We start from the raw sequence: 72089 nt of genomic DNA, 5'->3' as shown, positions 1-72089 counted from the left end.
AACGAACCATAACCACCATCTCTTTGGTATCTATACGTAACAGAGCAATATTTGCATTGTGCACGCGTTTCTCCGGAGGAAGCGTAACCTTATGGAAATGCTTAGTGAAAATTGGTGATTTAAGTGGAGGAATATATCTAAACTTTGGTGTTTGCACACTCCATTGGGTATCAAATATAGCAAATGGATCCTTGTTAGTAAACTCGATATCGTTGATATTGATATCAAGATTTGTCACCTTATTCTTACCATTCCCTTTGCGTGATGATGCATTTGAACCTTCTATTAAATATTTTGTAAATAAAAAGAATTCTAATAGTAAACAGAAAAATTATGAATATATGATTTTTTGAAGATTAAAACATAAATTGAATGTAATTAAATAAAATGATACTTAGAAATTTAAATAGAGATATAAAGTTGTATATTTGGAGAATGGATATTAGAGAAGTATTTGATGAAAAATGAATTAAGTTTATATATATTTATAGATGTGAAAAATACTGATAATATAATTTAAACATTCAAATTTGAATTTGAATTGCATGTAATAATTTAACTTTTCAGAGGAGTGTGTGTGCGTATACCGGTTGGAATATGGACGTCTGCAGCTTCCATCCCATTACAGAATTCTGAAATTGCCAATCCAATTGATGCATTCTGAAATTGTTAAAACTGATTGATTTTAACAAATAAAAGATTTGTTTTTATTTGAAAACATATCAATATATAATATATAGTGTAGTGGTTAAGAACTTAATCAGGCGTGTTAATTACTATAGGTTCGAATTCCATTTCTAGCCATTTATATTTTAGCTCGTGAACCGGTGGTATATCGTGCGGTTCACGGTTTTCTCTGTCAAGAAACCTAACCGGCCAGCATATACACGGGCCGGTTCCAGTTCAAGCACGTCGAATTGGGTCAACGGTTAACTGACCTGTAGACCCGTTTATGATTCGGCGCAGGGTCACGGTTAATTGTAACCCGAGGACATGTTGCTTTTTTTTTAAAAAATAAAAAATAAAACAACAGAGTTCTGTAGAATCAAAATTAAGTTTATTTCGTAAATATTTTTTTACGCATTTTAAAATCTCATAAAAATTCTCATATTTTACACCCTGCCTGTCCTTATGCCATGAATTTTTTACAAGCTAATAAAATTCATAGAAAAAGAAAATATTTTAATAATTAAATATGTTATACAAATAACACGTGTTTCTCACACTAGTGGCTATATTTTTTCATTTTTTTAAAGAAAATTACACACATTCTTTCTTAACTCTCAATTCTATTTTAAAGAAGAAAATATTAGTTTTTTATTTTCCAAAAATTACTTAAAATAATCCATTATTTTGTAAAATTTTGTATAGTTTTCTTCTAATATATATGTTTTTAACTAAAAAAAATTATTTTAGTCTAACTAGTAAAATATTAAAATATATAACCATCACATATGAATTGATTATATGATTATCTACTATTTTGCAAAGACAACTTGAAATGGTATTTAATAATTTAATCATTTTAATGGTATATATGACCTTTTTATAAAATAATATGATATAAATAGTTAGAACATAGTAGAATTGTAAATTGTTTGGAGACTGACAAAAAAAAATTATTATATTGGGACTTTAAACAATTGGGGAAAAAAATTCTTTTAGTATTGCATCCAAATATCACCCCACCTTTCAAACAAACAGTTTTCTAAAATCTTGATTGAGTTTCGTTTAATCTCACTTAAGCTTGAAATTTTCCGCTCCGCTTGAGCCAAAATGGTCAAACATAGGTAAACCATATTAATCACCATTAAATAAGTTTAACTGCGATTTTTAAAAAAATGAAATTGATTAATATTAAGAAGAAGAGAAGACACAAGTTAGCGATTGTATTAGTAAGTGGTACTAATAATGTACAATCGTGTTTAACAACGATGAAGTGATTTTTTAAACAAGATTGATGAACAAAAAAAAGATACACATTTGCAAATTTTACCAGCAAGTAATTGATATGAATCCACGTACGTAAAAATAGCAAACACGATTAATTTTAGAATCGCGCCCTCAAATTCAATAACAAACAAGGATTGTTATGTGTCCCGATCTTTTGATTCAAGTATGACGTGATTTTCATCCCTAAACTACGTGGTTTAGTAACAAAATATCACAATGAAACAATTGAAAAATCAAACGAACCTTCGAAGAACCAGTCCTTGACAATCCGTATGAGATCAACCGACAAACGTCACAAAGTAAAACTTATCATTGATAAGTTTTATTTTGATCTACAAAGCAAAGCCTTGGAAAAGTTTGAGAGAAAAACTCAAAAGTTTGTATAAACTCAATAATAATGTTTGAAAAGTGTGTAAAATTCCGTTCATATCTCTTTACATATAAAAAAGGTGTCAATATCTAGTTGTCAAAATAATAAACCCTAAACTAGGAAAGTTCTGCGCCGCGCGCATATGCGAGCCCTGAGCTCGCACATATGCTCGAACGTTTCTGTCTTCGCACTTGCACCGCGCGAATATGCGCGCCTATACCCGCGCATATGCGCCGAATTCTCTGCCCATGTGTTTGCGTTGCGTGCATATACGCGCCCAATACCCGCGCATATGCGTGGAAGTTTCTGCCAATTTGTTTTCTGAAAATTGCTCGCTCGCGCATATGCGCGTCTCTTCTGGAGCATATGTGCGACACCTTCTGTTTTGGTGTCTTGGATGGCCACATCTCCGTCTCGCCCCGGCAACTCCAATGGATCCCCTGCTTCCCTCGGAGCTTGGTCGACCATGATCGCATCATCCTCCCCTTCTTGAAAAGGATTTGTCCTCAAATCTTTGCTACCTACACAAAAAAGTGGCACGTTAATTATAACAAGGATTATATGTCCAACATACTTACCTTTGAACTCAAGTTTGTAGGTGCTATCGCCCACGTGATCCATCAATGCTTTGAGTCCTAACTCCGTGGTTGCCTTCACTATCAATGTATAAACCTCAGCATACACCAAATAACAAATGACACCAAATGATAAAATATCATTACTATCACAAATATAAGATTCCTCCCCTTCTTAGACCTAGTTAACACAAATATGAAATTCATACACGTGTACGATCATAGTTCACTAGGACTAAGCGTTATCTCATGCAATGAATATAGAATAAAAAATTTATTCTATATAAACATATATTCATCATGAATGAAGTAATTATCATATTCTATCATGCACCTCTCAAAACCAACACCAACCAAATATAACTCATGCAAATAGGACACACTACACGTACTATCCATTCAATCATTTAACTCATCACTATAATTTAAGTCTAATGCATGTGAACTCTTGTAGCAAACAAACCCCACTGACTTAGTAACTCGTGGGAAATCAAAGTTCATAATAGGCACATGCATTTCATCATTAGTCGCAAATCCATAACAATCAAGGAATAAAGACAAACCGACACCCGGTCCCTTAACCACCAAACTTGCAACCCGTTCTACAAATTCTTGAAAACAAAACAACACAACTTTAAGGTAAGGAAGAAAGTCATACCTCATAGTTGTAGTGTTTGCAACTAACCTTACCTCATCGCGATTGCACGTGTATTCTCGAGGCTCCAACCTTTGGGTTCTCCCTTCCACAAGAATCACTTGTCTCTTTGTCATGACAACTCCAAAATCTGGCAAATAAGAAATAGCAATGATCGGGATTGAACCGGCTATATCACCACAATATGGATAAACCAATTTGTACAAAGGTACATGAAATGGTTTATGCAAGAATAAACAAATCTTTACCTCAATCTTTTGGGCCATCAAATTCTTTTTCTTTTTGTTTTCTTTGGCCTCTTTTTCTTTTATCTCATTCTTTTCTTCTCTTTTTATTTCTATGGTCATCTCACTCTTTTGTTCACTCTTTCTTTCGACCTCATCTCTTTTTCTTTTCTTAAATTGATCCTCAAATATTTGTTTTGGGGACAAGGGAAGCAATAAAATCGGCTTTGTGTTTAGAACAAATGAGTACCTATTCTTGAAACCATCATGTGTCACCTTCCTATCGTATTGCCAAGGCCTACCCAACAAGATATGATAAGCATGCATCGGCACCACATCACACAATACCTCATCAACATACTCACCAATCGAAAAGGACACCAAAACTTGCTTGTTCACTTTCACTTCTGCACAATCATTCAACCATTGTAACCTATATTATGGTTGAGGATGTTTTAAAGTAGGTAAACTCAACTTCTCCACCATCTCACAACTAGCTACATTGGTACAACTCCCTCCATCTATAATAACATCGTAAACCTTTTCGTTTACAAAGCACATAGTATGGAACAAGTTCCCCCTTTGATTGGTCTCCTCCTCCTTGACTTGGGCACTCATGATACGCCTAGTCACCAACGCTTCACCTACCACTGCTGTATAACCCTCAACTGGATCCTCCAACTCAGGCATATTATCATCATCACCATCACTTTGAGATTCATAATCTCCATAAGTATTCATTATCATTACCCTCTTGTTAGGACATTGGCTAGCGATATGGCCAAATCCTTGACACCCAAAACACTTGATATCTCTAGAACGATTAATAGGAGTTTCAGATTTACCTTGCACTCCTTGTTTAGGTGTCTCTTGCCTAACTTCCTATTTTTTCTTGACCACCACCGTGCCGCCTTCACGTGTAATGTTGGATTGCCAAGACGTTGATGCACTCCCCAATTGGGTTGCGCGGCCAACTCCTCTCCTCTTTATTTTTTGCTCCACCTTTATGGCCATTTGCACCATCTCGTCTAGATCCAAGTAGTGCCTAAGCTCCACTTGATCTTGAATTTCCCTGTTCAAGCCACAAAGAAAGCATGTCATCGTTGCTTCAATATCCTCCTCTATATTGGTCTTGATCATGACTACTTCTAACTCCTTATAGTAGTCCTCAACACTCTTTACCCCTTAGCTCAAAGTTTGTAGCCTCTTAAACATCTCCCTATAATAGTGATTGGGCACCAACCTCTTCCTCGTGACCCTCTTCATCTCATCCCAAGTTTCAATGTGTCTCTCATTATATCTCCTCCTGGTTGTCACTAGTTGATCCCACAATATTAGAGCATAGTCTAGAAATTCAACCACCGCCAACCTAACCTTTTTTTGTTCGGAGTAGTGGTGACATTCAAACACAAACTCTACCATCTTTTCCCACTCTAAATATGCCTCTGGGTCAGAATTCCCATTGAACGATGGAATTTTCATTTTGATACTACACATATTTACCATCCTCCCTATTCTCATCATTGTACCTACACCGTTCGACTTCTCTTTTTCCTCTCCCAAATCCTCTACCTCTTCCATTCCTACCCCAATTCTCATTTTGGCTCTCCTCGTCTCCTCCCAAATCATACTCCTCATCTTCTCCTCCTCTACCCACATCTTTAGGCTTATACTTACTCCCACTAGAACTAACTTCAAGCTTATCCAACCTATCATGTAAGGGCTCCAACTCGGTCCTCATCATCCTACTAAAATGCCCAAATAATGCCTTCATTTGAGCCTTAGATAACCCTTGGTTTGAACTATCTCCTACCTCCCTCTCCATTTTACTTTTCAAACTTGTACCTGCAAGAAAATGTTAGTAGAAATAAAAGATATTCCTCACTCAAATGCTCACGGTCACCCAAAAGAAAGTCGCTCGTCTCTCCTCTCTTTTTTTTTTTTGCTCACAACAAATAATCATCAGTCACTCCAAATAAATAACGCTGCACTCAAGTATTTTCACTCGAATTTGATAGTTCTCTCAAAAGTGTGCTCAAGCTTTGTACTGTGAGAGACAATGGAATTTGATAGTTCTCTCGAAAGTGTGCTCAAACAATCAAGCGATCGACTCATTTAGACTGCGTAGACAAGCAATTTGAAAATAAATTTTTTTTTTTTACTGTGAGAGACAATGGAATATGACTCTCCAAAAAAAATAGAAAAAAATACCAAAACAAAATAATGGTGAATTTTCGGAATTTTTATATTTTTTTGCAAGGCTGAGTACTACTCGAAAATACCAACAAAAAAAAAACACCAAAATTTCAGAAACTGACGAATAATGATATACCAAAAGATAGATCTGAAAAAGGAACGAAAGGATAACAGATATGATAATAGAACGAAAAATAAACCTACTTGAATTCAATGAGCCAAAGCTCTGATACCAAATAATATGAATCCACGTACGTAAGAATAGCAAACACGATTAATTTTAGAATTGCGCCCTCAAATTCAATAACGAACAAGGATTGTTATGTGTCCCGATCTTTTGATTCAACTATGTTGTGATTTTCACCCCTAAACTACGTGGTTTAGTAACAAAGAATCACAATGAAACAATTGAAAAATCAAACGAACCTTCAAAGAACCAGTCCTTGGCAATCCGTATGAGATCAACCGACAAACTCCACAAAGTAAAACTTTGATAAGTTTGATTTTGATTTACAAAGCAAAGCCTTGGAAAAGTTTGAGAGAAAAACTCAAAAGTTTTTATAAACTCAATAATAATGTCTGAAAAAGTGTGGGGACCCGTACACTAACTCATCTTCTTAATTCATCCTTGGGATTAAATGGATCAATTAAATGTATTGTGTCAATTTTTTTTTTTTAAATGCACAAGTGTACCAATTGTGACAACATGTGATAATCAATCTTATTTCATTTACAAATCCAGAATACAAACTTGTTCAAAATAAAATCATACATACTAAGGTTAAACCACTACATATCAAGTGATAAAAATACACTCTACTTCTGGGCCCGGATCTCCACTCTAATCTCGATCTCTCATCCTTTTCTCGACCCTGCTCTTGTCCCACATGTTGTCATGCACACATACAGACACAACAACAACCGGATAACTCCGGTGAGAATATAATTCCCAGTATAAATAATGTATACAGGCATTTCACATAAGCATATAACAGTTATCCATAGCATGTATCATAATCTGAAAAAATGAATCGATATAAAACTGTAAATCAAACTCTTTGACTCTTAATATTTGACTCGACTCTTATCTAGAGATCCCGGTTTGAATAAGAACGTACAAATCTCCCACCTACTCTTCCCAGCTAGATGGTGGCACGTTCTTATTCCTAGACTTTGGCCATCTATATCGAATCTCTACTCTAGGAGTCGATCTACTCCTAAGCACATCGATATAAACCAAACGTCCAGTGACTTGGCACCTCTGCCAAAGACTTGGCACCTCTGCCAAAGACTCTTTATCGATATCTATCTTCTATTCTCTGCTTTTCTATAAATCAACAAAATAAGTACACACATTCAAAGAATACAACGGTATTAAAACAATGACAAGTAAGTATGTGGTTTTGGGAACTCAATTCGAATCTAACTCGAGTTATTTGTCCCGGTTTAACATTGATTTATGTCTTTCTTTTCTCGAGGTTTGGCTTTGTTCGGTCTTCGAAGCCTTCAACACTGAATCTGGAAGAACATATTCGAGAAGTACTATATCAATATACAACTCAACACAAGACTTGATTGATCAATCTCAATCTAGTTCTGTTTCGACGGCATAACATCGTAGCCTCGATATATATATCCAGAAACTCAATATCAACAGATATCAATCACAACTCATAATCAATTAACAAACACAATTCCAATACCAAATTTGTATAATCTCATTCGAATCAAATATGAAAAATGATAAAAATTTCATATAGTATCCGTTCTTCAATCCAATTTCGGTTATACGAGTACCACAATCTCAGGACACATAATATAAATCAAATCAAGATTCCCCCAACAATATATTTTCGAACCATGCTGAAAAGAAATCAAACTTACATCCTTTTGAAGCCTTTAACGAGAGGAGCACGGTACTATTCTCGGATTGAAATTCTGACGGCCGGATTTTTCACAATCAAGTTCCTATAAGATGAAGAACCTTGAAGTTGGCACGCGAGACCTACTGTCTCTCCGCTTGGAATTTCTACATGCTCGCGCATATGCGCGAGACCTTCTGTCCTTGCACAAATCATATGCTTCCCTCTTGTCTTTCCCGGTATGTTCCTTTCCATAATCATTTCAATGCATAAATTAATAATCTCGAATTAACAGGATATAAATCTCGGGCATTACAATTCCCCCCCTCTAAGATCTGATTTTGTCCCCGATATCGCAAGTAATCAAATCATACAAAACAAACAGATATAACAGAGGCTTAACAGGAAAACTTATATCAATGAAACAACTCCGGAAATATCCGTCTCATGTCTGATTCAGTCTCCCAAGTAGCTTTTTCAATGCCATGACGACTCCACTGAAATTTCACAAGCGGAATAATCTTCGTTCTGAGCTGTTTTATTTACGATCGAGAATATGAATTGGTTTTTCAAAATAACTCAGAGTTATGAGAAGCATCAGGAAGATATTTCCGCAATAAAGATACATGAAAGACATCATGTATTCCAGATAAAGATGGAGGTAAATCAAGTCGATAGGCACAATTACCTATCTTCTACATAATCTCATACGGCCCAATATAACGTGGAGACAACTTCCCTTTCTTGCCAAATCTGACAATGCCTCTGAAAGGAGAAATCTTCATAAATACTCTGTCTCCTGCCTCAAATACCAACGGTCGTCGTCGAATATTTGCATATTTGGCCTGTCTGTCCAGAGCTGCTTTCATTCTCTGCAGAATTAGTTTCACTTTGTCGGTCATATCTCGGATCATATCTGTAAGGTCCAAAATTAAGGCGAGGTCTTGGCTGGGGCCAGGGCTTGGCCAAGGGCTGTCATGGTCAGTGCTAGAGTCCTAGCCAAGCTAGGGCTCGAGTTAGGGGCTGGGGAAGAGTCCTAGCCATGCTAGGACTCCACCCGAGAACCCTGCACAGATTGGTGCAGGGATTGCGCTGCTTCCAGGCGTTGGGGGCTCGGTCTGGGGTTCAAGGGCTGGGTCGAGGCGATGCACTAGAGTCCTAGTAGGGTGCACGAGGGGTGATACAAGGGCGGGGCTCGTTGGTTCAAGGGATAGGGAGCAAAACATGGAGTCCTACACCACTAGGAGTCTCGGCCAGAATAAGTGGGTCTTGGGGTGGCTCGTTTTTGTGGTTTGGGCTAGGTTCTTGGTGGTCAAAGGGTCCAGCATGTTAATTTAGGGTGTTGGCCAGGTTTTGGACCAACATGGTTTGGGGGTAACTCGTGAAAATCGGAAGTTGGCTCGGGGTCGAAGTTTAGGTATCAAATAGGGTTTTTAAATAAAGAAAGATTGGAAAACGGATCACGGGGGTCGAGTCATTGTCCATAAGGACTAAAATAATATAAAAATACTATATTTAGAATTTAGGAATTTTATATTAAAGTTCTTGATTTTTCGGGATTAAAATACCGTTAAAACAATTAATTAAAGATAAATGGAAAAGTCTAATATTTAAGCTAAATAAAATTATGGAAAAATTCATGTAAGCTTAAATAATTATTTGAGACATGTTAGAGTCATGAAATCAAGAAAAAAGTCGAAAACGTAAAATGTCGAGTCCAGGGGTAAAACGGTCTTTTTACACCGAAAATTTAGTAAACGTCATGGCAGTGTTCTAAATACTGTTTTTATGAAAATATGATTATTTTTAAATGTTTACGAAATGTTCATGATTAAATTGCTATTTTTAAATGTCTAAGGAATTTTTATGATTTAATGAAGACATTTTAAAGACATGTTGCATGCTTGGTTTCAAAAACAAAAATGTTATGATTATGCATAATTTTTCTAAAGTGATGTGAATGTAAAATGTTGAAGGACGTGAAGTGATTGTGACTAATTCGTTAATCATGATGATGTCGTGAGTGTGATGGTCCCAGTGGGAGCCCGACGATCGTGTTTCCATTATTACGAATATGAGGTTATGAGGATATGAGGTTTGAGGTAAGAATGAGAATATAGTGAGGGGAAAAGGCCCCAGAGGGAGCCCATTTATGGGAGAAGGCCCCAAAGGGAGCCCCGACGAACGTTTTTCTATTCGAAAGAGGATAAGCCAGGGCCCAGTTGACCGGTGAAAGTGTTGCTGGTGTCCCCCACCGCCCAGTACTATGGTTACATGTAGATGAATCCATCGAATTTTTGAGGTTTGAGGAAAATCACAATTAACGATCTGAATTCAACTAAGGAAAATGTTTATGATCATGTTAAAATGATTTGTGTCATGTTGAGGAAAAAGGAAAAGGTTAAGGTTTATGCGATGCATGTCATGAAAATGTTTATGCTTAAAGTTGATGCATCATTACGAAAATGTTTCTATTTAAAGTTCATGCATCATGATAAGGTTTATGAAATATTCATGTTTGAAGTTTATGCATCTTCATGAAAACGATATTTTAAGTACAAGTATTTTTCACCGTTATATGTTGACTGTATTACGTATTATTTGTTATAAAGATTATGGTTTGTTGTGTCTTTAGACTCACTAGGTGTGATGGATGCAGGTGAGGGTGAAGGAGGTCTTGACGGATGATTTGACTGGGTTGAAGGCGCACACAACCCGAGGAACAGCGCTACTATTTTTCCGCATTACGTTTATGATTACTGATTTAAGTTAAAGATTTTTAAGACTATTTATTTATGCTTTTGAGAGATTTTTGAGAGGTTTAGTATGGACTATTCTTTTCAAGTTATTGCTTTTTAGGTTTGGTAAAAAGTGGACAATTCCATTTTTTGACTATTTCATTTGATCTTTAAAATGCTAGTTGGTTGATGTTTTATTTTAAAAGGGCAAAATATTTTATAAAAATATTTTTGTAAAGGCCGAAAATTATAGAGTAAAAAAAAAAGAGGCAGACTTTTCAGTTGGTATCAGAGCCAGATTCCTGTAAAGGGTGGTGCCACAACCAGCGCCGGGAAGATCACTCGTCAAGCCTCAAAGTTGTAAGTTTTACATGCTTATTGTGATTCAATATGATGTTACCTACATGACGTTATGAATATTATGTTTATGCTACATGTTTATTAGCTTTTTGAGTATTTTTGCTTTGCATGCTTAAATTGCTAATTAAGTTAGGATATGTCACATGATTGGAGAACTTAGATTTAAATGCATGTTGGTTACGTTAGAATTTGTAAAACGTTCAGATTTAATGCCTCCTAGACGTGCACCCGTTATTGAGAATCAGGAAGAGAACAGTGTTAATCGCCAAGGGAATACCCAAGGGAATGGACCTCCACCACCATCACCACCACCACCAGATGCTGCTACTCGTGCACTAGAGGGTATGGCTCGTCTCTTCGAGCAACAATTACAGGAGCAGCAGTTACAACAGAAGCAGTTAGAGCAGATGCAGCAGCAGCAGCTACAGCTACAGCAGCCGCCTAGGCCACAGCAGGATATTTATGAGCAGTTCCGGAGGCTAGGGCCGAAGGAATTTTCTGGCACCACCGATCCATTTGCTGCTGAGAGTTGGATCCGTTCACTCGAGGTACATTTTCGCTATCTTGACATGGGAGACGCCGACCGTGAGAGATGTACTACTTATCTGCTTAGGGACGACACTTCTTTATGGTGGGAAGGAGCCGAGCATGGTGTTGACCTTGCTACACTCACTTGGGCACAGTTCCAGACAAAATTCTATGAGAAATACTTTACTGCTGATGTCAGAAGCCGGATAAAGAGGAAATTTATGACTCTCCGTCAGGGAGATGCATCTGTTGCTGATTTTGTGAAGAAGTTTGATAGGGGTTGCCACTTTGTACCCCTTATTGCTGGGGATGCGAAAGAAAAGCTTAGACACTTTATGGATGGCCTGCGACCTACCATTCAGGATAAGGTCATGATGATCTGTCCTGGGGATTATGCTACGGCAGTTACCTTTGCATATCAGGCTGAGCAATCCTTGAAGGACATTGACTTTGAGTTACGGCGTAAGAGGCAACAATATCAGAATAATAATCAACCCTACAAGAATCCAAATACAGGTCCTCCTAGACCTCAAGGGCCTCAAAAGCCCCAAGGTCAAGTCAAGAAGCCAACGCCACCAAAACCACAAAATCCTGGAGCACCAAAGCCTGCTGAGAGGCAACTATGCAAAAAGTGCAACCGCCCACATCTTGGCAAATGTGAGTGGGGATCATTTAAATGTTTCTTCTGCAAGGAGGATGGACACAAAGCCAATGACTGCCCAAAAAGGAAAGCAGCTACTACGGCCCGAGCTTATGTTATGAATGCCGAGGAAGCTGAGGAAGAGGCAGATACTACACTCATCACGGGTAACGTAGTCATTTAACATTTTTATATTGCTTATTATTGCATGAAATGTTAAATTGGTTATTAGAATTGATTAGAGAACAAGAATTAACCTACTGAAAATTAGGTTGCATGTTCTACTTAGTTGGACTTAAGTTATGATTTTAGAAACCATAGAAAATGATTTGAATTTTGTGCCTCATTTTATGTGAAGGATGGAATGATTCCAAATAAAAGTTTTAGGGCCAAAATTAAAGAAAAATCATAATTAAGGGGTTTAGGGAGGATATCGAATTTTTTGGAGGGGTTATCACGCAATTTCGAAAATTAAAGGGACCAAATTCCAATATTTCGAAATATAAAGGACCTAAGTGCAATTTCTGAATTCTTAAGGATAAAAAATGCAATTATCGAAACTTAAAGGGCTGAACCAGAATTTCGAAATACTATAAGGATGTAATTGCAATAATTCAGAAATTTGGGGTCAATAATGTAAATTTCAAAAATTGAGGGACTAAGGTGAAATTTTTTTAAGAAATGTTTAAGTTCAACACGAAATCTTCATATAACTTTGGGAATTAATGATGGTAATTCCTTAAGATATAACAGACATCTTCACCGCAGGGAGGAGCATCATTCTAGGTGTAGCAACCTATGCATTACTAGATTCAGAGGCTACACATTTTTTAATATCAGAAACCTTCATAAAAAGATTGAAAATTACTCCTCAAGATATGGGTTTGGGTTTCAAAGTTACTATCCCTTCCGATGATCAAATGCTCATGACTAAGATTGTCAAGAATCTGGAGCTTCATTTATTCAGGGATGTACTTCGGGCAGATCTTATTGTGCTTCCTATGCCCGAATTTGATATTATACTCAGCATGGACTGGTTATCAGCAAATGGAGCTTCGATTGATTTTCGTCAGCGATCAGTATCTATTAGACCACATAGTGGTAAATCTTTTGTCTTTGAGGCGGCGAGAAACAAGCAAATGCTGCACATTATCTCTTGCCTATGTGCGAGGAAGCTTATTAAGCGTGGATGCCAAGCTTATCTAGCATGTGTCACTACTACACATGCATCTACCAGTCAGAAGTTAGAAGATGTTGATGTTGTGAAAGATTTTCCTAGCGTCTTTCCCGAGGACGTTTCTGTCATTCCGCCCGATCGTGAAGTGGAATTTTCTATTGATCTTATACCGGGCACTGTTCCTATATCTAAAGCACCTTATCGTCTAGCACCCGCTGAAATGAAAGAGCTAAAAGATCAAATTCAAGAATTGCTAGACAAGGGTTTCATTCGCCCTAGTTACTCTTCATGGGGCGCTCCGGTATTATCTGTGAAAAAGAAAGATGGTAGCATGTGTCTTTGTATCGATTATCGTGAGCTTAATTGGGTTACCATAAAAAATAAGTATCCACTGCCTAGAATCGAAGATTTATTCGATCAGTTGCAATGAGCATCGATATTTTCTAAGATTGATCTGCGATCTGGATACCATCAATTGAAAGTCAAAGAGTCTGATGTTCACAAGACAGCGTTTCGCACGAGATATGGGCACTATGAGTTTATGGTCATGCCATTTGGGTTGACCAATGCGCCAGCGATCTTCATGGATCTCATGAATCACCTATTTCAGCCGTATCTGGATCAGTTTATTATTATCTTCATTGATGACATTTTGATCTATTCCAAGAGCAGAGAGGAGCATAGCCGTCATTTGAGGACCGCACTGCAAGTACTGCAAGACAGAAAACTTTACGAAAAATTCAGTAAGTGCGAGTTTTGGCTTGATAGAGTGGCATTCTTAGGCCACATCATTTCCAATAGTGGAGTGGAAGTTGATCCAAGCAAAGTGGAAGCAGTGAAAGATTGGCCAGTACCGAAAAGTGTCTCCGAGATTTGCAGTTTCTTGGGACTAGCTGGCTATTATCGCAAGTTTATTCAGGGGTTCTCATCTATAGCAGTACCTATGACCGCCTTGACAAAGAAAAATGCAAAATTTGTTTGGGGACCCGAGTGTCAAGACAGTTTCTACAAGTTAAAGAAAGCCTTGATATCAGCACCAGTATTATCTATGCCATCAGGGCAAGGGGAGTATGTTCTTTATACCGACACTTCTAAACTTGGTTTGGGCGCAGTTCTGATGCAAAACGACCGAGTTATCGCCTATGCATCAAGACAGTTGAAAATTCATGAAAAAAACTACCCTACTTGTTACGCCTTAAACGCATACAAATCTCGAAGATGAGATTAATGTTTTTAATGCTGTAACATATCCCAAAGTTTTTGTTTTGATGATACCAAAACTTGGATTAAAAATGTACTAATGTTTTATATTGAGGCATGCAGGAAATTAAGAACAAGGTTACGTTCGGAAGATCCGAAATTTGGTTCGGACGTTCCGAAATTGTGCCAATCAGAAGCAAAATAGAAGCTGTTCGGAAGCTGCGAGGAGCAAGTTCGGACGTTCCGAAGACTGGATCGGACGTTCCGAACACAAGCAATCAAATCACTTCAATCCGGAGACAAATTGATCTGACTGTTGATTGAGTAGATTTCGGACGCTACGATGGACATGATCGGAAGCTACGAAGTGTTGAAGATTTCAAATCTCCGGAAACGCGGGAATGTTCGGACGGTACGAACTGGAGTTCGGACCTTCCGAAGTTGTTCATACACTGTCTAAAAGAACTGTTCAGAAGAAACGAAGTTTGATCGGTCCCTCCGAAGCATATGTTCGGACCCTACGAAGTCAAGAACGGAAGATCCGAAGTCATTCCAGAATTACGCAAATTGATTTCAATCACATCGGACGTTCCGAAGTATAAACAGAAGATCCGAACCTTGGCGTCCAAGACTAGTATAAATAGGCCTTTGAGGATGCATTCTCAATCATCCCACTCCATTCTCTCTTGTCTCTTACAAAGCTTTCTACTATCTCTTGTGTGTGTTGATTAAAAGAGTTGTAATATCAAAAGAGTTGTAGAAAAAGAGTGAAAGTAATACTCTCGAGTGGGTTGTAAAGTTCGTGGCTATCCTTGGAGCCCTCAAGGCCAAGTAGACGCATCGAGGCGTGGTTGTAAAAGCTAGCTTGGAGCTCCTGAAGCCAAGTCGTCATAGTGATACCTCGATCCTCATCGAGAAGGGGAGACGTAGACGATTCTTCGTCGAACTTCCATAAACATCTCTATCCCTCTTTACTTTACGCATTTACTTTACTACGCATTTATTTTACGCACTTACTTTACGCATTCATTTTTATTTGTGATTGTCCCTCAAGTCTTCCGCTTGCAATTTTTGCAAACTCGTTTTATAAACGCTATAGGGCCTTAAAGAACCTATTCACCCCCCCCCCCCTTTAGGTTCTTCAAGTGGTATCAGAGCCTAGTTTTTCAAAATCTTTTAAAATGGCCAATCTAGCAAGCGAGTATGCCCAAGGACAATCCACAAATCGTCCCCCTCTTTTCAATGGTACCAATTACGGATATTGGAAGAATAGAATATCTCTATACATCCAATCCGTCGATTACGACCTTTGGAAAATAACGGTGAAAGGTCCCTATATCCCCATGAAAACGGTGGATGATAAGGAAATTCCTAAGGGAATGGATGACCTCACCAAGGACGATATGAAACTTATCTCTCAAAATGCTAAAGCTATGAATATTCTTCATTGTTCCCTAGATATGAATGAATACAACCGAATCTCGGCTTGCACCTCCGCCAAAGAGATTTGGGACAAATTGGAGATTTGCCACGAGGGAACCAATCAAGTCAAAGAAACGAAGATAGATCTTCTCCAACTCAAGTACGAGACCTTTGAGATGGAACCCAAGGAGGATATCGACACCATGTTCCGGCGGCTCACCCAAATCATCAATGAGCTTGCCCAACTTGGTGAGAACTACCCAACTAAACAAGTGTGGAGGAGAGCCCTTCGAGCACTACCGGCGGAATGGGATGCAAAGCGCACGGCTATCATTGAATCCAACAAGGGAGATGCGGCATCCTACGACCTTGATCAACTTCATGGGACCCTAAAGACCCATGAACTTGAAGTATCTACCCGGAAGGAGACAAAGAAAGATGACGACAAAGTAAAGGCGAAAGGGATCGCCTTGACCAGTCAACTTGAAGATAGCGACGATGAAGAAATGGCACTCCTCACTAGAAAGTTCAAAAGATTCATGCGGAGTTCCAACTTCAACAAGAAGGACAAAAAGATTGAGAAGGAAGTGACCTGCTACAACTGTCAACAAAAGGGTCACTATGCAAACGAGTGTCCCTCCAAGAAGAAGGCCGGCAAAGACAAGAAGAAGGCCCTTCTAGCCACGTGGAGCGACAGCGACAACGAAGAGGAGTCTACCCTATGCTTCATGGCAAAGGAAGATCATCTGACCGACTCGGATGACGAAGAGGTACCCTCTTACGATGAATTACTCTCCGCTTACACTAGTATGTACAATAAGGCTAAGTCACTTAGAAATGAGAATAAGCAACTTAAAACTGAACTAGAAGCTAGGATGCATGACAACACTAAGCTCAAGACAAACCTAAGAGACTTAGAGAAAGCCTTCAACAAGTTCAATGTGAGTAGCTGTAAACTAGAAAACCTCTTGAGCATGCAAAGGTGTAACTTCGACAAAGGAGGTCTAGGATATGAAAAGAAATCAGTCAACTTCGCTAGTCTTATCGCAAAGGCAAAACTAAGAACACCACCAACATGCGCTTACTGTTGTAAGATAGGCCACATAAGACCTAAATGCAAGAAACTTAGACACCAACACAATAAGAATAGTTATTGGAAATGGATCCCCAAATCCCCAACTACTACTAACCTCAAAGGACCCAAAGAAACGGGTACCAACTATCAAATTGTATCTCAATCTTATAGGGACAAAGGGGAGACAAGTTATCGAGCACTTGGTATCTTGACAGTGGATGATCTCGACACATGACGGGAGAAAAGAAGCTGCTACAATCCATTCGACCAAAAGAAAAGGGATCGGTGACCTTTGGAGACAACAGCAAAAGGATCATAGAAGGCATCGGCTCAATAGGTATATCTAACTCTACTATTATTGATGATGTACTTCTTGTGAAAGGACTTAAACATAACCTCCTAAGCATTAGTCAATTGTGCGATAGGGGTTATGAAGTCAAATTCACACCACACGATTGCACTGTATCACTCACAACTGACAAATCCATTAGTTTCAAAGGTTATAGAAGTGAAAATGTTTACAAGGTCGATTTAAAGATTTCATCTTTTTCAAAAATAAAAAGCCTTGTAACATTAAATGTTGATGACAACATTCTTTGGCATAGACGACTTGGTCATGTTGGGATGAGCACCATAGAAAAACTTTTAAAACTTGACCTAGTTTCCGGAATGCCAACGCTGAATTTAAAATTAGATTCTTTTTGTGATGCTTGTCAACTTGGTAAACACACAAAGGAATCTTTCAAAAATAAAAATTTTGTATCCACTTCTATGCCCCTTGAATTACTTCACCTAGATTTATGTGGTCCCTCGAGGACAACTAGTCTAGGAGGTAAATCCTATGCTTTTGTCATTGTGGATGATTTTTCACGTTTTACTTGGACATTGTTTTTAGCCCACAAAAGTGATGCCTTTGATCATTTCAAAATTTTTGTCAAAAAGGTTGAAAATGAGAAAAATCTTTTGATCAAACAAATCCGTAGTGACCACGGAACGGAATTTCAAAATGAAAATTTTTCAATTTTTTGTCAAAGCAAAGGCATTGGTCACAACTTTTCTTGTCCTAGAACTCCTCAACAAAACGGTGTCGTTGAGAGGAAGAATAGGACCCTAGTAGAGATTGCAAGGACCATGCTATGTGAGCATTCTCTACCAAAATATTTTTGGGCTGAAGCGATGAGTTCTGCTTGTTACATCATCAATCGCGTATCAATAAGGCCAATTCTCAAGAAAACTCCATACGAACTATGGAGAGGGAGAAAGCCTAACATTTCTTACTTCCGCGCTTTTGGATCAAAATGCTTCATCCACAACAATGGTAAGGACAACCTGGGTAAGTTCGATGCTAAATCGGACAAAGGTATCTTTCTTGGTTACTCTACTTCTAGCAAAGCATATAGAGTCTTTAATAAACGCACTTTACTAGTTAAAGAATCTATTCATGTCATATTTGATGAAACTAACCCTTGCTTGCCTAGACCTGTTGTTTCTGATGATGATGATATAGATATCCTTGGCGAAGAGTTTGAGTCCACAAGCCTAGATGATGTTCCTAAAGATCAAGAGGACGCACCTCTTCCGAAGGAGTGGACTACGCACAAGGATCATCCCATGGACCTCATCATTGGTAGCCCATCGAAGGGAGTATCTACTCGCTCCTCTAATATGTGCAATTATCTTGCTTTTCTTTCTCACATAGAGCCTAAGAACATAGAAGAAGCTTTACTTGATGATTCTTGGATTATTGCTATGCAAGATGAACTAAATGAATTTAGAAGGAATAAAGTTTGGAATCTTGTACCTAGACCCACTGATAGACCTGTCATAGGAACTAAATGGGTATTTAGGAACAAGTTAGATGAGCATGGTACAATCACTAGAAATAAAGCTAGGCTAGTAGCTAAAGGATATAGTCAAGAAGAGGGAATTGATTATGATGAGACTTATGCCCCTGTTGCTAGACTAGAATCCATTCGCATGCTACTTGCTTTTGCTTGCTCTAGAGACTTTAAATTGTTTCAAATGGATGTTAAAAGTGCTTTTCTTAATGGTGATTTGAAAGAAGAAGTGTATGTTGAGCAACCTGTTGGTTTTGAAGATGTGCACTTATCTGATTATGTGTATAAACTTGATAAGGCTTTGTATGGTTTGAAACAAGCTCCTAGAGCTTGGTATGAGAAATTGTCTACTTTCTTGCTGTCTAATGGTTTTTGTAGGGGTAAAGTTGATATTACCTTGTTTACCTTGACTAAAGATAATGATTTGCTGATAGTACAAATATATGTAGATGATATTATTTTTGGTGCTACTAATGAACACTTGTGTAGAGATTTTTCTAAGCTTATGCAGGATCACTTTGAGATGAGCATGATGGGCGAGCTCAACTACTTCCTTGGTCTCCAAATCAAACAATGCAAGGATGGTTTCTTTGTCAACCAAGGGAAGTACATCAAGGAGATGCTCAAAAAGTTTGGGATGGAGTCTTCCAAAGCCTCATCCACACCTATGAGCACGACAGTCAGACTCGACAAAGATGAGGGAGGTAAACCTGTTGACCAAAAGTTATTTCGTAGCATGATTGGCTCCCTACTCTATGCGACTGCTAGTAGACCTGACATTATGTTTAGTGTTTGCTTGTGTGCACGATTTCAATCATGTCCAAAGGAATCACACTTATTCGCCTTAAAACGCATTTTCAAATATCTTTCAAATACTCCAAATCTCGGATTATGGTATTCTAAGAACTCATTTTTCGATTTAAAAGCTTACTGTGATGCCGACTTTGGAGGATATAAGGTGGATAGAAAGAGCACTAGTGGTACTTGTTTCTTTTTGGGAAATTGCTTGGTGTCATGGTTTTCTAAAAAGCAAAACTGTGTTGCACTTTCAACGACCGAAGCCGAGTATATGGCTGCCGGTAGTTGTTGTGCACAAATTCTTTGGATGAAGTATCAATTACTCGACTATGGTGTTACTTTTTCAAAAATTCCAATCTTTTGTGATAATACAAGCACCATATGTCTAACAAAGAATCCAGTTCAACATTCTCGTACAAAACATATTGACATTCGACATCATTTTATTCGTGATCACATTGAGCAAAATGATGTTGAACTTCACTATGTTGACACCAAGAATCAAATTGCTGATATTTTTACAAAACCACTAGATGAATCTACTTTTACTCGTTTGCGTGGTGAACTTGGCATGATTGAGTTGTAAACATTAGTCAAATACTCTCGTACATATTTGTTAAATTGAGGGGGATTATTATTAATGTGAGCATTATAATGTCGGATAATACAAATTAATTGTATTTATCCATAATTATGGCTCAACATTCTTTTATGTGCTAAATATTTTAAATTTTAGGTGTTCCTCATCTTGGCTACTTCGGAATCACCGTTCCTTATTCGGATGCTTCGTTTCACTTCGGATCCACCGAACGTGTTCGGATCGTCCGAACCTGACCATAGGTTCCAGAACCTCCGATTCACTCTTCGGACCATCCGAACACACATCGGATCGTCCGAACCTCCTTCCGATGTCATTTAATGTTCGCGCCTTCCCAATGCCTGACTGTCGAACTTCGGACCCTCCGTTTACTCCTCGTAGCCTCCGTTCTAGGATCGGAATGTCCGACTGTTAATCGGATCATCCGAACGTCTTGTCAGATAACCGATCTGTTCGCATTCCGGACCTTCCGAACTCATGTTCGGACCGTCCGAACATGGCCTATAAATAGGCGTTCGGATCCTCTGATTCATTTGCTAATTCACATCCTTCTTTCTTTCCCCACAAAACACCCGCTACTCACTATGCCTCCGCGCCGTAACACAGCTGGCCGAAATGTTCGCCCTCGTCACGGTGCCTTTCACCATGATCTTACCCAACCACCCAACCCTCGTCCTATCCCACCTGAATTCGAAACCCGTAACATTCTGCCTGGTCGTACCCTTCACACCGAATACCTCCGTGCGAATTCCTTTACGTTGATTACTTTTATTGAGTCTCAACGTTGGGAGAATTTTTTCCTACCTTCCGTACCCGATGTCATCTACCCCTCTCTCATGCATCAGTTCTATGCGAACTTTTCCTTAGTTCTTGGTGGTGATGACACTCGTGTTGTTACCATTGTTCAGGGTCGGTTCATTTCTTTTTCTACCGCCGACCTCTCTACTTGGTTCGATCTTCCTCGAGACGGACCGAGTGAGTTCTTTTCTCAGTCTTGGACTGAGAATGACCCCACTTTTGATCGAGTCACTGCCTTGACCACCATCTTCGGTCGTCCGCCTACTCCTGCCGATGACCGTCCTCATGCGAAGGACCTTCCTCCTCAGCTTCAGCTTGTTCTAAAGCTTATCACTTCTTCCATTGTTCCTCGCAGTGGAGACCTCTCCACTTGCAAGTATCTCGATCTGTACATTCTCTATTACTTAGTCTCCCAGCGCTCTTTTAACCTTCCCCGTTTTCTTATGTACGCCATGCAGTACGCGGCTACTTCTACTCGCGTCTCTTTTCCGTTTGGCCGGTTCATTAACCGGATTCTATCCCATTTGGACATTGATTTTGCAGATGAAGAATCCGTGTCTATTTCTCCCTGCGAGACTATCGACCATGATACCGTTGTTAAGATGGGACTCTCTTGGAATCCCGTCTTATCCTCTTGGGTCGTCGACAAGGATCGCATCTTTGCGTCCTATCGTCCGACCGAACACTTTCATGTTCCCTTCGGTCTTCTTCCTCCTCACGTTCAGACGAGAGGATTTCCCGCTGGTCCTCCTACTACGGGTACCACTCCTACCCCTTCGTCTGATATTCCCTCTACATCCCAGCAGCGTGGTCCCGACCCTATTAGCACTCCTTTGATGACCATGGATGACCTTCCTCATGGCTTCACTCCGCCTGCTCCCTCTGGACCCTACGATCGGATTTTCGAGTATCTCGAGCGATTGGAGACTCGTTTCGACACTCGTTTCTCTCTTTTGGAGTCTACCTTAGAGCGCCATCATACTGAGACTTCCTCGCGTCTTGATTCCATCGAGGCTGAGATGAGGAGCCATAGAGAGTCGCGGGATGCGGATTCTTAACTTATGTTTTTGTTATTTTTGTTTATTTTATCTTTATGCATCATTGTATAAAAGACTTGCATTTATTAGTGGATATTTTACCTGTTTATTTGTCTCTCTTTATGCTTATGTCTTTTTGATTATCGCAAAAAGGGGGAGAATTTATTTGGTGAAAATTGCTATTAATTCAACCTCTTAGACTTGTTATTTGATTAAGGGGGAGTTATTTAATAACCATTAGATTATGTTGATTATTGTTTCTCAATTTTTAACCAAGTTTTGTGATCATCAAAAAGGGGGAGATTGTTACGCCTTAAACGCATACAAATCTCGAAGATGAGATTAATGTTTTTAATGCTGTAACATATCCCAAAGTTTTTGTTTTGATGATACCAAAACTTGGATTAAAAATGTACTAATGTTTTATATTGAGGCATGCAGGAAATTAAGAACAAGGTTACGTTCGGAAGATCCGAAATTTGGTTCGGACGTTCCGAAATTGTGCCAATCAGAAGCAAAATAGAAGCTGTTCGGAAGCTGCGAGGAGCAAGTTCGGACGTTCCGAAGACTGGATCGGACGTTCCGAACACAAGCAATCAAATCACTTCAATCCGGAGACAAATTGATCTGACTGTTGATTGAGTAGATTTCGGACGCTACGATGGAAATGATCGGAAGCTACGAAGTGTTGAAGATTTCAAATCTCCGGAAACGCGGGAATGTTCGGACGGTACGAACTGGAGTTCGGACCTTCCGAAGTTGTTCATACACTGTCTAAAAGAACTGTTCAGAAGAAACGAAGTTTGATCGGTCCCTCCGAAGCATATGTTCGGACCCTACGAAGTCAAGAACGGAAGATCCGAAGTCATTCCAGAATTACGCAAATTGATTTCAATCACATCGGACGTTCCGAAGTATAAACAGAAGATCCGAACCTTGGCGTCCAAGACTAGTATAAATAGGCCTTTGAGGATGCATTCTCAATCATCCCACTCCATTCTCTCTTGTCTCTTACAAAGCTTTCTACTATCTCTTGTGTGCGTTGATTAAAAGAGTTGTAATATCAAAAGAGTTGTAGAAAAAGAGTGAAAGTAATACTCTCGAGTGGGTTGTAAAGTTCGTGGCTATCCTTGGAGCCCTCAAGGCCAAGTAGACGCATCGAGGCGTGGTTGTAAAAGCTAGCTTGGAGCTCCTGAAGCCAAGTCGTCATAGTGATACCTCGATCCTCATCGAGAAGGGGAGACGTAGACGATTCTTCGTCGAACTTCCATAAACATCTCTATCCCTCTTTACTTTACGCATTTACTTTACTACGCATTTATTTTACGCACTTACTTTACGCATTCATTTTTATTTGTGATTGTCCCTCAAGTCTTCCGCTTGCAATTTTTGCAAACTCGTTTTAAAAACGCTAAAGGGCCTTAAAGAACCTATTCACCCCCCCTTTAGGTTCTTCACTACTCATGATCTTGAGCTTGCAGCAGTAGTCTTTGCACTTAAAATCTGGAGACACAACCTTTATGGGGAGAAGTGCAAGATATTCACCGATCATAAAGTTTGAAATACTTCTTCACCCAAAAGGATTTGAATATGAGACAGTGCAGATGGCTTGAATTGGTAAAGGACTATGATTGTGACATTAGCTACCATCCGAGGAAAGATAATGTAGTGGCAGACGCATTGAGTAGAAAATTAGCAGTTATCACTCACTTATCACTCCAAAGACCGTTGCAGTCCGAGATACAGCGGTTTGAGCTTACAGTGTATGCTAGGGGCGAGGCCCCTAATCTTGCCACATTATCAGTACAGTCGACTCTTAGGGACAGAATTCGTGATGGGCAGTCTACTGATGATCAGTTGCAAAGATGGAGAGCAAGGGATGAAGCCAAGGGACGGAATTTATACTCAGTAGTGGATGGTTTAGTCCGTTATCGAGACCGTCTATGGGTTCCTAGCGACGATTCCTTGAGAGATCTTATTATGAAGGAAGCCCATGACACACCGTATTCCATCCATCCGGGCAGCACAAAAATTTATAAAGATTTGCAGTTGTTATATTGGTGGTCAGGCATGAAGAGGGACATTCTGATATATGTATCCGAGTGTTTGACTTGTCAACAAGTCAAAGCACATCATCAAAGACCAGCGGGAAAATTGAAGCCACTCCCTATTCCCGAGTGGAAATGGGAGAATATCACTATGGACTTTGTAGTGGGATTGCCAAAAACCGTCAAAGGATCGAATGCCATTTGGGTGATAGTTGATCGTCTTATGATATCAACGCATTTTCTACCTATTAAGACGACATTCACCATGATTCAGTATGCAGAGTTATATATTCGGGAGATAGTTCGTCTGCATGGGATTCCAGTGTCTATTATTTCTGATAGAGATCTGGTATTCACATCCTCTTTTTGGAAGAGTCTGCATGTAGCGATGGGGAACAAATTATTGTTTAGTACAACATTCCACCCTCAAACCGATGGTCAGTCAGAAAAGGTTATACATATTTTGGAAGATCTACTGCGAGCATGTGTTATTGATTTCCAAGGCAGTTGGGAACCAAAATTACCTCTAGTGGAGTTCACTTACAATAACAGCTATCAATCATCAATCGGGATGGCTCCTTTTGAGGCACTCTATGGAAGGAAGTGTAGATCTCCTATTCATTGGGATGAGGTTGGGGAAAGAAGAGATATTGGTACAGATGTGATTGAAGAGACAGCTGAGCTTGCAGTCAAAATTCGTGATAGAATGAAGACTGCACAAAGCCGACAAAAGAGTTATACGGACAAAAGGCGAATGGACTTAGAGTTTGCAGTATGCGACCATGTGTTTGTGAAAATAGCACCCATGAAGGGTGTTATGCGCTTTGGCAAGAAAGGCAAGATTAGTCCTAGATTTATAGGCCCGTTCGAGATTTTGGAGAGGATTGGGATACTAGCTTACAGAGTGGCATTGCCACCAGCGCTTGCAGAAGTTCACAATGTGTTCCACATTTCAATGTTGCGGAAGTACATGTCGAATCCGTCACATGTGCTTAATTATGAGCCTCTCCAACTAACTCCAAATATGACATATGAAGATTGACCTGTCCAAATCTTAGCAAGGCAAGAAAGACGATTGCGGAACAAAGTCATTCCAATGGTCAAGGTCAAGTGGCTGAATCACTCGGAAGAGGAAGCTACTTCGGAAACCGAGAGGGACTTGAAGAGTCGTTATCCCGATCTATTCTATAAGTTCTAATTTCGAGGACGAAATTTTCTTTAAAGGGAGAAGGAATTTTAAGGTCAAAAATTAAGGCGACGTAATCCAACTGCATGCGAATCTAGGAAATAATGAAAAATAAGTAACAATTGATATTAATTGCTAATTAATTATGTGACATACTCGTTTATTTGCTATTTGTGATGTTTATGATCATCATGCATAAAAACTATATTTCAAGAAAATATTCAAGTGACGATTGAGGAACGGGGACCGAGGGCTGAAATGGAAAATGTTTTTATTAAATAATTATTTTTAGTTATTTAAAATATGGTTGATGCTTTTTAGTATTTTTGAAAAATAAAGGGGTTTTGAAGTGATTTTATACGTCGGGACGTAAATTTTATCGGTATTGGTTTTCAACTAAAATACGAGCTTTTTGGCAATCCGGCTATTTAATTCACAAAATAATTTTTACCAAAACTTTATTAATATATTTTAGTTAATTCTAATTAAAAACTAATGGGCTTAATTTAGAGACTTGATAGGCAAAAGTGTAATATATATTATATGTAAAATGGTATTCTCGGTTTAAACTGTTTTCCAGCCATTTTTTATTTTGATTTTTGATAATTTTGGTTTTTTTCCGCTTATAATTTTGCTTTTGCGCATCGTGCATCATTAAGTTGTGAAAAAAACGGATATATTTTCTTAATTATAAGTCTTTATGTAATCTTCTTATATCTATTTGGAATATATCATATTTTAGAATTATACGTATGCATCCATCGATTGTCAAAAAGATTAAATCAAGAAAATGCTGCGGCTCTTGGTTGCTGTCGTCTGAGGCCGATATTTGAAAATTGTTGGAATGGTAATTGCCAAGTCAAATTTGAAAAGAGATGGAAGATGATTAGTCAAATATGAACAAGAAACTTCTTTGAATAGGTCTTTAAAGGGACGAACTCATGGATTTTTATTTGTAAAACGGGTCAATTTTACTCATATTTCAATAAAAAATAATATTTGACATAAAAAATAATATTTTGACATATATATTGACTCAAATAGAATATTTATCTCATAAAATTGACATATAAAATCGTCTCGACTTCTTAGCTTTCTAGTCAAGTAAGTCAACAACTAGACCATATTTTTCGTTGCACCCTTCCCCAAATCCATATTATTATACAACACGGAATTTTCATTTTTTAGAATCCAGTTGGACTGATTGTTTCTCGATTAGACGGCCACATAACCTTTTATTACTCATAATATTACCTGACATTTTGTAGGTTTGAGACCAAGAAATAAACTGCAGTAAAATGTTAAAATGAAACGATACATATAAAATATAAAATATTAACGCAATATATAATATTCAAAATGTAACATCCGAAAAACCAACATACGTAAACCATATGCATGTAAAATTATTTTAATTGCTTAATTGTTTTTAAATGTTTGCATGATATTTATTATATGATTAAATGTATAATTGTATGATTAAATGATTATATGACATGATTACCTGAAATTAAGGATTTTACCCGGATATTCGATAATAGGCAGGGAAAGGAGACCAGGGACGACCAAGACAAAAATATGTATTTTTTGTTAAATAATGGCAATGCTTCCTAATATTATTAAAAATATTTAATTTTTCTAAAAATGTTGGAGTTAGAATTATTTTACGAGTCGAGCTCGATTTTTTCCGGGAAGCCGGTTTTGGGCAAACAAGGAGTTTTAAAAGATCAAAAACATTATTTTATGAAAACTAATTTTATAAACTTTTATTATTTAATTAATTAAGTGTTATTGAGCCAAATTTAATCCATTTAAGTAGGTCCTATCACCCTTAAGTTGCAAGCCCAAAATCAAAGCCTATTTAACTTACAAATTAAATTATAAATATGCTACCTAGGTCCTTGAAACCTCATAATTTACCTACACCAACCGAAAAACACACAACACACACCTACAAAATTCGAAAATAAGGTTAGGAGAAGAAAAGCTTGTGTTCTTCGTCGTCCGGTTGTCCAACGTCGCACACTCGCCGAAGATCGTATATTCGAGCGTTATAAACGCAAAGGCACGTTCCTAAACTCTTTTAAAACATCATACAAATCATAATATGTTTGATTTAGTTGTTTATGCATGAAAAATATTGGGTTCGATTATTTTACGGTATGGCACGGATTTTCAACGTTTTTACGATTTTACGCTCGTTTTAAAAGAATCGTTATGAACTCAACGGATACGCTGCCAAAGCATGATAAAATGTTATTTATTATGAACAAAACATGACAAAATATAAAGGAAATAAGCTGAAACAGCCGAAAGAAAATAAACGTAGGAACAGTGGGTTTTATTTTGGGTTGCATAGGTTCAAGGGCTCTAATGTTTGCATGGTGTCATGGGGCTCATCCAGGGCTCGTCCAGAGGCAGTGGTGATATCGGTCTAGGGCTGGGTTGGGTCCTAGGCCGGCTAGGGTTCAAGCCTGAGGCTGGGGAAGAGTCCACGTAAAGTGGGACTCTACCCCACGCTCGGGCAGATGCAACAGCGGTTAGGGGGTGCGCTGCTGGGGCTTGGGCAAGCTAGGTAGGTCCATCAGGGTACTAGAGAGATGGGCTGGGGTTGGGCTAGGGGCTGGACTCGACGTGGCTCGAGCTATAAACAGAAAGCGTGAGGATTGCAGCGAGGGTATGTGCAGGTTGTTGTCCTTGGTTCAGGGGTTCGCAGCTTAGGTTCTTGTGGATGGGCTAGTTTGGGCTGGGGCTGGGCGTGGTCCAGGGGTGGTCAGGGTCGGCTGGGCTCGGGGGTGGCTCGGCTGGAGGTGATCTAAGCTAACTAGGAGTCTTGGGCGTGAGTGAATTTTATGCGTGGCTACTGGTTTCTCAAACAGGTGGTTTGCTGCGTGGCTTAGAGGCTCGAGCTGGGTGGCTAGGGTCTGGGACTGGTCTAGGGTCAGGAGAGGTCATGGGTGGTCAGTGGTTAGATGGCTTGATGAGTCCTAATGCAACTAGGAAACCTTATACAACTACAACACCTCACGCACACATACACATGCAATTGGTCTACTGTCCAGCAGGGTTTGAGAGAGTCAGGTGCTAGGTCCAAGGTTCAGGGCTGGTCAGGAGGGTGCCTAGGTGGGTTGGCTTGGATTTGGCTCGAGGTGGCTCGAGAGTGGCTCGAGGTGTTATGTGTCAATTTCGAAAATAATAGAACAAAAATTGAATCCATGGGTCCACGGGTGTGGCTCATGATTTGGAAGGATAGAATAAATATTAAAAATATTATGTTTAAAATTTGGGATCAAAATAATGAGTTTTGGAATTATCCGGGATTTAATCGCTTCACAAAACGCTAATTACAGAATTAATTGAAAAGCCTAGTTTTTAGATTTATAAAATTATGAAAAATTATATTTAAGCTTAAATAATTATTTAAGGTAATCCCATTTCATTAAAAGTGAGAAAAATATAAATTCGAGAATTTTTATGTCCAGGGACAAAATGATAATTTTACACTTAGGAAAATACGAAAACGCTTGGCAGCGTCCCGAAGGATTATAATGCTTGTAAAATGATATTTTATGATTTAAAATGATGATTTTGATGATAATATGTATTTTATGATTTATGATAAAGTTGTGCAATTTCTACTATTTAAAATGTTATTTTTGGAAAGCTGTGTTATTTTATGATTTTTAAAGAAAAGAAATTTTTTTTTGAGGGATGTGAATTGAGTGTGACAAAAGATATTATATATGATATATGATTTTATGGGGATGTCGTGAGGGGAAAAGGTCCCAGAGGGAACCCATTTACGGGAAAAGACCCTCGAGGGAACCCATTTATGGGAAAAGGCCCCAGAAGAAGCCTATCTATGTGAAAAGGCCCCCGAAAGAACCCCGAAGATCGTATTTCTATGGTGGAGCCTAGTGCACACCCCCCCATGGGCCATGTGGAGCTGAAGACTGATCAGTCGACCAAATGATAAAAGCTAGTCACTTTCAAGGATCAAACTTCACCCAAAATGATATATGATTGAAAGCTTATGATTAAAATGATTTTATGATATATGATTAATGATGATGATTAAAGCTATTTTTAAAATGATTTATTTATGCTCAAAGGTTATTTTTAAATGATTTATTTATGCTTAAAGTTATTTTAAAATGATTTTACGATTTATGATTTAATTTTGCTAAAAATGCTTTTTAAATGGTTTATTTATGTTCAAAAAATATTTTAAATAAAAATATGATTTTTATGTAAGTGATTGTATATGTATTATTTGCTATCCATGTTTAGAACGTGCTGAGTCTTTAGACTCACTAGGTTTGTATGATGCATGATTTGATGATTTATGGGAGGTGCTGACAATTGAGCGGATTGAGTGTACACTACAAGAAAAACGCTAAATGACAACGGATTTTATCCGTTGTCTTTTAGGGTGAAAAACTGATGTTGTAAGCAGTGTGGTTAAAAGTCAGGACAACGACAACGGTGAAAAACCGTTGTCGTAGACATCAAAGACGACGGTGAAAAACTGTTGTCGTAGGTATTGTAAAACCGTTGTTAAAGGCACTGTGGTTAAAAGGGTGCGCTCAAAGACAACGGTGAAAAACCGTTGTCATAGACGTCTAAAGACGACGGTGAAACACCGTTGTCGTAACATTGAAAATCTGTTGTGAAACAAAAACTTGGCGACGGTTTGCATAAATTATTCCGTCGCTGTTAGCGACGGATTTATATTCCGTCGCCAATTAGCGACGGTGTTTATTATGAAGCCCGTCGCTAATTAGCCACGGTTATGTTATGATTTCCGTCGCTATTTGTTTTCGTAAAATAAAAAAAAATTTACGTTTATAATTCGATAAACCTAACAAAATAAACTAACAATCTTACTAAATTAATATATTTATAATCTTTAACTTCAAATTTAAGTTTAAGAAAAATCGCAACTTCAAATTTAAGTTTAAGAAAAATCGTAGACAAAACGTGGAAGAATAAAAAATTTGAGAAGTTAAACTAAGGAAATGACTTAGAGGTGTGGAGGAAAATGAACAATAATGCGGATATTTATAGACATTTGTGCGACGGTATTAAAAAAACCGTTGCTATGAGCGACAGTTAAAGCCTAAGCCGTTGCTAAAGTAAATCGGCGACAGTCTTATGAAAACTGTGGCCAAATATAGCGACGAACTGGGTGGAACTGTCGCTCAATTTACCGACGGGTATTTCAAACCGTCGCTAAATTTAAATTTCGCGACGGTATTTATAAAATCGTCGCTATATATTTACCCATTTTTTTAAAAAAAATTAGAAACTACGACAACGTTTTTTCAAAAACCGTTGTCTTTAACCAAATAAAACACTAAGAAACAACAACGTTTTCAAAAACCGTTGTCGTAGTTAAAAAACCATCCCGAAAGACAACGGTTTTTGAAAACCGTTGTCGTATGAGTGTTGTTGATTGAAGTTTTTGTTGTAGTGGTAGCAGGACACACCCGATGGCTTTTATGTTTCCGCATTAGCTAAATAGATAAATGATTTAAATATAATGTTAATGATTTTTATTAGATATATTTTTATGCTTTATTTTGTTGTCAGTTGATCTTTTTAAAGGTTGAGTTAGGAAGTATAGTCGATGATTTAGGATTTCATCATATGCACTTGAGATTTAAATTGTTAAATTATTATTATTCATGATTATGTTAAATTATTTTATTTAGTAATTTAGAATTTATGATTTAAGATTAAAAAAAATAGAGGCCGTTCCACAAAATATGCTTAAGTTGATTGAATGATACAACAAAATATTCTAATAATCATTTTAATTTAAATAATTTAAAATTTGGGGAAAAAATGGTGGTGGGGCAAAACCACAAACTTTGATATATATAGGAGGGTATAGTTGAAGCTTTTTATCTCAAAATGGTTTTTTTATATATTTGTTTGGTTGAATCACGTGATAGAATATAAAGTATTATAAACTCAACACTTCGAAAGAACGAAATGGATAAATTAAATAAGAAATGGAAAAAGAAACAGCTTTGTTTGTGAAAGGGTTGTCGCTCATAAATGTACAACAAATATTTAATAAATAATGTGTCATAATTTGATGTTGTGCTTAGGTGTTGTCAACACCAGTATACAACACTGCAGCGGAAATTAATTATGAACACACGAGAATAATTTTATTGAATAAACAGAGAGCGGATGTAAATAATGAAAGCGGACCGGTTACGGAGGCCGGAAACGCAACGGAAGCGAAAAATTAAATTTTATGCACAAATTTTCGGCCCCCTAGAGTTTTGGTGCAATATTTACAAAACAAACTTAAAAACATGCATAGGGTGTTAGAAAGTTTGTTACCTATCAACTTCAAGAAGTTGATGATGGCTCCAACTTAGTTGCAAGCAACTAAGCTCTTCTTGGCAAGATAAGATCTACAAGCAAACCTCCTTCCTCTTCAAGAATTAGGCCCACCACTTTACCAAGATAAGTCCCCTCAAGTTTTGCACTAGAAAAACTTGAGGATTTTTCAAAGAGATGATTTTTGCTCCAAGAAAATGAAGAACAAAAGAGAAAGAAAAATGGAGAGAAAATCCTCTAGGAATTTCGGCCAAGTGAAGTGAATTGGGAGAGGGAAGATTAGCCTTGGGTGTTACAAAAGTTGTCTCTCAAAAGTTGCATGCTTTTTGAATATTTTATTAAAAAGTAATCAAGGCTCTTCACCTCCCAAGCATGCAATCCCTACATGTCTCACTTGTATATAATATGGTTTTTTAACACATTAAAAAAACCATAGACTAAATTTTATTATCCCAAACACATTTGAGATAAATTAAATATTACTTGATTTTACTCAAGTCCCACTAGTTAAATAATTATTTAAATTGAGCTCTACAAGACTCAATATTATTTAATTAATTCAACACTTGAATTAATTTAATTATTTAGACTCTACTAGGTCCACTAGTGTTTAATTAATTCAACACTTGAATTAATTTAATTTAGTCCACAACAATGTTTATGAAAATCACAATTTTCAACTACATTATTTTCTTGGCCAAATTTTAATCTTAGGAACACTTCCATAAATTAAAATTTATATTTCTCTCATAGAAGTCATACTTCTAATTTTCTTTACGCTTATAAACACATTTATAAGCCGTTCAACACATTGAACTATTTTACTTCTCTTCGGGACTTACTAAGCAAGTACTTGTGTGGCCCTCAATGGTTCATTGATACAACTAGCCGTGGGTTCACATCTCAATGTGATTCGGACTAAACATGTCCTTATACGAGCATACCCCAATTGCTCCATTCTCACTTATCAACTCCTTGATAGTAAGAACGTCAGAACTCAAGTCTGATAGTACCCAACCAATCACGTTAAGCGCCTAGCAGCATCGCTTACGTGATTCCCTAGGTATCACATGATAGTGCCTGCAAGAACCATTCAATTATGGTTAGCGTACAGTACGGTCCCTTCAACTCATATATCCCGACCGATTCGACAACTATTGGTTTATCGAGAGTTGTCAATGAATCGATACTATGTGTCATGTCGTGGTTGCATCGATGGTGTAATCTATGAAACCCCTTTCATAATTACCACCATACTCTGATCAGAGATTTCAACCCACACATACATGATAAACACATAGGATATCCATACCCGTAGGTAAGCGGTGAATCCCCGACTACAATGCATCGACTCCTATATGTTTCGCCGTAACACCCAACCTTGCCACCTAATGACCCCATAAGAGTCGGTAAACAAGTCAAAGTGAAACGCTAGCACATAGAGTCTCAATGTTGTCCCGGGTCATAAGGACTAATTCTGTACAACCATAAACCAGGACTATTCCACTCGATAAGTGAGAACCACTTGGAAAGTCCTTTTATGGAGGGTTGTTCAGTGCACTCTACAAGGAGCACCTATCTGCATGCTCGGACATCACAATGTCCCCTACCAATGAAACATGGTACTCACATCGCAGATACTAGTCTCTAACTCGAGCGGCCTTTATCCTTCTTAGTGGCGGCTGAATCGACTAGGAACGGTTTAGAATATACAGTATTCCAAATATGAGTTTCATGATACTCATCATATGAGCATCTCATATTCTTTCTACTATTTGTATATTCAAGGACTTTATCTATGCAACTAGCATGGGTATAAAGATAAAGATGCGCCAAATTAATAAATTGAAATATTATTAAAATAAAGATCGTTTATACAAAGAGTTTCATTGTGAACAGTCGGCCAACACTTGGCTCGACGTGCACCTACTCTAACAATCTCCCACTTGCACTAGAGCCAACTACCTATATACTTTAGACCCATTGATTCGCGATGCTTCTCGAACGATGGTCCTGGTAAAGGCTTAGTTAGTGGATCAGCAACATTATCTGCGGAGCCGACTTTGTCAATCACGACATCTCCTCTTTCCACGATCTCTCTGAGGATGTGGTACTTTCTCAATACGTGTTTGGACTTCTGATGAGACCTTGGCTCCTTCGCCTGAGCTATGGCTCCCGTGTTGTCGCACATCACCGGGATAGGAGCAACTCCATTTGGAATGACGCCCAACTCTTGGACGAAATTCCTAATCCAAACAGCCTCCTTTGCTGCAGCCGATGCAGCAATGTATTCTGCCTCAGTGGTGGAATCCGCAGTACTGTCTTGCTTGGAACTCTTCCAAGAGACAGCACCACCATTGAGCATGAATATGAATCCGGAGGTTGACTTCGAGTCATCAACATCGCTTTGGAAGCTAGAGTCGGTATAGCCTTCCAATTTTAGTTCTCCACCCCCATAGACCAAAAACAACTTATTGGTCCTTCTCAAATACTTGAGGATGTCTTTCACAGCTTTCCAGTGTGGAAGACCGGGGTTGGATTGATATCTACTCACTACACTTAGTGCAAATGCCACGTCAGGACGTGTAGATATCATCCCATACATGATACTACCAATAGCCGAAGCATACGGAATTCGTGTCATCGCCGCTATCTCTGCATCAGTCTTGGGAGACATAGACTTGGATAGGGACACGCCATGACACATTGGTAGATGTCCTCTCTTGGACTCATCCATCGAGAACCGCTTCACGATGGTATCAATGTATGTGGACTGGGTGAGACCAAGCAATCTTTTTGATCTATCTCTATAGATCTGTATTCCCAATACAAAAGATGCTTCACCCAAGTCCTGCATTGAGAACTTACTTGCTAACCATATCTTTGTTGATTGCAACATTCCTACATCATTCCCAATGAGTAGAATGTCATCAACATAAAGAACAAGGAATGTCACCGCACTCCCACTGACCTTCTTATACACACAGGGTTCCTCAGGATTCTTAGTAAAACCAAACTCTTTGATTGTACTATCGAATCTGAGGTTCCAACTCCTCGATGCCTGCTTAAGACCATAAATAGATCTTTGAAGTTTGCATACCATATGCTCACTTCCGATAGATGTGAAACCCTCAGGTTGAGACATGTAAATCTCTTCCTTAATATCCCCATTAAGGAAGGCTGTCTTAACATCCATCTGCCATATCTCATAGTCATACCATGCAGCTATGGCTAGCAATATCCTAATGGACTTGAACATCGCAACTGGAGAAAAGGTTTCCTCATAGTCAACACCTTGTCTTTGAGTATACCCTTTTGCTACCAATCGCGCTTTGAAGGTCAATACCTTCCCATCCGCCCCAAGTTTCCTCTTGTAAATCCATTTACACCCTATGGGAACAGTTCCCTCAGGTGGATCCACAAGATTCCACACTTGGTTCGAATGCATGGAATTCATCTCAGATTCCATTGCTTCAAGCCACTTGGATGAATCAGCATCCGATAACGCTTCCTTGAAGGTCCTTGGATCACATCCAAGATTAGGCTCATCATGGCCCTCTTCAAGAAGCAGACCATACCTCACAGGTGGTCTCGAGACTCTCTCGGTTCTTCTAGGAGCTTGTATCTCCTCACTTAGCTCATTGGGTGTGGGTTCTACAACTGTGGGTGCCTCTCGAACCTCTTCGAGTTCTATCATCTCGCCTTTTCTATCTAATAGAAATTCCTTTTCCAAAAAGGTTGCGTTCCTAGAAACAAACACCTTTGTTTCTTGGGGATGATAGAAATAATATCCAATGGAATTTCTTGGATATCCCACAAAGTAGCATAAAATGGATCGACTATCCAATTTATCTCCCACTGTCTGCTTCACATAAGCAGGACACCCCCATATTCTTAGATAAGAATACTTGGGAGGCTTACCCATCCATATCTCATATGGAGTCTTGTCAACTGCCTTTGTATGGACATTGTTCAACAACATTGCCGCTGTTTCAAGCGCATATCCCCAAAAGGATGGCGGCAACTCTGTGAACCCCATCATAGACCGAACCATGTCCATCAAGGTCCGGTTACGACGCTCCGAAACACCATTCAACTGCGGTGTAGCGGGCGGAGTCCACTGCGAGAGAATCCCATTCTCTCTAAGATACTCTTGGAACTCGGCACTCAAGTACTCACCACCTCGATCCGATCGAAGTGTCTTGATGCTTCGTCCCAATTGTTTCTCTACTTCACTTCTGAATTCTTTGAACCTTTCAAAGGCTTCAGACTTGTATTTCATCAAATACACATACCCATACCTCGAATGGTCATCGGTAAAGGTGATGAAGTAGGCATGTCCATGCTTAGTGGTGATGCTAAGCGGACCGCACACATCGGTATGGATCAAATCCAATAACCCTTTGGCTCGCTCCGCATGGCCCTTAAAGGGAATTTTGGTCATCTTTCCTTTCAGACGGGATTCACAAGTCGTGAGAGCGTTAATATCAGACATATCAAACATGCCAACTCCCACTAGCTTGTTCATCCTTCTTAGGGAAATATGACCTAATCGAGCATGCCATAGTTGTGCCGAATTAAGAGTATCTTGTTTGCGCTTATTTGTTGTTGTTATTGCTTGGACATTGTTAAGTGGAATATCTTTCAATTTTAAGGTATAGAGATTGTTTTCAAGTTCACCCGTACCAACTAAACATTCATTCTTATAAATATTGCAAACACCTTTGCAAAATAAACAAGAAAATCCATCAATATCAAGCATCGAAATGGAAATAATGTTTTTAACCAAGTCTGGTACATACAAAACATCTCTCAAAATAAGCTTAAAATCATTGTTCAATATTAAATAAACATCTCCAATGGCCTTGGCAGCAACTCTTGCCCCATTGCCCATCCTCAAGAAGGTCTCACCCTCTCGGAGCCTCCTACTTCTTCCCATCACCTGCAAATCATTACAGAGATGTGAGCCACAGCCGGTATCCAATACCCAAGAAGTAGAGTTAATCGAGATGTTAACTTCAATATAGAACATACCTTTGGCAGAACCCTTCTGCGCAAGATATTCCCTGCAGTTACGCCTCCAATGTCCAGGCTTCTTGCAGTGATGACAGATGTCGACTGTCTTCTCAGCCTTGGCTGGCGCGGCTGCCACGATGGGACTCGAAGTCTGCCTCTTCAAGGGCTCGCTCTTCTTGGTACGCTGGAAAGAACGCTTCTTTCCCTTCCCAGGTGGACCAGTCTTCGTGCCAGATGAAGAGCCCACATAAAGAACCGGCTTCTCCTTCTTGATCGTGGACTCAAAGGTCACAAGCATGTTCACCAACTCTTCAAGGCTGGGCTCAAGCTTGTTCATATTGAAGTTCACGACAAAAGGATCGAAAGAGCTGGGCAATGACAACAGCAACACATCCGTGGTCAACTCCGATGGCAAGATCAAATCCATGCCTACGAGTTTATCCACGAGCCCAATCAACTTTAGGCCATGCTCATGGACCGAAGTCCCATCTCGCATGCGTAAAGTGATGAGCTCCTTTACTGTGGCATGCCTCAAAGGCCGAGTCTGCTCTCCGAAGAGCTCCTTGAGGTGCATATGAATGTCAGCAGCATTCTTTGCATCCTCGAATCGCCTTTGCAGCTCATCGTTCATTGAAGCTTGCATGTAACACTTGGCCTTCAAGTCATGGTCGCACCAATCCTTGTAGGTCTGCAGTTCCTCGGGACTGCAGTCAGTCGGAGCCTCATCAGGGGGCGACTCAGTAAGTGTGTATGCGATTTTCTCCGAGTTCAAGACAATCTTTAAGTTTCTTAGCCAAGTGATATAGTTTGGTCCGGTTAGTATGTGTTTTTCGAGAATGACCGAAAACGGGTTGCGAATTGATGACATGTCAAAGATTGTACTGAAAAGTAAAACAGATAAATGTTAATGACTATTTTAAAATATTTAATAAGATATAAAGTTTGGACTTTTACTTTATAAATAATCGCTCCCACTGTTTTGACATTTTCACTACCTTCTAGTGAAAACGGGAAACACTTTCCTCAGTAGGTACGTAAGGTCCAATTAGCGAATTGTGATCCCGAATAATATCGGCCATCACAATTCCCAAAAGGTAGTTTCCAATTGCATCGCCATGCAACCCTCTACGTATACTTTTGTCTCACGTTTGATTAGGACCCAATAATATGACGTCGTTCATCTTTACGTGTCAAGCCTAACCCATCGATATTGAACCTTAATGGACGGTCGCCATGAGTTCCCTCAATAATATGAGCCGAAATCATGGGAGTTCCACGTAGTTCACATCACCATGTCAATGGATGTCACAGCTTTCCGGCACCCAGGGCCCCCTCAATAATATGAGCCGAGCCCCGAGTACGGGTAGCGTTCATCATGCATCCATTGTCGATGGAAGACAAGGAAATTATAAACAAATTTATAATTCCCCTTTTCGGACTTGATATTAATTTTGAATCTTATTCAAAATGAGGGTTTTTAATTTTGAAAGGTCTCATCATTAATTTTATTTTAAAAGCTCGCCATGTTTGATCGTATGTTTGCCGGATTCATGCAACTTTGTTATTATAATAATAATAACGCACATACTCATTATTTATAACATATCATGCATATATTATAAATAGAAAACAATACAAGGATGATCAATTGCCCCAAACTCTAATGGCCCGTGTGAGCCAAACACGGGCCTAGGTCCAATCCTAGGGTAAATGCACGGGATGCAATGCAACTATACTATTACATTAGCATCCTATATTACATGTCTTCGATCTTCATAATCACCAAGGCCACCATCTTCCAATCTTGATCTTCCCCTATTCTAATATTTACAATTAAATATCCATGGCACATAGGGATACATCTCATGGGGGTGGGAACGGGCCATAAACCAAGCCCACTTTATAAATTGATAATTATTACAATCATTCAACACAAATATCCTAGCATACACCTAGCAAATTGGGCTTGGGCTTTTGATCATCCTTCATGCACAATATCATATATCATACACCATCAATTAATTATCACTATAATTAATTGATCCAATATTATGTATCTTGAACCAATCACTAACCGCCACAATTATAAATTAAATTAACAAAGTATACAAACCCCTTTGTCTACTTTCAAATTAATTTATTTATAATCGAATTTCTTATAAATCACAATTTACTATAAATAATTAAAGTCCCACTTCAATTATTTATTTTATGAAAAATATATATGCAACATTTGTAATTTTAAACTTAAGGGCCCAAAACTCATTTTTCACCAAAAATACTTTGGCCCATTTAAAATTCACAAATTATGTTGGCCATCCAATGGCCCAACATCTCAAGGCCCATGACACTAAGATTATCCAAAACACTTTTGGAAACCCTAGTCGTCACCGCCGTCGCCGGAGCTCCGTCGCCGGATTCCGGCAACACCAAAAAAAAATTTTTTTTTTATTAAAACCGAATTTTCCGGGCAGCCCGTAGGCTGCCCGAACATGCTGCCCGAAATAATTCGGGCAGTCCGAAATTTTTTTTTTTTTTTTTTTTGCTTGTAAAAATTTCGGCCTTCACAAATTTTTGCACAAAAAATTTCAAGCGGTTAGAAATCGATACTCAACATAATATAACGTAAATATAGCACAAAATCCGTAACCTTAGCTCGGATACCACTTGAAAGCGGACCGGTTACGGAGGCCGGAAACGCAACGGAAGCGAAAAATTAAATTTTATGCACAAATTTTCGGCCCCCTAGAGTTTTGGTGCAATATTTACAAAACAAACTTAAAAACATGCATAGGGTGTTAGAAAGTTTGTTACCTATCAACTTCAAGAAGTTGATGATGGCTCCAACTTAGTTGCAAGCAACTAAGCTCTTCTTGGCAAGATAAGATCTACAAGCAAACCTCCTTCCTCTTCAAGAATTAGGCCCACCACTTTACCAAGATAAGTCCCCTCAAGTTTTGCACTAGAAAAACTTGAGGATTTTTCAAAGAGATGATTTTTGCTCCAAGAAAATGAAGAACAAAAGAGAAAGAAAAATGGAGAGAAAATCCTCTAGGAATTTCGGCCAAGTGAAGTGAATTGGGAGAGGGAAGATTAGCCTTGGGTGTTACAAAAGTTGTCTCTCAAAAGTTGCATGCTTTTTGAATATTTTATTAAAAAGTAATCAAGGCTCTTCACCTCCCAAGCATGCAATCCCTACATGTCTCACTTGTATATAATATGGTTTTTTAACACATTAAAAAAACCATAGACTAAATTTTATTATCCCAAACACATTTGAGATAAATTAAATATTACTTGATTTTACTCAAGTCCCACTAGTTAAATAATTATTTAAATTGAGCTCTACAAGACTCAATATTATTTAATTAATTCAACACTTGAATTAATTTAATTATTTAGACTCTACTAGGTCCACTAGTGTTTAATTAATTCAACACTTGAATTAATTTAATTTAGTCCACAACAATGTTTATGAAAATCACAATTTTCAACTACATTATTTTCTTGGCCAAATTTTAATCTTAGGAACACTTCCATAAATTAAAATTTATATTTCTCTCATAGAAGTCATACTTCTAATTTTCTTTACGCTTATAAACACATTTATAAGCCGTTCAACACATTGAACTATTTTACTTCTCTTCGGGACTTACTAAGCAAGTACTTGTGTGGCCCTCAATGGTTCATTGATACAACTAGCCGTGGGTTCACATCTCAATGTGATTCGGACTAAACATGTCCTTATACGAGCATACCCCAATTGCTCCATTCTCACTTATCAACTCCTTGATAGTAAGAACGTCAGAACTCAAGTCTGATAGTACCCAACCAATCACGTTAAGCGCCTAGCAGCATCGCTTACGTGATTCCCTAGGTATCACATGATAGTGCCTGCAAGAACCATTCAATTATGGTTAGCGTACAGTACGGTCCCTTCAACTCATATATCCCGACCGATTCGACAACTATTGGTTTATCGAGAGTTGTCAATGAATCGATACTATGTGTCATGTCGTGGTTGCATCGATGGTGTAATCTATGAAACCCCTTTCATAATTACCACCATACTCTGATCAGAGATTTCAACCCACACATACATGATAAACACATAGGATATCCATACCCGTAGGTAAGCGATGAATCCCCGACTACAATGAATCGACTCCTATATGTTTCGCCGTAACACCCAACCTTGCCACCTAATGACCCCATAAGAGTCGGTAAACAAGTCAAAGTGAAACGCTAGCACATAGAGTCTCAATGTTGTCCCGGGTCATAAGGACTAATTCTGTACAACCATAAACCAGGACTATTCCACTCGATAAGTGAGAACCACTTGGAAAGTCCTTTTATGGAGGGTTGTTCAGTGCACTCTACAAGGAGCACCTATCTGCATGCTCGGACATCACAATGTCCCCTACCAATGAAACATGGTACTCACATCGCAGATACTAGTCTCTAACTCGAGCGGCCTTTATCCTTCTTAGTGGCGGCTGAATCGACTAGGAACGGTTTAGAATATACAGTATTCCAAATATGAGTTTCATGATACTCATCATATGAGCATCTCATATTCTTTCTACTATTTGTATATTCAAGGACTTTATCTATGCAACTAGCATGGGTATAAAGATAAAGATGCGCCAAATTAATAAATTGAAATATTATTAAAATAAAGATCGTTTATACAAAGAGTTTCATTGTGAACAGTCGGCCAACACTTGGCTCGACGTGCACCTACTCTAACAAATAATGCACAAGTACGAATACTTGTGCGATGCCTCATGACAAAAAATTAAATAGAAAATATGTAAATCGTTTACACCAAACAATGCTAGTGAAAATATCAAACCTAAATACCTTGACACACCAAGGAATTAAATATCATCAAAATAAATTACAACTAAAACCGAGATGCATAAACTCAAACACACAATGCTTAAAACAAACGAAACCACTCGACGATCAACACTCTGAGTCAGTGTCCTTCTTCGAGTGTTGGCAACACCAGAACCGCAACACGTGATTGTGTGAGTCAATCACTTAAACTCTTCATGTGGAAATCTTCAAGTCCGAAATTCAGCAGCAACGTCGTTCTATATTTTCAATATTCGATCATCATATATATCACTTCTTGACCTAGATCTTCATAGATACTCCTTATCTATAAACAAGGAAACAAGAGTTTAATTAGGATCAAACTCTACACATAATTGATATATTATATCTTATGGATAATTTACCAAATTATCTTGAATAATTCTCAAAAATAGGATTAAGTATATCTAGGGAAACAAATTACTAAATTATTCTAGAAATGTAAAATAAATATCGAAGATTCCTTTTAATCTCCTCTTTTTGCATTTCTGGACAAAACTTCCAAAAGTGATGATTGAACAGTTTGTAACTCCCCCTGAGTGTTTAAAGTGCAACTCCCCCTGAATTTTATATGTTAGTTCAACAGTGTTGTAGACAGTGTTGGCAACACTGACTGACAACACCGGATAGCATAAACATTGGAGAACAAAGCAAAAAAACGTAGGAAACTGGGAAAGAAGAAAATAAAAGTACGAAGAACGAAACGATAACATCATCTTTCTGCCTCAGCAGTAGTATCAGCAGCTTCATCACTTTTGGCCTCATCTCCCCCTTTGTGGTCAGAATGCACACCAACTTCAAGAAGCAGCCGATAGTCGGCGATCTGATTTTCATGATAGGCGATGGTGGCCTTGGTCTGGGTAATCTACCGAAGGGCAAAGGTAATAATGCCTGTGCCTGTTGAATTTGCTGGAGTCCAAAAACAATTTGTGATTGGACCTCAGAAGTGGTCAACAGGATAAACCCTTCAGACGTGAATGAGGAAGAGGGGGCGGTGTTGCCAACATCTTGGGCAACACCAGCAGCAGATGAGGGAACAGAGTTTCCAGCCTCCGACGAATCACCTGTAGTAGACCATGGAAGATCCACTTTCCGATGTCCTTTGATAAATGCAGGGACAATCTTCAGTGATTCCCCTAATTTGATCAGTTGTTCATCTTCCTCCTTGGCAAATCCCCGAGTCTCCAAAAGGCCATATATATATATATAGCCATAATATAAAAACGCGTCTCTCACTTTCAATTTGCATTTTGCAATTGTCTCTTTAATATATATATATATATATGTATGTATGTATATATATGTATGTATGTATGTATGTACCATAATCTTTTCTTCACCAAAAAAACTACTTTTATTTTATTCATCTGTATGTATTTCCAATGTGTATTAAAATTATTACGTAAGGAGGTTAAGAGAAAATTAAATATTTTTTGTTGATATTGGAAGAATTTTATAAATCAAATGACAAATAATAAATAATCTATTTTTATTATTATTTTTATACATTGATATGCAAATTGTGCGCATGATATTTTTTCTTCTAGTTTGGATCATAAAAAATATATATGCATGATTCCTTCACATTTTAGTTAACCCTTTTCCTTTTTTTTTTTTAAAAATAAAATTAATAATCTAGTCACATATAAATATGGGCATTATCATTTTATTCTTACTTTTGATATAAAATATGTTAAATTATTATTATCTTAAAAAACTCCAAGTTGCTTTCAGTAACCACGTGATCCCATATAGATATAAATAGAAAACGTATATATATGGCTACAGCCACATATATATATATATATATATATATATATATATATATATATATATATATATATATATATATATATATGGCTATCTATTTATTATCTACTATACGGCTATAGCTATGGCAGCCATATACATATATGGCTATAGCCACATATATACAGTATCTATTTATTATCTATACGGCTATAGCTATGGCTAGCCATAAGCCATATATGTATACGGTTTCTATTTATTATCTATATGGCTATATATATGTATATAGCTATATATATAGCTATAGCCATATATGGTTTTTATTTATTATCAAGACACCGAAAGCAGATACAAAAGCTAGAGCAAACGTAGAAAACAAAAACTCATAGCATTTCACTCCATCGGCGCTACCTTTCGTCAAGCATTTATTGATTCCTCCACCTTCTCTCTCTATATGTATATGTATGTATACGCGCGGTTTTGCTGTTCGCGTGAAATTCTTTGTTTTGCTTGAGATTTTGGATTTCTTGTCTTGATACACTATCACGAGGTTTTGGTGTGCGCGCTGCTGATTTCGATGATCGGATTGGGGTTTTCTTTGGATTTTTGGATCGGGTGATGGAGTCGCCGTAGAGGGGTAAGCCGGTGGTGGGAATAGCCATGGAAATCCCGGTGAGTGACGGCTCTATGTCGTGCTCGCCGCCGAACGTACCGACCTGGCTCCGGAGGCCGGTCTCAGAGTCGAAGGCGGCTTCTCTGTCTACTGTTGAAGCAATCGAAGCTAAGCTTCGTGACGCCGATCTTCGTCGTCAGGTTTTTGTTTTTGCTATAATGGGATTTTCATATTTTTACAAGTGATATAATCAATTCTTAGCATTAATATTTTATAGGTTTGTGGTTATAATTATAATTATGGAAAGAAGTGTCTGGGGTTTTTTTTTAACCAACGATTTTATGATCTTGAGGTTCAGTGTATTTGTATTTGTATTGTACGTATAATTTTATGGTTTAATCAACAGAGAATTCGGCTGCCTGGATCTCTTTTTAATCTTGAAAAAAGTCCCAGAACCGTTTTCCTTTATAAAAGTTGGTACGCATTGTTTCCCCTCAATATAGTGTTTAAAAATCATGTGGTTTTTACATTTTCCGAAATTCCTCTTTCCCACCACCTTCTCCTGCACGAATAAATATTTGCTTCATCTCTTATGCTTCTCTTACTGAGAAGTGTGAAGTGTATGATTTTTATTACAGAAGCTGAGGCAAATATATTGCTTGTTCTTCGGAGTTACCGGCAAAGGAGAGCCTCTGTGAAGGAGAGGATATCTCAGGTCATTACTGCGACAAATGGCTAGTGTGAGCATGTGTAAAGAGCGAGTGCAAGCTGCAATATTTCAAAAGCATGCAGCTGCTGAGAAGAAGCGACTAGGATTACTAGAAGCTGAGAAGAGGCGAGCGCATGCTAGGTCCATGCAGGTGCAAAAGGCGGCCAATTTTCTTAGTCACCAGCGAGACATGGAGAGAGAAATGAAGAATAAGCTCGAAGATCGATTGCAAAATGTACTCGTAATGGTTTCTGTCCACTGATTTTAAAACTAAGTTCCCTTTGTCCCATAGTGGCCGCCATTTTGAACTTGAGATTTGATTATATGAAGGCGAGGAGGAGGAGAGCCGAATATTTAATGCAGAAAGGAAGATCATACAATAACGATCCCTTTGGTTGTACTTTGATGCATGAGCAGGCTGGGATGCTTTCCATAAAACTAGCGAGGTACTTGGTACTCTCAGATTTACTCACATTAACTATCTTCAAACTTCCAGTTATTACAACCTCATTTTTTGTGCATCGTATATGTGAATCTCAAGATTCTGAATACATTATCCTGCAACGAGGTGTTCATGAAAGTGATGAATCACTTATCATGTATTACAAAATAAACCTCAATTCATTTAATCTATAGCTGATATTCATGTTAAGGTGCTGGAGGAAGTTCACCGAGCTGACGACAACAACTGCACTTCTTGCCAAGAATTATCATGATTTGTATAATAATGAGAAATCTTTGAAATCATTGCCATTTGAGCATTTTGCTCTCGTTATTCACCCACCTACCGTCCTTTGTACAGTTAAAACATTACTTGATAGGCTTTAATTCCTCTACAAATTGTTGGGAGGTGTTGGATCTGCCTCTAATTCTTCTAGTTGGGATGATATTGATCACCTCCTCAAGAGAGTAAGCTCCTCGAGAAGGAAAAACACACCCAGGAAAACTCTCTCTGGAAGAGAGGCTAAAAACACAGGATTTTCTGGACAAGCTGGGAATTCTCCCGTATCCTTTTCAAGGTACCAAGTCGGAGTTGTGCTTTGTGCCTACATGATATTGGGACATCCAGAAGCTGTTATCAGTGGGCGAGGAGAGCGTGAGACTGCTTTGCCAAAATCTGCTGAGAAATTTGTGCTGGAGTTATATTTGTTAATAAAGATACTACTGAATGGGCCATTAGATGTTCCAAACGAGAAAAATGATGATTCATCAGTGCTGTGTCGAACCTTCAGTATCCAACTTTCTGCATTTGATTCAGCCTGGTGCTCCTTTTTGAACAGCTTTGTGGTGTGGAAGTCCAAGGATGCTAGGTCAATCGAGGAAGATTTGGTCAGGGCTGCCTGCCGTCTCGAACTTTACATGATCCAAACTTGCAATATGATTCCTGAAGGAGTTAATGGTCCTCTCTTGCATGATATGAAGCTGTCCAGAAACAGGTTAGTTTGACTATCTTTATCTTGCACTCCAATGAAAAGCAAGTTGCTAGCTTGCTGCTGAATAATTAAGATGCTTGAGAAATGAATATTTCGTTCTAGACTTTTAATGGAAATCAACAATTCAAATTTCGCTTTTTGTTGTGCAACACTTGTAATGTGTTCAAAGTTTTAGTTGTCATAGTTCTGTTGTACTCTGGAAGTAGGAAATTGATTCTAGTTTAACGATGATAGCTGTAACGAACCGTACTTCTCATACTTGAAATTTGCGGAAAAATTTAAAATTTTCTTAAATGTAGACATTCATACGGTCGTCACTCAACATTCATAAAAATAATTCTCAAAATCATCCATCACCATTAAAATTTTACTAAAAGAAATTGTCTCAAAATATTTCACATCCAGATATTTAAAAATCAGAGTATTTTTAAACTTCGCATAAACGTAAACATTGCGGTCCTCGGGTCTAGCCTGCCATTCAGTCCAAGCCTGCCCCTTGGTCGCCACCTCCTGTCTCCTCATCAACATACTCACCTGCATCGATCAAGTCTAGTGAGTCTAAAGACTCAACACGTATAAACTGGAATAACGAGTACTACGTAATAAAATCGCATGCAACTTTAAAATAGGACATACATAACTTGAAACTTGAGCTTGCATAATAAACTTGAACATACATACGTACATAACTAGACGTGCCATCAACATAAACTTTCATAAACATACTGCATACTTGAACATACATAACTTCATCATTTTTGCGTAGAGGATGTTTCAAAGCAAGTGACCCATAATATAATAAACGCCTGATCAGACACACCACAGTACTGGGCTGACAGGGACGTATCCACTGCCACATACATAAGATCCCCGTTCATAATTTAACGGGCTGGTTGGTCCCCGTTCATAATTTAACGCTTTCCAACCATGATCTAACCCGTTCATAATTTAACGGGCGGATTGGTCCCCGTTCATAATTTAACGCTTTCCAATCCTAACATAATTTGGTCACAAGACATTTAGCATACCTCAAAACCTTGACATATTTTCTTTGCACGTCAACATACTTACTAGGCGTTGAGGGATTCGTTGGACTTCGATCGGGGCCGTTGCTGCACATACTAACATGAATTCACATACGTAACTTGCATAACTTAGACGTAAATATCATACTTACTCTCAAGTTCAATCGATACTTAGGACGTTCTAACATTCCCCATAACACGACCTTGTAATTCATTGTAGTAAACCATAGCATAAAACCTCAAATCGAACCTTAAGTGATAAAAGAATTTAACCCAAAACTGAAGGTACACGGACCCCGTGCCCAGGTCCGGCCTCGGGTCCGTGTAGGTTCGCTAAGTTATGTGCGTGAAGAAGAAGAAGGCACGGACCCCGTCTCTAGGTCCGGGTAAGGGTCCGTGTAGGTGCGGAAAAATGACACTCCTAAGGAACAAAGGCACGGACCCCGTGGAGAGGTCCGGGTGAACATCCGTGTAGGCACTGCAAACATACATCGAGTGAAACACAAAGGCACGGACCCCGTGCCTTCATCCGTGTCAGGGTCCGTGCTGACTCGCAAAATTGACACTGAAGGAATAACAAAGGCACGGTCCCCGTGCCAGGGTCCGTGTCTGGGTACGTGCTCGCTCGTTGATTCGAAACTTACGAAAATTCTGAACGTGATATGCTTAACCCTCTCGACTCGACTGCACAGACCAAGAATCAACACCACGAGCTCATCTTAGGCTACTAATTCAATGACCCAAGCCTAAACAATTGTCCCAAAACAACCAAAATCACGATCAACCCAACAAACCCGTGAACGAGACTTTTTGACAACAAACGGTTCTATACGACATTCAATCTCCCAAGCGCCTAACGACAAGAAAAGAAGCTTCATTATACATCCCAACATCATAAATAATATACCTATACGCAGCAGCGATCACCCGTCGATCCCCAACGAGGCCTGCAACATAAAACTTCAAGAACACAATTTACGTAAAAGTCGCAGTTTGAGCAGTCCCACGAAAAACGCCATAACTCACTCAATTTTAATCCAAAAATCTCGAATTTTATATCAAAACGAAGGTATCGAAAAGTTCTACAATTTTGTAGTTGAAAGTTTTCTCAAAATCCCGACAGAAAAATCGCAGTTTTCCACAGAACAGCAAGTTACGAGATTTCAGATCTAAAAAATATTTCAAACGCATTCAAATCATTTTCCGCTCAAACGACGAACGTCACCCATGGATTTTCACGCATAAAAATAACACAACGCATACTATGACAAGATCGATGCAGAAAGAACAGAATATACGTGCCTTTTGAATCTTAAACCTTACCGAACGACGACACCGAAGCGGAGATAGAAGCGAGGTTGATCCGGGACGAACGTGGCACTATTTCTTGCAATAAAATCACTGAAATTTGCTGGAGAATATGGAGAGGGAGGGGGCGGCTGCTGTGTATCTTAGAACCCTAGGTTTCTTTCTCAAGAAAATGAGATGGAAGAATGTGTGTGTGCAAATAAAATATGTGTGTGACTTACGTGAGTGGTGTGTGTAATAATGTGTGTGTGCGTGAGTTTAGTAAAGGAGAATAATTTTTGCTTAATTACTCATTTACAATACTAATTAAAAATGAAAGGCTAATTAAGTGGCTACTTAAAATACTAACTAAATTATTAGATTAATTAAACATATCAATACCTATAAATCTTGAATAAAATTCCTTAATTTTAAAATGAAATTCACAAGTGATACATTTTAAAAGTTTAAAATCATAAATTTACCTAATAATTAAATTAGGCTTTAAAAATGCTTAAACTAAATAAATCATTTAAATGCCCCTTCCTTGACTTAAAATAAAATACCACATTTAAATTGCCAACAATCGTCACCGGGTCTTTTGCGCTATCCCGCCTCGAATAATCGCCTGAACCAAGAAACTCAAGAAAACATTTTAACGTGTACCCACTAAACGCATAATAATTTAAAATAATTAAAATTCATAAATCATGAATTAAAACACCGATTAATAAAATAAACATGCATTAAAATCATTTAATAAAATACATAAGGAATTTAATAACTTGCACGCACGTGGTTCACGTGGACCTCAAATTTTCGGGACGTCACAATCTATCCCCCTTAATTTGAATTTCGTACCCGAAATTCGCTTATCCTCGATAATCCAAAAATTAGATTCTTAATTCTAGTATCTCAACAATCCACGCTACCGCTGCGCTACCGCTGCGCTACTCTGATAAATATTTTTAAATCTTAGGCTGTCCTTACGTCTCTTCAATCCTAATTAAATTGCCTACCAAAAATCTCGTTTGCGAATCGCAACTTAAAACGACTTATGGTAACTTAGCTTTACTTTACTATGACCTCGAATTCTGACTTTTCTCACCATTCCCAATATTATAAATGGAGGTTCAAACTTATCATATCTTACCTTCCTTATACTAGACCCGTAATGTTCAATGACCTATTACATTAGCATTTATGCAGTCCAACCTAAGAGGTCTTAGCACCAACGGTTACTGATCAACTTCCATCCTCAGCAATACACTTACAAGTTAAATCTTATCTTAATCCCCATAATAATATTGACCTACAATCCTTGAATCGAATATTTACCTTACGATACAAACTTACATAACTTAGCTATTTACAAGTACGACCCAAATATAAAATTGTTGCCAACCTTTGATTTCGAGTAACATAAATCCGTAAAACCCCAAAATATATAATATCGATCCTCTCCTTAAATAATAAAAACTTTCTAGCATCAATCACATGCTTAAACTATTCTCTTCACGATTACAATATAGTTAAAGCCTAAGACACTTGAACCTTCCTCGTTGGAACGAATGTCCCACTTAGACGTATCCCCAATACTCAATTAATTCTAGCGTAAAAACTTAATAAGTTTCCTTTGTTAATGATGGACTAACTCTAATAAATCAACTCCACTTATAACCAATAGAATTCTAGAATCCCCATATAAAGCTTTTAGATTTCTTACTCAATAAAAATCTTAATATTCATTTATTGATAACTTATGTTGAACACCACTAATTCCCTTTGTTTTTATTCACCCAAAAATTCCGTATGAGCAAATATCCCATAAATTTGAAATTCAACCTTACGCAGTCCAAATAGTTTTGGATAACATAATTCCAACACACATATTCACTTATTCTCAAGTTTCTTAATAACCTACAAAAATTCTCAAGACAAGATGTCTACCTCAATTCTTACATGCGTCGTCTATTAAATAACCTAATCATCAACCATACCCAACCTTCTAGAAAATCAAATTCCAACAAAGGTACAAGCTTAACTGTTACAATCATGACTAAAACTTATGACACATCGACTTAAGTTCCCAAAAAAAAAATTTCGCTAACTCAATGTCTACTCTTATAACTTAGCTAAACGATCAACTTTACCTCAAATCGTTATCACCCTGAATTTTAAATTTGCCGCAACATTAATTTCGCTAGCGCTTAACTTTTCGAGCCCAATGTCGATTCATCTTACAATCCCCTTGATTACCATTTCTTATAATATTATAACCCAGATACTTCAAGGTTCTAATAATTCCTTTGAGCTTAAATCCTCGAGAATTCCTTTCATTTAAACCATTCAGTTATCACTTACCGCTAAACTAGTTCTCTCAATTTCTTAAAATTGTAGCATAAATTCTTAATTTCCTCGAAAATTTTATCCAATTGTCCTAAAGTACAAAAATTTTACAATTACCCATAAGTTGTTGGCGTTCCTAATTCCATCTTATAGATTTTTCGTAACACAAAGTTCAATAATTTTAAGCTTATTAAACCCAAAATCAATTCCATAACCTCGAAAAGCTACTGATCTTACTCAAGTGTTCCTTAAAAGTTCGAACTAAATCCTCAAAAATTTTGAAATTTGCAATTTGGTCCTTAAAGTTCCCACAATTTATATTTTTGACCCTACAACTCTTTGAAATTTGCATCTTTGTACCCATAAATTTTTTTCGACTTAACCTCATTAACCTTAAAATTCTTTGCACTCAAAATTAAATCCCCAAAATTTGGTAAATTTGTAAATAATCCCTTAGAATATTGCTTTACACTTAGGTCCTTAAAATTCTCAATTTATGTAATTCAATCCTTAAATATATCTAGATAGAACATACACGTTAAATAAATTCTTCGTCTTATACTTCCAAAGATCGTCGTAGTCTTCGAATCATTAATCCTTACATGAAATCTTCAAAAATTAATTAAGCTAGCAACCACGAACCATTTGTAATTTCTTATAAAATCTACAAGTCCCAAAAGCATTCGTAATTGTCAAATTTAACTTATGACTCACTAGTCTAACATCAGTACTACTATCGAAAAATTAATATAGAAAAATCACAACTTTTTCTAACGCCCAAAAGAAAAATTCTTACTCATGTCCAATTCCACCACACCAGCGTGCAAGAAAATTAAATAGTTTTTCATATCATGTCGTAACATGCATAAAAATTTTAAAGATCCATTCTCAACTCATAACGACATGCAAACCCGTACTCTAAAACGTATGTCATATAAACATACATGTGATAGAATTAAAACATGCACATGCCGAAATCATGACTTCATGCTTACTACTTAAAAGACTTTAAAACTTTAAAACTTACAGACTTGAGGTGTGATTTCGAGAGCTTCTTGCGACTGGCAGTAGGCATAACCCTTTACAAGAACACCGCTCTGATACAAACTATAACGTACCGTACTTCTCATACTTGAAATTTGCGGAAAAATTTAAAATTTTCTTAAATGTAGACATCCATACGGTCGTCACTCAACATTCATAAAAATAATTCTCAAAATCATCCATCACCATTAAAATTTTACTAAAAGAAATTGTCTAAAAATATTTCACATCCAGATATTTAAAAATCAGAGTATTTTTAAACTTCGCATAAACGTAAACATTGCGGTCCTCGGGTCTAGCCTGCCATTCAGTCCAAGCCTGCCCCTTGGTCGCCAACTCCTGTCTCCTCATCAACATACTCACCTGCATCGATCAAGTCTAGTGAGTCTAAAGACTCAACACGTATAAACTGGAATAACGAGTACTACGTAATAAAATCGCATGCAACTTTAAAATAGGACATACATAACTTGAAACTTGAGCTTGCATAATAAACTTGAACATACATACGTACATAACTAGACGTGCCATCAACATAAACTTTCATAAACATACTGCATACTTGAACATACATAACTACATCATTTTTGCGTAGAGGATGTTTCAAAGCAAGTGACCCATAACATAATAAACGCCTGATCAGACACACCACAGTACTGGGCTGACAGGGACGTATCCACTGCCACATACATAAGATCCCCGTTCATAATTTAACGGGCTGGTTGGTCCCCGTTCATAATTTAACGCTTTCCAACCATGATCTAACCCGTTCATAATTTAACGGGCGGATTGGTCCCCGTTCATAATTTAACGCTTTCCAATCCTAACATAATTTGGTCACAAGACATTTAGCATACCTCAAAAACTTGACATATTTTCTTTGCACGTCAACATACTTACTAGGCGTTGAGGGATTCGTTGGACTTCGATCGGGGCCGTTGCTGCACATACTAACATGAATTCACATACGTAACTTGCATAACTTAGACGTAAATATCATACTTACTCTCAAGTTCAATCGATACTTAGGACGTTCTAACATTCCCCATAACATGACCTTGTAAATCATTGTAGTAAACCATAGCATAAAACCTCAAATCGAACCTTAAGTGATAAAAGAATTTAACCCAAAACTGAAGGTACACGGACCCCGTGCCCAGGTCCGGCCTCGGGTCCGTGTAGGTTCGCTAAGTTATGTGCGTGAAGAAGAAGAGGCACGGACCCCGTCTCTAGGTCCGGGTAAGGGTCCGTGTAGGTGCGGAAAAATGACACTCCTAAGGAACAAAGGCACGCACCCCGTGGAGAGGTCCGGGTGAACATCCGTGTAGGCACTGCAAACATACATCGAGTGAAACACAAAGGCACGGACCCCGTGCCTTCATCCGTGTCAGGGTCCGTGCTGACTCGCAAAATTGACACTGAAGGAATAACAAAGGCACGGTCCCCGTGCCAGGGTCCGTGTCTGGGTACGTGCTCGCTCGTTGATTCGAAACTTACGAAAATTCTGAACGTGATATGCTTAACCCTCTCGACTCGACTGCACAGACCAAGAATCAACACCACGAGCTCATCTTAGGCTACTAATTCAATGACCCAAGCCTAAACAATTGTCCCAAAACAACCAAAATCACGATCAACCCAACAAACCCGTGAACGAGACTTTTTGACAACAAACAGTTCTATACGACATTCAATCTCCCAAGCGCCTAACGACAAGAAACGAAGCTTCATTATACATCCCAACATCATAAATAATATACCTATACGCAGCAGCGATCACCCGTCGATCCCCAACGAGGCCTGCAACATAAAACTTCAAGAACACAATTTACGTAAAAGTCGCAGTTTGAGCAGTCCCACGAAAAACGCCATAACTCACTCAATTTTAATCCAAAAATCTCGAATTTTATATCAAAACGAAGGTATCGAAAAGTTCTACAATTTTGTAGTTGAAAGTTTTCTCAAAATCCCGACAGAAAAATCGCAGTTTTCCACAGAACAGCAAGTTACGAGATTTCAGATCTAAAAAATATTTCAAACGCATTCAAATCATTTTCCGCTCAAACGACGAACGTCACCCATGGATTTTCACGCATAAAAATAACACAACGCATACTATGACAAGATCGATGCAGAAAGAACAGAATATACGTGCCTTTTGAATCTTAAACCTTACCGAACGACGACACCGAAGCGGAGATAGAAGCGAGGTTGATCCGGGACGAACGTGGCACTATTTCTTGCAATAAAATCACTGAAATTTGCTGGAGAATATGGAGAGGGAGGGGGCGGCTGCTGTGTATCTTAGAACCCTAGGTTTCTTTCTCAAGAAAATGAGATGGAAGAATGTGTGTGTGCAAATAAAATATGTGTGTGACTTACGTGAGTGGTGTGTGTAATAATGTGTGTGTGCGTGAGTTTAGTAAATTAGGGGAATAATTTTTGCTTAATTACTCATTTACAATACTAATTAAAAATGAAAGGCTAATTAAGTGGCTACTTAAAATACTAACTAAATTATTAGATTAATTAAACATATCAATACCTATAAATCTTGAATAAAATTCCTTAATTTTAAAATGAAATGCACAAGTGATACATTTTAAAAGTTTAAAATCATAAATTTACCTAATAATTAAATTAGGCTTTAAAAATGCTTAAACTAAATAAATCATTTAAATGCCCCTTCCTTGACTTAAAATAAAATACCAAATTTAAATTGCCAACAATCGTCACCGGGTCTTTTGCGCTATCCCGCCTCGAATAATCGCCTGAACCAAGAAACTCAAGAAAACATTTTAACGTGTACCCACTAAACGCATAATAATTTAAAATAATTAAAATTCATAAATCATGAATTAAAACACCGATTAATAAAATAAACATGCGTTAAAATCATTTAATAAAATACATAAGGAATTTAATAACTTGCACGCACGTGGTTCACGTGGACCTCAAATTTTCGGGACGTCACAATAGCAGTCACCCAATTTGGACACAGTAACTTCAATGAGCTGTTGGGTAGCAAAATTTCTCTTTTATTCATGGTTGATGGGACGGTCCTTTGAAACAGGTATCTAAAGATAAAAAATTTTAAGAGAGAAAGTCCTACACCTCTCTGGAGATGCGGGTATTGAGAGTATGGAAAATGCACTTGATGTTACGCGAATGAAGTTCTTTAATTCCACGGAAAACAGAGCACAGCCGAGCCATCAACCAAACTCATTGTATCACAAAATCCAGTTTCCTTTTTTTTTTTTGGTAGCACAGGTTATGCAAGTACATTGACTGTGAATGCACATAAGCAAAGCTCTGTTATATGGTTATTGTTCAGGGATAAAGTTAATGATAAGGAAGCTAATTCCTCCAATTCAAGAAACATCATTACCCAATATTCTGTACAGAATTTGGATATGGAGAATGTTATGATAGTTAATGAATATGTTCATTGGGAGAACCTTGAGTCTGCTAATTGTTCGAATTCTGTTGGAGAGTCCCAAAACGACATTATGGTCGGTGATCTCTCGAAGTTTGTGGATCACAATCCATATTGTCTTTATTATGGCTAGTTTTATGCTTATGACCTTTTAATCATTGAAAACCGTACTCATTTACTCTTTGATAAAAATTCTTGCAACAGACTTACCAACCTGCATCTAGATAAACTGCCACATATTTTTAAATTGCCTGAAACACTATTTGCTTGATCATGTACCAGGAAAAGTAAAACAGACGATGGAAAACGCCTTCTGGGATGGCATCATTGAATCTGTCAAGCAGTGTGATCCTATACACCTGTGTTGTGGATTTAATGAGGAAGGTGAGGGATGAAATTTGTGCGATGGCTCCTTTTAGCTGGAGACAAGATATTTTTTAAGCTATTGACCTGGAAATTCTCACTCGGGTATATAATTTTTTATGCATTTTTTTACTTGTTTAACATTCTAGCTACTTGTATGTCAATTTCTTTTATCCAGAATTCATTTTGCGTTTTTAATGTTGGTGCTGAATTCGGGTAAATTGGATATTGATTATTTTGGAAAGATTTTGGAATATGCATTGATCATTCTGCAGAAGCTTTCTGCTCCCACTTATCAGAATGAATTGAAGGAAAAACGCCAGAAGTTTATGGCAGAGCTGGCTGAGACACGTTGGGCCAATGATAGTTCTGGGTATTCAAATATTATTACTCTAATCAAAGGTCTGCGCTTTGTCTTGGAACAGATACATGTTTTTCCTATGGAATACCTCACTTGTGTGCTGACCTCCGATCAGTTACTCCTAGCTAAGATTTAACTCAGGCAAAAATTAAAACATGGTTGCCAGGCTTTTTTCTTCGGGGGAACTCAGTTATTTTGTTGATATCTGATTCCTTATTATCGTCTTTACGCCAAAGATAGAAAGAAATATAAATTGGTGGTAGATATGGCAGGATAGACAAACTTTGTCTCAGAACAAGTAATTAAACCTGCATACCATTTTTTTAAAAATTTCTCGTTCTAACTACTTCTGCAGGAACTGAAGCTAGAAATTACCAAAGCACATATAAGAATGCTGGAACCATTCTTAAAGGGACCAGAGGCTTTATATTTTCTTGGAAAATTTTTCGTGAGTCATTATGGGCATCCTTCTAATGCTATATAGATGATTTGCCCTTGACAATCAAATGTCTTTCATTTGCAAGAGATAGCAGAGATGAAGAATTGAATGATCATCAAAAATCAATCTCAGAGTTGACGACAGGACAGGAGAGTTTGTCAAATTACATTCGTTCTGCCACTCTCCTAACTGGTGGAAACTTTTTAGTAAAAATGGGGGGGAAGCAAGTTGAAGCATTTTCAACCTCCAATGCTACCAATTATTTAGGTTTGTCTTTGGGATTGTGATATTTGTGCTATTTTTCTGAATCACATAGTCGTAACCTCATTGAATGTGATCTAAACAACTGTCAATTTTCATCGCACCTTTTTCTTTACGTTCTGCTCCAGAAACGGTCGAGTTAGAGCACAACCAAGAGGAAGTTGATTTGTTGGTGAGACTAAGTTTACTGAAGTTGGTAAGGCAAATCACCGGTTTAATAGAAGGCGAACTACCTGAAACTGTGACTCTTAATCTCTTCAGGCTAAGAAGCGTTTAATCCCAAGTTCAGAAGAACTTCATGCCATGTTTCTTTAATTAATTTCGTTTTCTATATATGATTATTACTTCATGCTGGTTATTACCTTTAATTAATTTCGTTTTCTATATATGATTATTATTTCATTTCTATATATGATTATTATTTCATCCTGGTTATTATCTCTCTAATTAATTTTGTTTTCTATATATGATTATTACTTCTTGAGAATTGCAAAATGCAAATTGAATAATAACTGGTTATTACTTCATGTCATCTATTTAGTTATATATATATATACATAGCCATACTAAAAAAACGCGTCATTCACTTTTAATTTGCATTTTGCAATTATCTCTTTAATTAATTTCGTTTTCTATATATGATTATTACGTCATGAAATTAATAATCTAGTCACATATAAATTGGACGTTATCGTTTTATTCTTACTTTTGATAAACTATGTTAAAGTATTATTATCTTAAAAAACTCCAAGTTGCTTTCAATAACCACGTGATCTTCTCCTCCCACTTTGGGAACTTTCACTGCAACCAACTTTCATACATTTTAATCATGTCATATAACTTTATAACATAATTTTTTTAATAATAATAATATATTTTACATAAATTGTTTGTTGCATATATATATAGCTATAGCCATATATATATATATATATATATATGATTATATCATTACATATATACATTTTTTATTTATTATATTTATACATGGCTCCCACAATTTAAATTCCATTCATCACCACTACCGTGAGTTCACCACAATTTCGTTTCCACTTCTTCAATACATTAGCCGGGTAAGATCTCTTGTAGTCCTTGTATACATGCTGTTATATATTAATATATTTACATAAATTGTTTGCTACAAACGTATATATGTAATGGTATAGTCATATATATATATATATATATATATATATATATATATCATATAGATATATATCATATATAGCCAACATATATGTTGGCTTATATGATATATATATATCTATATGATATATATTTGTAGCCATATACATATATATATATATATATATATATCTGTATATATATAAATATATATATATGATATATATATGGCTATACCATTAGATATATACGTTTTAATAATGTATTATATATATAACTGGCTCTTACCACCACTACCGTAAGTTCATCCACAATTTCGCTTCCACTTCTTCAATACATTACTCGGGTAAGATCTCTTGTAGTGCTTGCATGCATGTTGTTATATATTAATATATTTACATAAATTGTTTGTTGCATATATATATGTGTGTGTGTCTCTATACCATTACATATATACGTTTTTTATGTTTTATATATATACCTGTCTCTCACCACCACTACCGTGAGTTCACCCACAATTTCGTTTCCACTTTTTCCTCCTTTAGAATAGAGAAGTCTCTCATTTCCTCCCTCATCCTGCACACAGAGGCCAGAGATGGCTAAAATGATGCAAAACTAGTTTTTCTTATGCTAATATTGTTTGAAAACTTGAAATTTTTTTTTTTCAGATTATCATGGCAGCTTCCAAAGTTTTGTTCATTGTGTTCCTTATGCAGAATGTTTTCTTGAATTTGCAGACTACTTCAGGTAATTTATGGGTTTGTACAGTTACCTTTTTGGACTATTGATTTATTCTTCGTCCATTAGTTTTAGCAATATCGCTAAATTAGGATTTGAATACATATGAAGATTTTATGATTTAAGCCATTCCTTTAATTTTCTAATAGAGCTGGTTCTTTTATTTTTAAAATGGTGCAAGGTATTTTAAAGTATATATATATATATATATATATATATATATGACTTAAATTTCTGCCGAATATTAAAAGGGGAAAATAATTTCTAGTACATTTTAAGAAAATGAGTAGTGGACGTTTCAGTTTCCAAAGTAGAACCAATTAGGACAATATATATTAATCTCTCCTATGTTCTTTCTAACAACTCATACGTATGTTAATTTTGTATTAAATAATATGATTCTTCATTAGTCTTAGTATTCACAAGTTTCTTGCTACTTTAATTTAGGCAAAAGGAGAGTTCTATTTCCCCATTCCTTGAATCAGTAACTAAATCTACAATAGGAAGTAATTTTATTAATTTTGCACTCATTATTAACCAAGACACAGTCATGCAATCCATATTAATTTGGACATTCTGAACAAGTCTATAATTTGTTCAAGGGCTGAACAACCTACTTATAAACATCTAAATAACTATATAAAGAATCAAGGTGTCAAGAGAACTGACAATAATTAATGTGTAGTTCACATCTTGAGGAATGTGATTCCACATACAATCGGTTTAGAGTTTAGGTAGTGTTTGCATCCTCTAAAATTAAGTGATAAAATTTTTTTTTGCAATCTCTAAAATTAAGTCATTATTATTTTTTCTTAACAAAATATTAAACAAATCATAAGAAAGAAATCAAGAACTTCCATTCATCATTTCCGGAAGAAGGATCGCCCATACGTCCCTATTGAAGTCAAGAAAATATCCTTTCTTATTTGATTCACGACCCCCCTCAAATAGATTTTTTTTGTTTCCCTAAGCAAGTTCTCCATCAACTGTAGCACTAATCTGCTAAAATCTAGCACGAGCGAACCCTTTCGGAACTAATGTGAATGGACGATTCCCGTAGTAGTGACGAGCGAAATGTCAATCCTCAGACGATATGGATTGGATTTGATCCACTGAATATAAACATTAAACTAAAATGCGCGAGTTCTTGTAGCACTTACTAATGAAATGACTTCCTAATCTATAAAAAAAGAGATGTCCCGTAGTATTTTCTTTCTTACCTATTTTAGAAAAGCCATAAAGAAAAAAAAATCAATAATCACTTAACTTTAGAGGTTGGAAACGTTATTGGAATCGGTTTCGAAAATAATATAATGGAATGAGAGTTTTTTATTTGCTTTATTTGAAGGTTTCCATAAAACCGAGAAATAGTATAAGCATCTTTTTACACCTCTAATAATTGTTAAGGCGGTTATTATTATTATCATCACTTTGTCTAATTCATTTTTGTACTGCATAGAAATAAAAGCTCACTGACTGATCCATATTATTACTTCAAACTGACGAAACCAATTAGACTTCCTCTCTTAATGATTTTTTTTGTCTAATGTTTCGTTTCTTTTCTCTATTTTTGAAAATGATTCTTAACCGTTGGAGATCACGTGTACATGCATGCCTCAACATTGGATATGAGATTTTATTTCTTTCTAGTTAATCATCATATAAATAATAAATTTTTAAGGACAGTGCCACTACTTGTAAAAATACTAAATTTGAAAAAATAAAGATTTTTTTTTTCCATGGACGTAGTTAAAAATTTTAGTTCTTAGGACGAATTTACAAGTAAATTATAAATTTAATTTTGAAACTCATGATCCTATAATTAACATTATGTGATTATGGGACCTCACAACATGTTTTATAATCAAGCATAAATAAAATTCAAATAATTAAAATTTACATGCATCCTAACTCGATGTTAATATTTATGTTTACATTTTGATAACATCTATTAATTTCCCATGCCCAGAGTTACGAATGTAGTTACAATTCCTGCAACTGCTATCCAAAATGTATATGCGGTGTAGTTGGAGGTGGGGGGTGGCAGGAAGGACAGATGCCAAGTACAGCTTGGATGACGGGAAAACACAAGATCCATCACCTGCGTTTTAAACATTAAACGTCATCTAAATTCCACCCTATAGCAAATTATTAAAAATAATAACAATAAACTTACTTGGATCTACTATTGATAGAAAACCAAGGCCCCCAAAGGTGCAATTATCAGGGGACGCGTCCCTCTGAAAAATTGAATTGAAGACGTACGAAGCACGTCTATAATCATTCCCTTCTAAGAAACATCGGCCATTCTGTTGGATATCAAAGCAAAAACTTTCTTTGCCATTGATGCATATATTTTGCAGTTCTAAGAAAACCGCCTGTAGCGGGATAGGAGGCATTGTAACACACCAATGTGTCTCTCCTGCAATTGAGAAGGAATAAACTAATGGACGAAGAATAAACCAATAGTTCAAGAAAGTAACTGTACAAACCCATAAATTACATGAAATAGTATGGACATTCAAGAAAACATTCTGCACAAGAAACACAATGAACAAAAATTTGCAAGATGCCAAGGGAATCTGAAAAAAAATTTCAAGCTTTGAAACAATATTAGCCTAGGGAAAACTAGTTTTGCATCATTTTGCCATCTCTGGCCCCTGTGTAGGATGAGGGAGGAGATGAGAGACTTCATTGTGTTCCTTGTGCAGAATGTTTTCTTGAATGTGCAGACTATTTCAGGTAATTTATGGGTTTGTACAGTTACCTTCTTGGACTATTGGTTTATTCTTCGTCCATTAGTTTATTCCTTCTTAATTGGAGGAGAGCCACATTGGTGTGTTACAATGCCTCCTATCCCGCTACAGGCGGTTCTCTTAGAACTGCAAAATATACGCATCAATGGCAAAGAAAGTTCTTGTTTTGATATCCAACAGAATGGCCGATGTTTCTTAGAAGAAGATGATTATAGACGTGCTTCATACGTCTTCAATTCAATTTTTTAGAGGGACCCGTCTCATGATAATTGCACCTTTGGGGGGGCCTTGGTTTTCTATCAATAGTAGATCCAAGTAAGTTTATTGTTATTATTTTTAATAATTTGCTATAGGGTGGAATTTAGATGACGTTTAATGTTTAAAACGCAGGTGATGGATCTTGTGTTTTCCCGTCATCCAAGCTGTACTTGGCATCTGTCCTTCCTGCCACCCCCACCTCCAACTACACCGCTTATACATTTTGTATAGCAGTTGCTGGAATTGTAACTGCATTCGTAACTCTGGGCATGAGGAATTCATAGATGTTATCAAAATGTAAACATAAATATTAACATCTAGTTATGATGCATGTAAATTTTAATTATTTGAATTTGATTTATGCTTGATTATAAAACATGTTGTGAGGTCCCATAATCAGATTATTGTTAATTATGGGATCGTGAGTTTCAAAATGAATTTATAATTTACTTGTAATTTTGTCCTAAGAACTAAAATTTTTTACTACGTCCATGGAAGAAAAAGACCTATATTTTGTCAAATTTAGTATTTTTACAAGTAGTGGCATTGTACTTAAAAATTTATTATGTATATGATGATTAACTTGAAAGAAATGAAATCTCAAAGCCAATGTTGAGGTATGCATGTACACGTGATCTCCAACGGTTAAGAATCATTTTCAAAAGTAGAGAAAAGAAACGAAACATTAGACAAAAAATATCATTAAGAGAGGAAGTCTAATTGGTTCCGTCAGTTCGAAGTTATAATATGGTTCAGGCAGTGAGCCTTTTATTTCTATGCAGTACAAAAATGAATTAGGCAAAGTGATAATAATAATAATAACCGCCTTAACAATTATCAGATGTGTAAAAGGATGCTTATACTATTTCTCGGTTTTATGGACACCTTCAAATAAAACAAATAAAAAGCTCTCATTCCATTACATTATTTTCGAGACTGATTCGAGTAACGTTTTCAACCTCTAAAGTTAAGTGACTATTGAATTTTTTGTCTTTATGGGTTTTCAAGGATAGATAAGAAAGAAAATACTACAGGGCATCTCTTTTTTTATAGATGATGATGTAATTTCATTGGTAAGTGCTACAAGATCTCTTGCATTTTAGTTTAATGTTTCTATTCAGTGGATCAAATCCAATTCATTTTGTCTGAGGATTGATATTTCGCTCGTCGCTACTACGTCCATTCAACATTAATTCCGAAAGGGTTCGCTCATGCTATATTTTAGCAGATTAATGCTACGGTTAATGACGAACTTGCTCAGGGAAACAAAAAATATATATATTTGAGGGGGCCGTGAATCAAATAAGAAACGATATTTTCTTGACTTCAATAGGGCGTATGGTCGATCCTTCTTCCGGAAATGATGAATGGAAGATCTTGATTTCTTTTTTATGATTCGTTTAATATTTTGTTAAGAAAAAATAATAATGACTTAATTTAAGAGGTTGCAATCAAATTTTTTTATCACTTAATTTTAGAGTTTGCAACATTACCTAAACTCTAAACCTATTGTATGTGGAATCTTATTTCTCAATATGTGAACTGCACATTAATTATTGTAAGTATCTTGACACCTTGATGCTTTATATAGTTATTTTGATGTTTATAAGGAGGTTATTCAGACCTTGAAAAAATTATAGACTTGTTCAGAAAGTCCAAGTTAATATGGATTGCATTACTGCATCTTTGTTAATAATGAGTGCAAGATTAATAAAATTACTTCCTACTGTAGATTTAGTTACTGATTCAAGGAATGAGGAAATAGAACTCTCGTTTTGCCCAACTTAAAGTAGAAAGAAACTTGTGTATACTAAGACTAATGAAGAATCATATTATGTAATGCAAAAGTAACATACGTATGAGTTGTTAGAAAGAACATAGTAGAGATTAATATATATTGTCCTAATTGGTTCTACTTTGAAAACTGAAACGTCCATTATTCGTTTTCTTAAAATGCACTAGAATTGTTTTTCCCCTTTTTAATATTCGGCCGAAATTTAAATCATACATACATATATATATATATACATACACATATATATATATGTATATATATATATGTATGTATGTACTTTAAAATACCTTGCACCATTTTAAAAATAAAAGAACGAACTCTATTAGAAAATTAAAGGAAATAGTTTAAATCATAAAATCGTCATACGAATTCAAATCCTAACTTAGCGATATTGCTAAAACTAACAAACGCTCAAAAGCATAATCAAAGTCTTAAAAATATCTTTAACATAATCTTGAAATCATAAATCATAAGTCCAGTGCGGAAAACTAGCGACGGTCATCGTGTTATGTGCACCTTCTGTAACGCCCGAGATCTTGATTCTGTTAATCTGAGATTATTGATTATGAGCTGATGTGATTATAGTCAGGCCATTCCGAGACCAGATTGGGCAAAGCATATGAAAAGCATAAATTTCGGACCGAAGGTTTGGCGCCCGGGCGGAAGTTTTTGAACGCCCGAGCACCATTGAATAATGCAAGAAGCCCGAGCACCCCGCGCCCGGGCGGTAAGTTTTATCCGCCCGAGCGCGATTGTATAATATGCAAGGGCCGAATGTTCCGCGCCCGAGCGGAAATTCATGACCGCCCGAGCGCGAGACGTGCAGCACCGAGGATTGTGCCACGTACTTGGCCATGCACTTGATATATATAAATTTGTTAATTGTCATTCAGCCATTTCAGAAGAAACAGCCGAGAATCGAGGGTAACATTCTCAAGTTTCTCCGTAGCTTGGAAATTTTTTGGTAGCACAGGTTATGCAAGTACATTGACTGTGAATGCACATAAGCAAAGCTCTGTTATATGGTTATTGTTCAGGGATAAAGTTAATGATAAGGAAGCTAATTCCTCCAATTCAAGAAACATCATTACCCAATATTCTGTACAGAATTTGGATATGGAGAATGTTATGATAGTTAATGAATATGTTCATTGGGAGAACCTTGAGTCTGCTAATTGTTCGAATTCTGTTGGAGAGTCCCAAAACGACATTATGGTCGGTGATCTCTCGAAGTTTGTGGATCACAATCCATATTGTCTTTATTATGGCTAGTTTTATGCTTATGACCTTTTAATCATTGAAAACCGTACTCATTTACTCTTTGATAAAAATTCTTGCAACAGACTTACCAACCTGCATCTAGATAAACTGCCACATATTTTTAAATTGCCTGAAACACTATTTGCTTGATCATGTACCAGGAAAAGTAAAACAGACGATGGAAAACGCCTTCTGGGATGGCATCATTGAATCTGTCAAGCAGTGTGATCCTATACACCTGTGTTGTGGATTTAATGAGGAAGGTGAGGGATGAAATTTGTGCGATGGCTCCTTTTAGCTGGAGACAAGATATTTTTTAAGCTATTGACCTGGAAATTCTCACTCGGGTATATAATTTTTTATGCATTTTTTTACTTGTTTAACATTCTAGCTACTTGTATGTCAATTTCTTTTATCCAGAATTCATTTTGCGTTTTTAATGTTGGTGCTGAATTCGGGTAAATTGGATATTGATTATTTTGGAAAGATTTTGGAATATGCATTGATCATTCTGCAGAAGCTTTCTGCTCCCACTTATCAGAATGAATTGAAGGAAAAACGCCAGAAGTTTATGGCAGAGCTGGCTGAGACACGTTGGGCCAATGATAGTTCTGGGTATTCAAATATTATTACTCTAATCAAAGGTCTGCGCTTTGTCTTGGAACAGATACATGTTTTTCCTATGGAATACCTCACTTGTGTGCTGACCTCCGATCAGTTACTCCTAGCTAAGATTTAACTCAGGCAAAAATTAAAACATGGTTGCCAGGCTTTTTTCTTCGGGGGAACTCAGTTATTTTGTTGATATCTGATTCCTTATTATCGTCTTTACGCCAAAGATAGAAAGAAATATAAATTGGTGGTAGATATGGCAGGATAGACAAACTTTGTCTCAGAACAAGTAATTAAACCTGCATACCATTTTTTTAAAAATTTCTCGTTCTAACTACTTCTGCAGGAACTGAAGCTAGAAATTACCAAAGCACATATAAGAATGCTGGAACCATTCTTAAAGGGACCAGAGGCTTTATATTTTCTTGGAAAATTTTTCGTGAGTCATTATGGGCATCCTTCTAATGCTATATAGATGATTTGCCCTTGACAATCAAATGTCTTTCATTTGCAAGAGATAGCAGAGATGAAGAATTGAATGATCATCAAAAATCAATCTCAGAGTTGACGACAGGACAGGAGAGTTTGTCAAATTACATTCGTTCTGCCACTCTCCTAACTGGTGGAAACTTTTTAGTAAAAATGGGGGGGAAGCAAGTTGAAGCATTTTCAACCTCCAATGCTACCAATTATTTAGGTTTGTCTTTGGGATTGTGATATTTGTGCTATTTTTCTGAATCACATAGTCGTAACCTCATTGAATGTGATCTAAACAACTGTCAATTTTCATCGCACCTTTTTCTTTACGTTCTGCTCCAGAAACGGTCGAGTTAGAGCACAACCAAGAGGAAGTTGATTTGTTGGTGAGACTAAGTTTACTGAAGTTGGTAAGGCAAATCACCGGTTTAATAGAAGGCGAACTACCTGAAACTGTGACTCTTAATCTCTTCAGGCTAAGAAGCGTTTAATCCCAAGTTCAGAAGAACTTCATGCCATGTTTCTTTAATTAATTTCGTTTTCTATATATGATTATTACTTCATGCTGGTTATTACCTTTAATTAATTTCGTTTTCTATATATGATTATTATTTCATTTCTATATATGATTATTATTTCATCCTGGTTATTATCTCTCTAATTAATTTTGTTTTCTATATATGATTATTACTTCTTGAGAATTGCAAAATGCAAATTGAATAATAACTGGTTATTACTTCATGTCATCTATTTAGTTATATATATATATACATAGCCATACTAAAAAAACGCGTCATTCACTTTTAATTTGCATTTTGCAATTATCTCTTTAATTAATTTCGTTTTCTATATATGATTATTACGTCATGAAATTAATAATCTAGTCACATATAAATTGGACGTTATCGTTTTATTCTTACTTTTGATAAACTATGTTAAAGTATTATTATCTTAAAAAACTCCAAGTTGCTTTCAATAACCACGTGATCTTCTCCTCCCACTTTGGGAACTTTCACTGCAACCAACTTTCATACATTTTAATCATGTCATATAACTTTATAACATAATTTTTTTAATAATAATAATATATTTTACATAAATTGTTTGTTGCATATATATATAGCTATAGCCATATATATATATATATATATATATGATTATATCATTACATATATACATTTTTTATTTATTATATTTATACATGGCTCCCACAATTTAAATTCCATTCATCACCACTACCGTGAGTTCACCACAATTTCGTTTCCACTTCTTCAATACATTAGCCGGGTAAGATCTCTTGTAGTCCTTGTATACATGCTGTTATATATTAATATATTTACATAAATTGTTTGCTACAAACGTATATATGTAATGGTATAGTCATATATATATATATATATATATATCATATAGATATATCATATAGATATATATCATATATAGCCAACATATATGTTGGCTTATATGATATATATATATCTATATGATATATATTTGTAGCCATATACATATATATATATATATCTGTATATATATAAATATATATATATGATATATATATGGCTATACCATTAGATATATACGTTTTAATAATGTATTATATATATAACTGGCTCTTACCACCACTACCGTAAGTTCATCCACAATTTCGCTTCCACTTCTTCAATACATTACTCGGGTAAGATCTCTTGTAGTGCTTGCATGCATGTTGTTATATATTAATATATTTACATAAATTGTTTGTTGCATATATATATGTGTGTGTGTCTCTATACCATTACATATATACGTTTTTTATGTTTTATATATATACCTGTCTCTCACCACCACTACCGTGAGTTCACCCACAATTTCGTTTCCACTTTTTCCTCCTTTAGAATAGAGAAGTCTCTCATTTCCTCCCTCATCCTGCACACAGAGGCCAGAGATGGCTAAAATGATGCAAAACTAGTTTTTCTTATGCTAATATTGTTTGAAAACTTGAAATTTTTTTTTTTCAGATTATCATGGCAGCTTCCAAAGTTTTGTTCATTGTGTTCCTTATGCAGAATGTTTTCTTGAATTTGCAGACTACTTCAGGTAATTTATGGGTTTGTACAGTTACCTTTTTGGACTATTGATTTATTCTTCGTCCATTAGTTTTAGCAATATCGCTAAATTAGGATTTGAATACATATGAAGATTTTATGATTTAAGCCATTCCTTTAATTTTCTAATAGAGCTGGTTCTTTTATTTTTAAAATGGTGCAAGGTATTTTAAAGTATATATATATATATATATATTTATATATATATATATATATATATGACTTAAATTTCTGCCGAATATTAAAAGGGGAAAATAATTTCTAGTACATTTTAAGAAAATGAGTAGTGGACGTTTCAGTTTCCAAAGTAGAACCAATTAGGACAATATATATTAATCTCTCCTATGTTCTTTCTAACAACTCATACGTATGTTAATTTTGTATTAAATAATATGATTCTTCATTAGTCTTAGTATTCACAAGTTTCTTGCTACTTTAATTTAGGCAAAAGGAGAGTTCTATTTCCCCATTCCTTGAATCAGTAACTAAATCTACAATAGGAAGTAATTTTATTAATTTTGCACTCATTATTAACCAAGACACAGTCATGCAATCCATATTAATTTGGACATTCTGAACAAGTCTATAATTTGTTCAAGGGCTGAACAACCTACTTATAAACATCTAAATAACTATATAAAGAATCAAGGTGTCAAGAGAACTGACAATAATTAATGTGTAGTTCACATCTTGAGGAATGTGATTCCACATACAATCGGTTTAGAGTTTAGGTAGTGTTTGCATCCTCTAAAATTAAGTGATAAAATTTTTTTTTGCAATCTCTAAAATTAAGTCATTATTATTTTTTCTTAACAAAATATTAAACAAATCATAAGAAAGAAATCAAGAACTTCCATTCATCATTTCCGGAAGAAGGATCGCCCATACGTCCCTATTGAAGTCAAGAAAATATCCTTTCTTATTTGATTCACGACCCCCCTCAAATAGATTTTTTTTGTTTCCCTAAGCAAGTTCTCCATCAACTGTAGCACTAATCTGCTAAAATCTAGCACGAGCGAACCCTTTCGGAACTAATGTGAATGGACGATTCCCGTAGTAGTGACGAGCGAAATGTCAATCCTCAGACGATATGGATTGGATTTGATCCACTGAATATAAACATTAAACTAAAATGCGCGAGTTCTTGTAGCACTTACTAATGAAATGACTTCCTAATCTATAAAAAAAGAGATGTCCCGTAGTATTTTCTTTCTTACCTATTTTAGAAAAGCCATAAAGAAAAAAAAATCAATAATCACTTAACTTTAGAGGTTGGAAACGTTATTGGAATCGGTTTCGAAAATAATATAATGGAATGAGAGTTTTTTATTTGCTTTATTTGAAGGTTTCCATAAAACCGAGAAATAGTATAAGCATCTTTTTACACCTCTAATAATTGTTAAGGCGGTTATTATTATTATCATCACTTTGTCTAATTCATTTTTGTACTGCATAGAAATAAAAGCTAACTGACTGATCCATATTATTACTTCAAACTGACGAAACCAATTAGACTTCCTCTCTTAATGATTTTTTTTGTCTAATGTTTCGTTTCTTTTCTCTACTTTTGAAAATGATTCTTAACCGTTGGAGATCACGTGTACATGCATGCCTCAACATTGGATATGAGATTTTATTTCTTTCTAGTTAATCATCATATAAATAATAAATTTTTAAGGACAGTGCCACTACTTGTAAAAATACTAAATTTGAAAAAATAAAGATTTTTTTTTTCCATGGACGTAGTTAAAAATTTTAGTTCTTAGGACGAATTTACAAGTAAATTATAAATTTAATTTTGAAACTCATGATCCTATAATTAACATTAATGTGATTATGGGACCTCACAACATGTTTTATAATCAAGCATAAATAAAATTCAAATAATTAAAATTTACATGCATCCTAACTCGATGTTAATATTTATGTTTACATTTTGATAACATCTATTAATTTCCCATGCCCAGAGTTACGAATGTAGTTACAATTCCTGCAACTGCTATCCAAAATGTATATGCGGTGTAGTTGGAGGTGGGGGGTGGCAGGAAGGACAGATGCCAAGTACAGCTTGGATGACGGGAAAACACAAGATCCATCACCTGCGTTTTAAACATTAAACGTCATCTAAATTCCACCCTATAGCAAATTATTAAAAATAATAACAATAAACTTACTTGGATCTACTATTGATAGAAAACCAAGGCCCCCAAAGGTGCAATTATCAGGGGACGCGTCCCTCTGAAAAATTGAATTGAAGACGTACGAAGCACGTCTATAATCATTCCCTTCTAAGAAACATCGGCCATTCTGTTGGATATCAAAGCAAAAACTTTCTTTGCCATTGATGCATATATTTTGCAGTTCTAAGAAAACCGCCTGTAGCGGGATAGGAGGCATTGTAACACACCAATGTGTCTCTCCTGCAATTGAGAAGGAATAAACTAATGGACGAAGAATAAACCAATAGTTCAAGAAAGTAACTGTACAAACCCATAAATTACCTGAAATAGTATGCACATTCAAGAAAACATTCTGCACAAGAAACACAAACAGACGGTTTGTACAGTTACCTTCTTGGACTATTGGTTTATTCTTCGTCCATTAGTTTATTCCTTCTCAATTGCAGGAGAGCCACAGTGGTGTGTTACAATGCCTCCTATCTCGCTACAGACGGTTCTCAAAGAAATGCAAAATATATGCTTCAATGGCAAAGAAAATTCTTGTTTTGATATCCAACAGAATGACCGATGTATCTTAGAAGGGATATTATAGACGTGATTCGTACGTCTTCAATTCAATTTTTCAGAGGGATCCATCCTGATAATTACACCTTTGGAGGCCTTGATTTTCTATCAATAGTAGATCCAAGTAAATTTATTGTTATTATTTTTAATAATTTGCTATAGCGTGGAATTTAGATGTTTAATATTTAAAATGCATGTGATGGATCTTGTGTTTTCTCGTCATCCAAGCTGGACGTGGCATCTGCCCCTCCTGCCACCCCCACATCCAACTCCACCGCTTATACATTTTGGATCTCAGTTGCTGGAATTGTAACTGCATTCGTAACTCTGGGCATGGGGAATTCATAGATGTTATCAAAATGTAAACATAAATATTAACATCGAGTTAGGATGCATGTAAATTTTAATTATTTGAATTTGATTTATGCTTGATTATAAAACATGTTGTGAGGTTCCATAATCAGATTATTGTTAATTATAGGATCATGAGTTTCAAAATGAATTTATAATTTACTTGTACATTTTTCCTAGGAACTAAAATTTTTAACTACGTCCATGGAAGAAAAAGATCTATATTTTTAGTCAAATTTAGTATTTTTACAAGTAGTGGAACTGTCCTAAAAAATTTATTATATATATGATGATTAACTTGAAAGAAATGAAATCTCATATCCAATGTTGAGGCATGCATGCACACGTGATCTCCAATGGTTAAGAATCATTTTCAAAAGTAGAGAAAAGAAACGAAACATTAGACAAAAAAAATCATTAAGAGTGGAAGTCTAATTGGTTCCGCCAGTTCGAAGTTATAATATGGATCAGTCAGTGAGCCTTTTATTTCTATGTAATACAAAAATTAATTAGACAAACTGATAATAATAATAACCACCTTAACAATTATTAGAGGTGTAAAAGGATGCTTATACTATTTCTCGGTTTTATGAAAACCTTCAAATAAAGCAAATAAAAAACTCGCATTCCATTATATTATTTTCGAAACCGATTCCAGTACGTTTGCAACCTCTAAAGTTAAGTGATTATTGATTTTTTTCTCTATGGGTTTTCTAGGTTAGGTAATAAAAAAAATACTACGAGACATCTTATATATATATATATAAATCATATATATATATATAAATATATGAGGAATTCATTTCATTGGTAAGTGCTACAAGAACTCGAGCATTTTAGTTTAATTTTTCTATTTAGTGGATCAAATCCAATCCATATTGTCGAGGATCGACCATTTCTCTCGTCGCTACTACAGGAATCGTCCATTCGACATTAGTTCCGAAAGTGTTCGCTAATGCTAGATTTTAGTAGATTACTGCTACGGTTGATGGCGAACTTGCTTAGGGAAACAAAAAAAATATCTGTTTGAGGGGGTCGTGAATCAAATAAGAATGGATATTTTCTTGACTTCAATAGGAAAGTATGAGCGATCCTTCTTCCAGAAATGATGAATGGAAGCTCTTGATTTCTTTCTTATGATTCGTTTACTATTTTGTTAAAAAAAATTAATAATCAAACAAATTTTTTTATCACTTAATTTTAGAGGTTACAAACACTACCTAAATCGATTGCACGACAGGTCGTGATAAAAGTTCACAGACCCAAACACAAATTTTTAACTAAC

General features: G+C 36.7%; 3 protein-coding genes and 1 long non-coding RNA gene across 14 annotated transcripts; 3 read left to right on the top strand and 1 right to left on the bottom strand.

The window, feature by feature from the left end:
* The first annotated feature begins 43963 nt into the window (after window positions 1-43963).
* Window positions 43964-55446, top strand: LOC140829285 (uncharacterized). The gene is made up of 6 exons (XM_073192368.1): window positions 43964-44094; window positions 44301-44371; window positions 44533-44609; window positions 44934-45049; window positions 45482-46039; window positions 55076-55446. The coding sequence occupies exons 4-6, from the start codon at window positions 44961-44963 to the stop codon at window positions 55308-55310; spliced, it is 882 nt and encodes a 293-aa protein (XP_073048469.1). The 5' UTR covers window positions 43964-44094; window positions 44301-44371; window positions 44533-44609; window positions 44934-44960; the 3' UTR covers window positions 55311-55446.
* A 291-nt stretch (window positions 55447-55737) lies between these two features.
* Window positions 55738-57036, top strand: LOC140829318 (uncharacterized). Of its 6 annotated transcripts, none has more exons than XM_073192416.1 (4): window positions 55738-55942; window positions 56257-56349; window positions 56428-56607; window positions 56730-57036. In XM_073192416.1, the coding sequence occupies exons 1-4, from the start codon at window positions 55738-55740 to the stop codon at window positions 56876-56878; spliced, it is 627 nt and encodes a 208-aa protein (XP_073048517.1). In that variant the 3' UTR covers window positions 56879-57036. The 6 variants fall into 6 exon arrangements, 2 of the variants coding, with proteins under 2 accessions (XP_073048517.1, XP_073048525.1); XR_012117440.1 differs by having other exon boundaries at window positions 55806-55942; window positions 56435-56607; XM_073192424.1 differs by lacking the exon at window positions 56257-56349.
* Window positions 57037-64972: 7936 nt separating this feature from the next.
* On the top strand, window positions 64973-66271 carry LOC140829293 (uncharacterized). 6 transcript variants are annotated; one of them, XM_073192380.1, is made up of 4 exons: window positions 64973-65177; window positions 65492-65584; window positions 65663-65842; window positions 65965-66271. In XM_073192380.1, exons 1-4 carry the CDS (start codon window positions 64973-64975, stop codon window positions 66111-66113), a joined length of 627 nt encoding a protein of 208 aa, XP_073048481.1. In that variant the 3' UTR covers window positions 66114-66271. The 6 variants fall into 6 exon arrangements, 2 of the variants coding, with proteins under 2 accessions (XP_073048481.1, XP_073048490.1); XR_012117435.1 differs by having other exon boundaries at window positions 65041-65177; window positions 65670-65842; XM_073192389.1 differs by lacking the exon at window positions 65492-65584.
* A 943-nt stretch (window positions 66272-67214) lies between these two features.
* On the bottom strand, window positions 67215-70251 carry LOC140829281 (uncharacterized). The gene is made up of 2 exons (XR_012117431.1): window positions 69884-70251; window positions 67215-69808 (listed from the first exon to the last, which is right to left on the bottom strand). It is a non-coding gene; the product is annotated as an uncharacterized lncRNA (long non-coding RNA).
* Between the last annotated feature and the right edge of the window lie 1838 nt (window positions 70252-72089).

The sequence above is a fragment of the Primulina eburnea genome, chromosome 1 (assembly GCF_022965805.1).
Source record: "Primulina eburnea isolate SZY01 chromosome 1, ASM2296580v1, whole genome shotgun sequence".
Classification (NCBI taxonomy): domain Eukaryota; kingdom Viridiplantae; phylum Streptophyta; class Magnoliopsida; order Lamiales; family Gesneriaceae; genus Primulina; species Primulina eburnea.
Note: the sequence above shows the minus strand (reverse complement) of the source record. Positions and strands in the feature narration are given on the sequence as shown.

What these genes read in the sequence shown, in the direction of transcription:
- LOC140829318 (XM_073192416.1), top strand. Translation starts at nt 55,738, where the DNA reads ATGTTGGTGCTGAATTCGGGTAAATTGGATATTGATTATTTTGGAAAG. An exon ending in TATTATTACTCTAATCAAAG is followed by an intron (nt 55,943 to 56,256) that starts GTCTGCGCTTTG and finishes CTACTTCTGCAG; the next exon opens with GAACTGAAGCTAGAAATTAC. An exon ending in ATTTTCTTGGAAAATTTTTC is followed by an intron (nt 56,350 to 56,427) that starts GTGAGTCATTAT and finishes CATTTGCAAGAG; the next exon opens with ATAGCAGAGATGAAGAATTG.
- LOC140829285 (XM_073192368.1), top strand. Translation starts at nt 44,961, where the DNA reads ATGCAGAAAGGAAGATCATACAATAACGATCCCTTTGGTTGTACTTTG. An exon ending in CTTTCCATAAAACTAGCGAG is followed by an intron (nt 45,050 to 45,481) that starts GTACTTGGTACT and finishes TAATTCTTCTAG; the next exon opens with TTGGGATGATATTGATCACC. An exon ending in ATGAAGCTGTCCAGAAACAG is followed by an intron (nt 46,040 to 55,075) that starts GTTAGTTTGACT and finishes GTTATTGTTCAG; the next exon opens with GGATAAAGTTAATGATAAGG.
- LOC140829293 (XM_073192380.1), top strand. Translation starts at nt 64,973, where the DNA reads ATGTTGGTGCTGAATTCGGGTAAATTGGATATTGATTATTTTGGAAAG. An exon ending in ATTTTCTTGGAAAATTTTTC is followed by an intron (nt 65,585 to 65,662) that starts GTGAGTCATTAT and finishes CATTTGCAAGAG; the next exon opens with ATAGCAGAGATGAAGAATTG. An exon ending in CAATGCTACCAATTATTTAG is followed by an intron (nt 65,843 to 65,964) that starts GTTTGTCTTTGG and finishes GTTCTGCTCCAG; the next exon opens with AAACGGTCGAGTTAGAGCAC.